The sequence below is a fragment of the Stegostoma tigrinum genome, chromosome 27 (genome assembly GCF_030684315.1).
Source record: "Stegostoma tigrinum isolate sSteTig4 chromosome 27, sSteTig4.hap1, whole genome shotgun sequence".
Taxonomy (NCBI): domain Eukaryota; kingdom Metazoa; phylum Chordata; class Chondrichthyes; order Orectolobiformes; family Stegostomatidae; genus Stegostoma; species Stegostoma tigrinum.
In genome coordinates, this window is record NC_081380.1 from 22,027,174 (window position 1) to 22,089,458 (window position 62,285).

Below are 62,285 nucleotides of genomic sequence, written 5' to 3' on the forward strand. Positions count from 1 at the left end.
ATTACAGATATCATAACAAGCTTGAGGGGTTTTGGGCAGTTGCAAGAAACCACATTGATTGTTGATTTTGTTTGTTTGGTGTGTTTTTACTGGTTACACCAAGAGTGTTGGTTGCACATAAAGTATATAATTCCTCTTGGTGTACCGCAATGGCTCCCTACTTGTGGCCATCCTTAATCATCATCATCTCTTTCACTTCTGGCTCTTTCACTTATCCAAAAAAATCCTACCTAAAGAACAAAAATGATGCAGAGGTGATGACTTAATGGACCCCTCTGACAATTCCTCTTTACAAAAATCACACGCAAGCTCTTTGCTGTGGGATCCTGCAGAAAACTGGCCACAAAAGACTTTTGGCTTTGCTGTCTCTGCAATGAGTTGAAATCTCTTAATCCTGAAGCTAATTCTTACCTTGAGATGGACTTTGAGAATTTCTGCTGTCAGAGTGAATCTGTGGAATTTATTGGCGCAGAGGTCTGTCAAGGCTCAATCTTTTAAGTTTATTCAGGGCTGAGGTAGACAGACAGAATATTAACTAGGAAGGGGATTAGAGTAATGGGGAAAAGACAGGAAGGTGAGGTTGAGGATTTGGGCAGCATGAAGGCTCAGTGGTTAACGCTGCTGCCTCACAACACCAGGGACGTTGGTTCAATTGCAGCCTTGGGCGACAGTCTGTGAGGGGTGTTGCACACTTTGAGCACTTTGGTTTCCTCCCACAGTCCCAAGATATGCAGGATAGGTAGATTTGCAATTCTACGTTCCCCGTAGTGTCCAGGGATGTGAGTTAGCCATGGGAACTGACGGGTTATAGGCTAGGACTCTGAGTGGGATACTCCTCGGAGGATCAATGAAGACTCAATGGGCCAGTTGGCCTCTTTCTGTGGTGTAAGGATTCTATGATTATCAGATCAACCATGATCTCATTGAATAGCAGACCAGACACAATCCCCTTTCCCTATTCACCAAATCCATGAAACCTTCTGCTTGACTGAACCTTTTCTATAGGAAAGTGGCTGTTGAATTTGCATTGCCTCCAGTCCAAAACAAAAACCACCCAACCTCTGTCACTGAGCTGCACTGCTCAGGCAATGCTTGCATACACTAAGACCAGGCTCCAAGCTCTGATGCTGCTTGGCCTGCTGTGTTCATCCAGCTCTACGCCTTGTTATCTCAGATTCTCCAGCATCTGCAGTTCCTACTATATGCATTCACTGAAGCATAAGATAATAGGCTTGGGTTAAACATTTGTAAGATAAAGGTCCTCCACCAGATTGCTCTGATTGCATAGCGCCACTCCCTGCTGTCAGGATTGAAAGTTAGCTATAAAGCAACACAGATCAACTCTCCTATCTTGGCAGCCTCCTCTCAGTGAGGACAGACACCAATGATAAAATTCAACATTGCCTTCAGTGATGCAACTTTTAGCACTCTGAGCAGCAGATTGTTTGATGACAAAGGCTTCAAACCTGGCGTAAAGCACATGGTCCACATGGCAGCAGTGTTACCTACAATTCTACGTGCATCAGAGACATCGACAATGTACAGAAAACACCTCAAATTTTAGAGAACTGCCACCAGCAATGCCTCTGTAAGATCCTACAAATCCTAAATGCTCACATGTCCTTATCCCTTCTCAGGCGACCTTCCCCAGCACTGAGGCACTGGTTATGGTCAATCAGCTGTGATGGGAGGGGTGGTGGGGAACACTTGTCTTACAGAAGGCTTCCAAACTTTTGACTCTGAGTTTTGTCAAGGCAAGTAGTCACCAGGAAGGCAGTGGAAACTCTTCAAAGATGTTCAAAAAGCTTCCTTGACCATTTCAATATCCTCATCAACTTGGGGGAATCTCTTGCTCAAGACTTTCTGAACTGGGAAAGAGGGATCTGCAATGATACTAACTGATTTGAGCATCTCTAACAGGCCCAGATGGAGGTCAAGAGCAAAAAGCAAATGAGCATGTGGGAACCTTTTCAAACACACTCTGTCTGTGGCAAGGTGTGTGCGTCCAGCATTGGATTATTTAAACACTTTGGGGCCTTTAACTCCAGCGTGGAAGGACATCATCCTCGACCCTGCGAGACTGCCTGAGAAGAAGAAAGAATCAAGAAAAAGACCATGATGTAATTACAATGTAATATCACACCAATGCGGTAGAGAGTTGGGGTGAAATCTCATGAATGAGTGACGCTGAGTTTGTATAGATCCATGAATGTATAAAAAATCAGTCTGTAAATAAAATGCTGATGTTAAAATGTACCAGGACAACGGCAGGATCAGTTAAGGGACAAGCTAAACCGTTTCCGCCCCTACACCCTACAACCTCCCCTACACATAACCCCCACCTAACCCACATCAAACCGACCAGAAGATGAAACACATAAGGTTTAACACCTGGGTACGGGCAACAATTGTACCCACTAATAGTGCCTCCCTACTGACCCTCAACCAGGAATATCTGGCCACTTTGATGGCTGCTATCTATGTACATTTAGGTTTGAAGAAATAAACGTATGTTCTGACAAAAATGGGCAAATGATTTTTGCATTACCAGCTTTTCATCTTTCATCCTCCTCTTGTCTTCTAAAAGTTTACTGCCGGAAGGTACATGTTGTATAGGTCACGTGATGCACTGCATTGTTTGAGCAATAAGCGGATACCTTCCAGGGAAGTTCATTCCCATCATCTGGTTTTGGAAATTAAACAGTGCCTCTTAGTATAAAAGGCCTCCTCACAAAGTGGACAGCTGGTGAGATGTGACATCACTCTACCTGCTGACTCCACAGTCCCGATTTCTGCCTGTGAGCGTGACTCAAAAGGCAAAAATATTACTCCAGCTTCACATTGAATGCCCATGTTTTCCACCATACCTGCACTGAAATCAAATCTCCAGCCATTTCAGAGGGCACCAGAGCAGTTTCTCAGAAGAGTCAAATGTTTCTCCTATGTACTCTACTTGATTCTTGATTTGTGATGAATTTTATCAAATGACAATCAAAACCCAGAAATAACCAAGCAATAACTCATCAAAATATTAATGCGAGCCTGTAGAAACAAAGTTTATATAGTAATACCTGAATCGAATCACATGGGATCCTGGGAGAGCTAGCCAACTGGATATAAAATTGGCTTGAAGGTAGGAAAAAAGAGAATGATTTGTAAAGGCTTGCTTTTTCCACTGAAGGACTGCAGCCAGTGGTCTGCCACAAGGAACGGTGCCGGGTCCACTGCTTTTCAACATTTATATAAATGATTTGGATGTGAAATAGGAAGTATGGTTAGTAGATTTCCAGATGACACAAAGATAGGTGGTGTAGTGGACTATGAAGAAGATTATCTTAGAGTACAACGGGGCTTTGATCACAACTGCCAATGGGCTGAGGAGTGACAGATGGAGCATAATTTAGATAATGGTGAGGGGCTTTTTTTGGTGAGGCAAACCAGGGCAGGACTTATACAGTTAATGGTAGGGCCCCGGGGAGTGTTGCCTTATAAAGAGACCTTGGGGTATGGGTGCATAGCCCCTTGAAAGCAGACTTGCAGGTAGACAGGATGGTGAAGAAGGATTTTGGCACGTTTGCCTTCATTGGTCAGAACATTGAGCATAGGAGTTTAGATATCATGTTGTGGCTACATAGGACATTGCTAAGACCACTTTTAGAATACTGCAGACAATTCTAGTCGCCCTTCTATAGGAAAGATGTTGTTAAAATTGAGAGGATGCAGAAAAGATTTGTAAGGATGTTACCAAGGTTGGAGGATTTCAGTTATAGGGAAATACTGAATAAAATGGGGCTATTTTCCCTGGAGAATCGGAGACGGAGGAATGACATTGTAGAGGCTTATAAAGGCAAAAGGATCGTGGATAGAGTGAATAGCCAAGATCTTTTTCCTAGAATGGGGGAATCCAAAACTAGAGGACATAGGTTTAAAGTGAGAGCGATGAGAGTTTAAAAGAACCTGCGAGGTAACATTTTCATGCAGACGGCCATGCGTGTATAGAATGAGCTGACAGAGGAAGTGGTGGAGACAAATACAATTGCAACATTTAAAAGGCTTCTGGATGGGTACGTCAATAGGAAAGGTTGAGATGGATATGAGCCAAATGCTGACAAATGAAACTAGGTCAGATTGGGATGCTTGGTTGGCGTGGAGGAATTGGACTGAAGGGTCTGTTTCCATGCTGCATGGCCCCAAATACAGAATAAGAAATGCCACAAGTGTCAATGAACTTTCACAAATCTATTGCAGGGATCCTTGAGACCATCAAACTTGGGACATACTGGATTCTGGAAACACAAGGCCAAAACAATTCTGACCTTTTTTTGTCTTTGTTCATTAGGCTGTGGAACATTCACAAATATAAATAACCATTTGACCGATTTCTGTTAAAACCCATCAGCAGCAGCAGGTTTGTCCTCTGCAGGACAACACAGATGGGAAGATATGGTCAGGTGTGGATTCAAATGTGGGACATGAGAATGGCAAGTGTAAAGATGAAGGTGCGGTCTGCAAGTGTGGAAAACATGTCAATAGTAAGGCATGGAGCATTGTTTGCAGGGGACAAGAAGTAGTGAGTCAGCTGCAAAACACAATTTAAATATTCCCAGTGTGGAGCTGGAGGAACACAGCAGGCCAGGCAAATCAGAGGAGCAGGAAAGCTGACATTTCGGGTCGGGACCCGAAAATTTTTCTGAAGAAGAGTTCCGACCCGAAACGTCAGCTTCCTGCTCCACTTATGCTGCCTGGCCTGCTGTGTTCCTCCAGCTCTACACTGTGTTATCTCCGACTCCAGCACTGGCAGTTCTTACTGTCTTAAAATATACCCATCAACTTTTACCTATGAAAAAGATTTAAACATTCCAAGCCCAGGTGCAGGCCCAGTTAGATTTTTGATCGCCATTTGCTTGGACTCATGTTAAAACGGAGGAAGAAAGGTAGCGGTAAGGTCAAATCGACGCAGTCTTACCAGATCATAGGGCTGCTCTCCCCTTACAGGTAGTGCCTTAACTGACAGTCACCAGGTGGAGAGAGGAGAGGTTGAGAAGGAGTCCTTCATGGTAACCTCAGTAAGAAACAAGAATACAGGCAATAACATTTTATTTGAATGCCACTGATCCTGTGACCACCTCCCACCATCACTTCCTGTGCCTACCCACCTTCACCACTGCTACTGATAAGAGGAAACAAAATTAGTGCCAGTGAGGTTGTTTCATTTTCAAGGAGCCCAGAAGTTTGCAACCAGAAAAGACAGTCTACTTCAGTCATTTGTATTTCTGGCTGGAAAGGTAGGCCACAGTGCCTTTGAGTTCATGAACACAAAATCCAGGAGTTATCACCAAAAAAAATCTCAACTTAGGTAAACAGCTTTGTGATTTCTCAGTGACTTAAAATTTCTAGTAAATCCTATAAACCAGCTGTGGAGTGCGGATGCAGGAAAACCTTTCCTTTATCGTAGTCCGCCTAATTCAGGAAAACAGTTCAGTTAACATAATGTGGATGTCTTTGTTGATGGAGCAGTTACAAAAGGAACTATTGTTTTTTTGAGGTGTGGGACAATCAGCTATTGTTATAAGTAAACAATGAGCTTCGCAACCTGTTTAGAACACAAAAAAGCTCCAGGTCATTTGCAATATTACTGTTAGCAAAGTAAAGGCTTCATTTGGGTAAGTATTCAGTTATTTCAGACAGTAGCTTCACAATGCAGTTAACAGTGTCTACAAACCCACATTTGATTAACTTATATGGATGTAATTGATATTCAATGTTTTTAAAGACTGAATGTAAATAAATTTGTAACTGTCATGCAGCATGGACAATGCAAGGGCTGAAGACAAAATATGCTGGAAAGCACAGCTGGTCAGGCAACATCAGTGGTGAGACAGAGTGAACTAATGTTTTGCGTCCTTGTGTTTATTTGCAGAATGGGAGAGACAACGACACACGATAGGAGAATAATAATGTATCAATAGTCATTTATGGGGTGAGGACATCGCTGGCTAGGCAGCATCTATTACCCATCTCTAATTGCCTAGAAGGCAGTTAAGAGTCAACCATTTTGCTATGGGCCTGGAGTCACATGTAGGCCAGGCCAGGTTAGGGTGGCAGTTATCTTGCCTCAAGGACATTAATTAACCAGATGGGATTTCCCAACAATCGACAATGGATTCATGTTTATCATTAAACTCTTAATTCCAGATATTTATTGAATTCCACCATTTTCAGTTTTGGGATTTGAAACCCACCAATCGAATTTGGTCCCCAGAATGATATCTGCGTCTCTGGATTAACAGTCCAGTGATAATACCACGAGGCCATCACCTCCCCATAGCGTCTTCGATGACCCTGTGGGAAGAGAAGAGCATGGAATTCTGTCAGAGCAGGTTGTCAAATTCATTAGGCCGAATGCCTCATCAACAGAACTTTCCAACAAGCACCAAGACATCATTTGGCTGGTGGTGAGCAGGGCATTACCTGAGATCCTTCTTGTAAGCCTGGAATCTCTGCACTGTCCCATGCCACCCACAAAGCAGCTGCTGGAGGGGGTAGAGACAGTCAAATATCTCATGCTAGAATGTGCCTTTCTAAAGGAATTCTGGAGAAAGATGAGATAATGGGAATTGCAGATGCTGGAGAATCCAAGATAATAAAATGGAGGCTGGATGAACACAGCAGGCCAAGCAGCATCTCAGAAGCACAAAAGCTGACGTTTCGGGCCTAGACCCTTCATCAGAGAGGGGGATGGGGTGAGGGTTCTGGAATAAATAAGGAGGGAGGGGGAGGCGGACCGAAGATGGACCATTGGGCTGCAGGGTTCCCAAGCGGAGTGTGAGTTGCTGTTCCTGCAGCCTTCGGGTGGCATTGTTGTGGCGCTGCAGGAGGCCCATGATGGACCTGTCGTCTGGGGAATGGGAGGGGGAGTGGAGGTGGTTTGCGACTGGGAGGTGCAGTTGTTTGTTGCGGGCCGAGCGGAGGTGTTCTGCGAGGCGGTCCCCAGGCCTCCGCTTGGTTTCCCCAGTGTGGAGGGGGCCGCACCGGGTGCGGTGGATGCAGTATACCACATTGGCAGATGTGCAGGTGTCCATCTTCGGTCCGCCTCCCCCTCTCTCCCTATTTATTCCAGAAGCCTCACCCCATCCCCCTCTCTGATGAAGGGTCTAGGCCCGAAACATCAGCTTTTGTGCTCCTGAGATGCTGCTTGGCCTGCTGTGTTCATCCAGCCTCACCTTTTATTATCCTGGAGAAAGATGAAATGGTTTTTGCTGAGGTTCATACCGAACAGCTCTGCGATGCAGTCTATTCCCCAGGACGCACACTGAATCGAACATCAACTGCACCTGGAGAACCACCAACTTGGTGAAAGATGTTCTTTGGTCTGTCTGAAACATGGTGGTCTTCCAGAGGGAGCAAGGAGTTGACCTCGACCTAATTTTGCAGACTGGCACATCCCAAGGTCCAGGATTAGGTGCTGAGGGACTTGATACAGATAGGCGGCACTGCCACCAAGGCAGAGTGGGAAAAGACCACTGTCTGAGATCTTTGAGCCGAAGTTAAACGGAGGTCCTTTCAGCTATCAGCGCCACCAGCACCACCACCCCCACCCGTAAATGTAGTCATATTCAAATAGGAAATACTTTTGGGTTGTTTGTTGGATAGAGCCAAATTCCAATGTTTGTTTGTTTTTCATTATGCTGCTGTACAGAACTGAAATGCTTCAGTGAACAGGTATGTAGAGATAAACAGATATAGTGTTGAAATAAAAGAAAGAAGTGGCAGGCTTGCATGAGGGACACAGGCCATTGCCTGGGACTGATGAAGCCACAATTCTCCCATTGGGTACTGGTGGCGATGGACTCTCAGAAAGGAGGGTAGTTGAGATATTTTAGACGTCTTTGCCCTTCTTAGCAGCTGCCTACATGCTACCAGCAGATGGCAAATGCCTCGCTTTCTTTGCTTTCATTAACAAGGTGTTAGGATTACTCGACAGCTACATCACCACAAGCTTGTTTGTAAACAAAGGACCTTCCCCTTGTATAAAATAGCTGAAAAAAATTAGTCAGTGCATTCAGAAATGTAATGTCACCATTTAATTTGGAAATATCCAGTTGAACAATTGCAAGCCCACACGTGTAAATCTTTACTCGATCAACAACTTCATCAAACAGTGAAGTAAAAGAACTACACAAAGGCAACAGAGATTGTCACCTCTTTGAAAGTGGGCATCTTGCCTTACAGGTACAATGTGTAAAAGTTTTGATGTCTGCTTTGTGCTCATTCTCTGATGTTTCCCTCAGAACCCCACGATGAATTTGGTAAGTCAGTGCTTGATCAATGACATCACTGGCGCAAGTGGACAGGCAGCTGAAACGTGATCTGCAATAATCGCACCAGTATTTTCATCTACCTCCAGAACTCCCAGACTGTTGGGAACAGTAACGATTCTTGTTGGCATTCCATGAAGTTTGCAGTACTGAAATGTAAATAATTCCAGGAGAAAATCCGAAGAGTGACTTTTCTCCCCCTCCCTTCTCTTTCCAGGAAATTCGTACAACCTACAAATTCAACAATTCAATCATTTACCAAAATGTGAGAGTCAGCAGCATTGTTAGCAACTGGTTACCGCAGCTCAGTGCAAACCTCTCACCTCAAAATCAGGTGGTTGTGGGGTTAAATCAAACTCTAGAGACTTGAGCACATTTCCAGGCGATGTGTTGTACTAAAGAAATGCGCTATCAAAATGCTTATCTTTTCAATGAAAAGTTAAACCTGTTAAACCAGGTACTCTCTGAGGTGACAACAAAGTGTGGAGCTGGATGAACACAGCAGGCCAAGCAGCATCTCAGGAGCACAAAAGCTGACGTTTCGGGCCTAGACCCTTCATCAGAGAGGGGGATGGGGAGAGGGTTCTGAAATAAATAGGGAGAGAGGGCGAGGCGGACCGAAGATGGATAGAGGAGAAGATAGGTGGAGAGGAGAGTATAGGTGGGGAGGTGGGGAGGGGATAGGTCAGTCCGGGGAGGACGGACAGGTCAAAGGAACAGGATGAGATTAGTAGGGAGGAAATGGAGGAGCGACTTGAGGTGGGAGGAGGGGATAGGTGAGAGGAAGACCAGGTTAGGGAGGCGGGGACAAGCTGGGCTGGTTTTGGGATGCAGTTGGGGGAGGGGAGATTTTGAAGCTTGTGAAGTCCACATTGATACCATTGGGCTGCAGAGTTCCCAAGCGGAATATGAGTTGCTGTTCCTGCAACCTACGGGTGGCATCATTATGACACTGCAGGAGGCACAGGATGGACATGTCGTCTAAGGAATAGGAGGGGGAGTTAAAATGGTTCGCGACTTCCCATTATCTCCGATCACAATTTTAGCCTCACTGCAAATCCTCTTTCAGGGATGCCCAACCTGAAGAAGTTACCCTCCTCCCTCTGGACCAAACTCAGGGGCCGCCTCCCCCTCTCTCCCTATTTATTTCAGAATTGTCTCCCCATCCCCCTTTTCTGATGAAGGGTCTAGGCCCGAAACGTCAGCTTTTGTGCTCCTAAGATGGTGCTTGGCCTGCTGTGTTCATCCAGCTCCACACTTTGTTATCTCGGATTCTCCAGCATCGGCAGTTCCCATTATCTCTCTCTGGTGAAATGTATATTCCATAGAATCATAGAATCCTTACAGTGCCATTCGACACCATTCTGCTCATCAAGTCTGCACCAACCCTCCAAAGAGCATTCCACCCTATCCCCTCAACCCTGTATTTACCATAGTTACCATCTAGCTTGCACTACAGTAAATTTAGCACAACCACACCAACTAATCTGCACATTTTTGGACCAATTCCAATTCCACATCCACTGTTTTCTAATAGTTTGTCTCATAGTCTTGACTAGCATTTAATTCTTGAACAGCAACAAAGCTGTTGGTGGAAGTTATGTTTTCTTCCCAGCATGTCGGATGGTTGAAGAGCACAATAGTTTTATTAGCCCCATATATATTGTTAAGTTATCCAACAGTCTCCAGAAAGCCTTGAAGCCATCAGTTCGTGGTATGGTATGCTACGAGGCTGTGCTTTTGTGGTGACCCACTTATTTCAAGGAAATGGGTCTGGATGTTAAAGTTGACAACAAGGTTTGTCAGATTCTTTACACGGGCAGAGCGCTGCTTATCACTGACAACCAATGCAAAGTAGGAAACAAAAGTTACTCCTTGTATCTCTTGCTCTCATTAAAAATTATATGGATTCACTAAACTTTTACGAAAAGTATTAAATGCAGTGTTACTGCAGCTTTAATGAAGTTTTATCGGGTTGTAATTGCATGCTGCTCAATAAACCATACATTATCATATTTTATGTTTTATATTCTTTATTTACTTGTAATAATTGTTTCTTTATGGCCATGTATGTGTGACTATGTTTACAACAGTTACCTTAATTGAATTGTAGCACATCTCTTTAAAGAAAATTCACGGACACATCACAATTATTCTGGAGGTGGAGCAGGGAGAATTTTTGACTGTAAGTGGGGTTGCAAGTTTAAGGTACGATGAAACAGAAAATGTTTGCAAAGAATCATTCAGCCTGAGAGAACAGCTTGTTGACGGAAATCCAACGAATGTTGCAGAGTCTGTCGTTCATAGTGAGGGTTATTTCTTGAGTCTAGGAATAGTTGATAAAGCACAAAACATTGGCAAAATTTATCCTTTTTTTAAAAATGTATGGGTGGACAACTTCACGTCTTGGAGGCTTGTCTAAATTAAGTTGATAATTTTCTCTAATTCCATCTTTTTTATTTAGAATAATCACATGGTTTTTCCTTTAGCTTTGTTTTTTATTGCCGGAATTTTTTTTTCTTCTTCCTTTGAACAAAATATTTATTTACCTGCTACTGTTTCCTTATTATCTACCATAGTCTTCTCTGCATCCATTGTTAGAAGACTCACATCATCCTTCATCACTCTCGAAATATAACACATTTTAAATGTTACCGTGCTAATGCTGCAAGTTTTAGAGTTGCAGGATCACGTTATCAAAGGAATCAAGGCCTGGTGCAGTTGAGAATGAAAAATCCTAGTAATGGAGATAGTCTTGGGATCCTCCTCTCTCAGGGACAGTTTCAAATTTTCAAGGGACTGGTTGTTCGGTTGCAATAAGGTGGGGTTTGTGGGGTTGGGAGGGGCGTGTAGGGAAAATGGTGACTGCTATTGGTGGCCTTTTAAACCTCACGTGGAGATTGTGAAGGGGCCTTAAATAAAAACCGAGAGATCTGCTGTAATGCTGCAAATCAGAGGCAAAAAGAAATTTTTTAAAAAATTGCTGGAAAGCTCAGCAGATGTGCTCACATCTGTGAAGAGAAATCAGAATTAACATTTCAGGTTGAGTGACCCCTTCTCATAACTCCGAGGTTAACTCTGATTTCTCTCCACAGGTGCTGAGCTTTTCCAGCAAATTCTATCTTTGTTAAGAGGTGTGTCCATTCAGGCATCAGTTTCTGCTCCCCGCACAGTGAGCCCAAGCTGCACACTGCTGTCAATTTGCCATGGCACCCAAGTACAATTTGTTGGAGTTGTTCTTAAATCCAATGTGAAGTTTAAATCATAAAAATATGACTCCTGTCCCTAACCTTCTCGCCATGGTTATATTCTCATTCCACCTGCATAGCCAGTAAAATCTGCAATCTACAAATTGCAAGGCAGCAGCAGTCCCCAACATGGGTGAATAAGAGAAAATAATAATGCTACTACCATATTTTAATTACCACTGTTTACTTGGGTAAAAGCATGGACTTTAAAATTGTTAATGAAAAGTAATGTCAGAATTTAGTTATCATTTTGAAATTTGTCTGAAGAGTTAATCTAACTAGTCAAGGGGTCCTGGAATATAGTCCATCTCCTGATACTGAACAAAGGACAAAAAAAAGGAATTAGATTGCACATTTCTTTATTGTTCGATTAAAAAGTCACAAAATGAACTGGAAAAATATCTGGATCCAAAAAAGGTTTACATTTTACAAAATATTTTTTTCATTTACACGTCAATAGCAATATTCCAGTTCACTCAGTACTGCCATGACATATCCATATTGTTAACAAAATTACAAATCTCAGTGAACTTTATTTACACGTTTCCATTAAATACAATTGTAAATGTACAGAACTATTACAGAATTTCGTCACTGCATACAGATTATAAAGAGTCCAATGGTTCGTAACTGCTATTATCTTCCCATGAGCATACAACAAAAGAAATGAGCAACAATATTTTCCTCTAACATTATATTACTAATGCAATCTATGTCTTATAACAAAAATAACTTGGTCAAGTGGAAGCAAACAAAAATACAGCTGCATCTGTTCAAAGGAGCCTTTGTTCAATGGTCTCAACAGTGGGACATCTCTGGTATTCAGCTTTGTTGTCACTTCACTTAAAAGGTAGAATACACAACTATAAAAAGAAACTAACTGTTCACAAATGCATGTCCTCCACCGGTATCAAACATACTGAAACTCTGAATGGATTTACTTGAGGTTATGACACTTTGCAACATTTCGTTGTTCCTATTGCTCTGTGCCTCTTAAGGCCACCTGAAACCACACAGTCAAACTATAGCACTGCACAGCCCGGGGAAAAAAAATATATCCTTCTCCATCCGAGCTGATAGCATTTACATTTATACAGGTGCAGAGAATTATCAACTGCTCAGTGTTACAAAGATTTTGTAAACTAATACTTTAGTCCCATTTTTCCCTCAAATCTAAGTGTATCTTATATGCTCACACAGACATTTTATATACACACTAACAGGAGACAACTTCCTGCCTGTACAAAAATACATATACACTGGCATATATACACACACATTACTAAACTGTTATAACCACTATGGCACCTGAGACTTTTTAGTATTCAATTTTGTTTCAGATTCTAAATCACCAAACTAGTGTTACTGAGGGCAACATTTAATAAATTCTAATGCATAACTAGTACATTAGGACAGTACACTACTCACTTCCATGTTACAATATTCTGCCATCTCTTAGGTCTCTAAGTTCACCATTCACTGCAGATGGTGACAGGACCCTCAGTCTCAGATCTCTGACAACAAAGCTGTGTTATCTAACTGCTGAGGTATGTGTGAGCCTTAGCGTGACCTTCTCACCATTTCTCCCTTCCTCAGAGAATTGGTACGCACAACCTTGCTCAGTGCCTCTCCCCGATGACCTGTCTGAAATGTAAAACTCAGCCCAAGGAAACATAATACAAAGGTCAGCACAGCACTAATATTGCCTGGCTCAAACTATTGGAATGTTAATAAGTTCTGCCAAAGGACAACATAATTAAAAGAAAAACACTGATCTAGGCTGAAATAAGCAAATACAAATAAACAATAGAAGTAGACTGAAAAAAGCAAGCAATTAACAATGGGAAATTGCAATACATTTTGTAGGATTATTAAATTGGTAGTTAACGCTGAATTTCAATTTGTGTGGCTTTCCGAAGAGAGATGAATGTTCTCTCTCAAAGACACGTGATCAATGTCTTTAAAATTTTATAATTAGTTAATTGCAATAATAAAAAAAATTAAGGGTAAAGAAAATCTAGTCAGCCACTATGAGTTCACGTTTTTTTGTTCTGATTCACAGAAGATATTCCTCATTTTTTATAAAATTCTTCACACAAGTGAATTTCTCAAGGACTGTAGTTATACGTTTTTTTCCCCAAGCAAGATAGAGGTATTCTAACCTCTAATTATAAGGTCAGCACCTAGGGATGGAGTGTACCTTCATCTCACAGGATTGCAGTGGCAACTCACCATCTCTCTCTCTCCTACAGGAACTCAAGCTAACATTATGGTTATACAAGGACAGACACTGACATGAAAATAACTCAGGGATCAATTTGCTGGATGGCAGGAGGAAAGGTTGTTATGCATGTCATTTAGAATTGAAGATAGAAATTTTATCAGTGCAGTTTGAAATTCCCAAGCAAATTAGTGATCTTCAAATAGTCTTAATGGCATCATGGTCAGCGCAAACATGATGGGCTGAAGGGCCTGTTCCTGTGCTGTGCCATTCAATGGAACCATTAAGTTATAAAGTGATTGTATGAAACATGGCACTAATATCCAAAATAAAAAAGAAAAAAACTGCAGATGCCAAAAATCTGAAGCAAAAAGAGAAAGTGCTGGAGAATCTCAGCAGGTCTGGCAGCATCTGTAAAGAGAAAAACCAATTTTTTCCTCTAAGGGTCACTGGACTGAAAACAGTATCGCTCTTCACAGATGAGTTTCTCCAGCTCTCTGTTTGTCTTATGGCACCAACATGCTCTCTCTAATTACTGTAAACATCTGCTTTATTTAATTGGAGCTCTACAGCAAAACATCACATACACTTCTGTATATAATCCCTGAAGCCGTCCCTGAATCCTGTGTAAAATTGAGACTGGATTCTTCATAAAATTGTATAAGTGCCCTTAACTTACTCCTTAAATTTGAATTTTGGATATTTGATTGTATTGTAAGATAACACTGATGCTTTTTTCACCAGGAATTGAAAGTGCGCTGCTGTTAGTAATTAACACACTACTGCAATGATATGAATTTCCTTCCCAACTTTAATAGTGTTAACCTGTTTATTTTAGCTACCTTGCTGCTAATACTGCAGTATGATTTCAAGTACTTCAGCACACTTAGGAGAAATTTCAGTTTTTCACAGGGCGATTTGCTCACACATTTGAGTCAGTTTGGAGCTCCATACGATTTACCAGCTGACAACTAGGCAATGCTCCAGATGTATGTTTTGGAGTAGTTATAAAAGGAATCTATTCAGAGATGTGCCAGCTAAAATAATTGTGCACATGGTTAGGTATTAGCTGATTATTTTTAGTTAATAGTGTTTTTAAACATCAATTTCACATGTATTATCAAGTAAAATAACTGCAACCAAACCTCATTCATTCTGATAGGATTTAACTGCAAAGTGAGTTTTTGTACAAATTCAAGTCATTTACCTGATCCTCCAATATGTCTATGTTAACATCAATACAATGAACATAAACTGCTTAAAGCCTGATTAAACATGTAATGAAATAAATCAGGCCTATTTTGAAAAGAAACCTCAGGAAAGCAATTCAAGAAACTTTTGATTTAAACAAATTCTTAATATGTCAAAATGAAGCTATCAACATTTGAAATGGCAGATAAAAGGTGAGGTGGAATCTGAACACAGCCCATTCCATCATGGTATATTTGTTAGACTGTAATTTTATACATAATACCGGAAAATCAGGGGTAGTGGCAGTTAAAATTCACCCAGTGATTAGCCACAATGTTCCACCTCGATCTCATCTTCAGTTTAAACCAGATCTCCTGATTCAGTGGCAAGACAGGGTCCAATGCCATCAGCAGGCATTAATTGCAATTCTAATTCTAACCAGGTTGCAACAGCTTGCTATGTTGAAAAAAGAACAGTCCTTATCTCCCTTCTGAATCATTTGCCAATATTTGAAATCATTCTTTGTAAAAGAAAATCCACATAATTTGAATATCTTTATTAAATCTCCCCTTAACATTCTCTGTGCTGAGGTGAATCCCAGCTTCTTCAGCCTCCTTACATAAATGAGTACTTCAGCCTTTGTATAATTCTAGCATGTCTCCTTTGTACCCCGTCTGCATGGCCTTATCAAAATCTTTTCCACGGGGCAGTGGCTAAAACCACTTTGCCCTCTTCTCGCCACGCATGGGTGGGAACCTAATTAAAAATGAATGGCGCTTAAAATCACTCCTCCCACTGCCATTATCTTTATGTTTATAGCCATTAAATGCCGCTAGTTAGACCCGGGAGAAAGCTGCTTAGGATGCAAGAGACAGGCCTACAAGTGCTTCCTGTTTGAGGAATCAGCCATTTATTCTGTTTTTGGTAGGCTGCGGTTGCAAGTTCAAGTGCTTCCATTTTCTTTCATTTGTAACATTTTAATCTATTATTATTAAAAAGCACAGCCCAGTATCATATGACGTGTGAAAACTGAACTTCTGTTATGAAGCACAATCCTTAACTGATTCAAACCATGTTCTAAAGAGATTTCTTCTTGAAACAATCTATACTGTACCAGTGCACAAGTACACTTAAAATAATACACTATTACAGGAATACCACCCATTTGCTAAGTGCACTGGTAGATCAAAGTGATAACAGGACAGTCTTTGTTTTGTTCATTTCGTTCCAGAACTTATCAAATGAGAAGAAGAATGTCAATTATTATTAATTAGTACAGACTGAGATAGTTACAACACTGGAATTTCCCTTTATAGCTGCTGGACAGAAGAAAATCTGCTTCACTTGTGACAATGGGATCTAAAGGTTGCTCACTTGAATCACATAGATGTCAAGACTGCAAGTATTACTGACAGCCATGCCACATTGAAAAGTCTCACAGCTGAATCGGAAACATAGACCGGGCGACCATTTAGTTTTTGAACAGGCCTGAAGTTTAAAGTCATAGGTTGTGAATCGTCGAAGAAAAGTCTGTTGGAAAATTCATCAAGCTGAAACAATAAATAAAACGATAAGTTTACAAATGGCAATATTTTTTAATCCAATGTATCATTTCTGTAGAATATTTTCAATAACAAAATAATGCAGCAACAATGTATTGTTGCATGGTTTAGTTTCAAACTCATGAATGTAAAGGCAATAAAATATGGATAAGGAATGTAAAATACAGCCTTCAATAAAAGACCTGACCGGAGTCAAACAAGTGCTTAAAACACAATTTATCAACAAATAAAATGTGGAGAGATTGGCTAACAGTGCATTCAATAATGGTGAAAAATGAACAATGTTGGATTGGCTGGGTATTATACTTTGCAATGCTAGTGAACAATCAGTCTGTACGTGTGTATAAAGGGGCACTGGTTTGACGCTGTCCACTTCACATTGCTGTTGAAGCTGAAACCTTGGATGAATGATTATTCAATTGACACAAATCATATCTGGTAGAGTGATTTGCATTTTTATGCCAATGTCTTGTTCACATGATTATTCCTCTGATTTTTCACTAAACAAACAGAGTGGCTGTGAATGGAAAGCATCTCTAATTGAAAGCCCAATCAAACACCAACTGAGGCAGGACAGGTAGTCAGTTTTCCTTCCTGCCTGAAGATGAAACACAAAACAACAGTATTGCAGAGAAACTGTACCAAATTTCAAACATTCATTAGCTGTGGCTCTGAGGCAGTTAGAACATGAATAAACTTCCTGAGGAAGTGGTGGGTGTGGGCACAATTACAACATTTAAAAGACATTTGGATGGATACATGAATAAGAAAAGTTGAGGGATGTGGGCCAGGAGCAGGCAGGTGAGACTAGTTTAGTTTGGGAGTATGTTCAGCACAGGATGGTTGGACCAAAGGGTCTGTTTCCGTGCTGTATGACTATGACTCTTAAATCCATTTGCCTGATTAAGTCAGTCAGAAGTCACATGACACCAGGTTATAGTCCAACAGGTTTATTTGACGAAGGAGCTACGCTCCAAACCCGAGATTTTCAAATAAACTTGTGGGACTAAGGCTTTGGATTAGATCTGTAGCTCGGGTTGTGGGCGTTGACGTTGGTTGGCTCGCCGAGCTCGTTTGTTGTTCTGCAGACATTTCATTATTGTGCTTGGTAACATCCTCAGATGTTGCACTAAAGGATGTTACCCAGCATGGTAAGAAAACGTCTACAGAACAACAAAACAGCTCAGCGAGCCAAGCAACCTCAACTGTTGGACTATAATCTGGTGTCGTGTGATTTCTGACTTTATCTACCCCAATCCAACACTGGCGCCTCCACATCCTGATGAAGTAGGCATTGAAAAGTGCTAGAAAATGTTTTATAGATTTCAAACAATTTTTCTTTCATTGGTAAATACTTAATTACAGCAGAACAGAATTATTTTGTATTATGTGCGCTCACATAATGCGCTTGCAGTGACTCAAACATTAGCTTGATCAAATAGATACTTGTTATGACATCTCTGAAACAGATGTTGGAAGCCTTCTGATCTAGAGATAGGAATACTATCATTGCACCACCTTGAACAAGTCAATATTTTCTTAACGACCTGTTTAGAGGTATTACAACAAACCTCTGAAGCAGGTGGAACTTGGCCATTTGAGCCAGAGGTAGGAACTCTATCACTGAATCACAAGAACTCAAAAAGGGAACACTCAGCTATTTTTAAATCAAACTGTTCAAATGTGGTATAAAAACACACCTCTAGACCGCTGTCCACATCTGCAAAATTGGCTTCATGTGAGAATCTGCTTAGCTCCACTCATTACCTGGAACAATGTGTTTGGTGCTGGTGCCACAAAAGCAGAATTTTGTTTTCCACAGGCAAGGGAAGAACCTTGAAAATATTTTGTGGAAACCCAGTGGCACCTAGCCCACTACTTCAAAGCATTCAGAGTTAAGGCTGGGCCCTTGTAAAACTTTAAGCCCAGTTCTGCTCCAAAAAGGTGTAATATCAGCTCTGAACAGGTCAATTAGGAAGAAATAACAAAGTGACATAACAAGTATTCTGGAGTTTTCCCACCCATCTTTTGCATAAAGAATTTAAAAAAAACTTGATATTACGGTGAGAGAATGTAAGCATTACAGATTCCAAACACAACAAAAAGAAGAATGTCAATTTCAGGTGCTGCAAAGTTCACTATTGTTCATTGTTATTTCATGCCATTGCTATCTCCAGACACAACCTACCCCAATTCCTGGCTGGTCTCCCACGTTCCACATTCAATAAACCTCAGCTTATATAAAAGGTCTGCTGACAATATCCAAACACACACCATGCCCTGTTCACATACTCTCAATGCCTGCATTCACTAACTTGCTTTGGCTCCTGGTCTGGCAGAGTCAGTATAAAAATCATGTATTCAAATTGCTCTACATCTCTAAACTCCAATGTTACAATAAATTTTCTTAAACGTTGGCCACTTGTGCACCTTAAATTTTCATCATTCTACTGGAATGTGTATCTTTCAGCTGGCCAGGCCTTAAGCTTTGAAATTCTGTCCCCAAACACTTTGCACACCTCCAATGCCTTTAAGTTGCAATTTTAAACCTATTGCATTCACCAAGCTTTTGGTCACATATTCCAGCATCTCTTTGCGGCAGAGCGTCAAACATTGTCCCATAACATTCCTGTGATGCGCCTTTGGATATCTACACATTAAATGAGATATATAAATGCAAGCTGTTGTCACTAGAAGTCTTTAGCCTTGATTACTGACAAGGTTCCTAATTGAGGAACTTTAGCTGCAAATAGTCATACCTACTGAGACTGATTATGCAATCTGCTCAGATGAAAGGCTGGTAACAGACAGAGCTTAACTTTTTATTAACCTATTAATATAAATTCACAGGCCATTTGTGGGCTACAGGAAGACAGACAGACAGATATACTGTTACATGCATAGAGTTCTGCACCACAAATAAGAGCTATTTAGTGATACATTATATGCACTGAGCTTAAAACTGCATTGGAAATTTGATGGCATTGAAATGTCCGTTGCTATTTGTCATTGTGAAAAGGTAGGGTCAAGACTAAAGCATGATAAATAATTGGGCTAGGTGCCACTGGGTTTCCACAAAATATTTTCAAGGTTCTTCCCTTGCCTGTGGAAAACAAAATTCCGCTTTTGTGGCACCAGCAACAAACACATTGTTCCAGGTAATGAGTGGAGCTAAGCAGATTCTCACTTGAGTCCAGCAATCGTTACCTCATCCATAGGACTCAACATTAGTTCCATTCCAGGCTAATGAGTTTGAAAAATGAGCCACTCTGTTGAGGAAGCTTCTTTTTCAATTTCACAATGCCCAAAAATGTAGTTTTTATATGTGGTTACCTTTGCAATGCAAGGCAGGTCAATTTGCATACAGCAATGCAATAATGAGCAGATAAAGTATTTTTGTTTAGTTGGGGGATAAATATTGGCCTGGACCCTAGAATGAGCTCTCTTGTTCTTCTTAGAAACACAACCTGCAACATCTGTTCAAGCGTGCGTGTGGGTCTCAGTCTAATGTATGATTTGAAAATTGTCACCTCAACTGCTGCAACATTCCCTCAGTATTATTCTGAAATTCCTATTGGATTTTGTGTTCAATTCTTTGAAGTCTTCCTTAGACTATATGCTTAGAAACTATGTGCAATGAATTTGAGTAATCTCAAACAAGTCCATTTTTCCACAGCATAAACCTGCTCCCTTATACAGGTTGAAAGTGCAGGAAAAGAAAGCAGATTTTTTTCTAAAGTTAGTCCTAGCAATAGCTTAGTCTCTAGTGTACGAGATCAACTTCTTTCACACGTAATCTTTACCTGGGCCTTATTGATAGGAATGGGCTCTGGAAATACTATCCAGATTACTGACTCCTGACATGCAGGTGTAGTCAATGAGCCATGGTAGCAGTAGTATTTCTTAAGCTTCTCATGGTCCGGAATAATTCTATTCAGTGCAAATGGCTTTAACGAACTTGTGTTACCTAAAAAGGTGAGGAGGAATAAACAGCTTCAGCATTACCTAAAGAGAATTGATATTCAAATACATTCTGTGGATTACAGCCTTAACAACATTCAAAAATTAGAGCTTGAATACAAAGTGGTTTATATTAAAATTCTTTTGATCACTATTTTAACAAAACTGTTTCACTTACTGCTTTAATGGGTTAATAATTTCACCTATAGGAGGGAAAAAGAAGTTTGCTATGAACATGCTGAGAGTCATTTCCATAAAACATAATTTCAACACCATGATTTTAAGTTGCTGTGTAATGTAAACTGGGAGGCTCATTTTCACCTCAAAAGTTCTTAGGTTTTGTGCAACCAAGAGACTTAGCTGCTACTCTACGAGACACCTGCCCAATACTTCTATCATGCACTCTGATCGAGCTGAATTAAAGTGCCAGTGTGTTTGCAGAACAAGGTCAGCATATGTGAATGTTTGCAAAACAAGACATTCAGAAAGAACAAACTGTGTAAACAGCTAACAGATCTGAGGAGGTTGAACCAATGATTAAGAGTTGCAAACAAAAACCAACTTGACAAAGCTGGTGTGCTTGGAGCTTTGGTACGACTTTAGGGTCAGATTCCAAGAATTGCTGTAGGCCAAAGCGCCTCTCTCACTCCACCTACTAACTGATTACAGACCAGAATCACTGGAGTGTTCTGGCTGCAGTTGTAAAGTTGCTAAAGTCCCTTAAGAACAATGGGCTGCTTTCTCATTTTAGTGGCAGTGGTTTAACCTTAGGGTCACCACATTTCAGGTGAGAGGGACAGAGAGACAGAATCCTTCATGGTAACCTCAGCTGGAGCAAGAGTTGAACTCATGCTGTTGGTGTCACTGCATCACAAATTAGACGTCCACCTAATATGTCGATCAGAGTGCATGATAGAAGTATTGGGCAGGTGTCTCGTAGAGATGTCGTAGCTGTCCACCTAAATGATTTAATGGCATAGTGCTAAATGTTATTAGGCTAGCAACCCAGATACTCAGTCTGACACTCTGAGGGCAAGGATTCAGATTACATCATAGAAACTTGTCTAATTTAAATCCAGTGAAGTATGGAGTTTAAAGCTAGTCCTATTAACAGTAACCATGCAATCATTTTAAAAACTTACTGTTCGGTAATGCCTTTTTGGAAAGGAAATTTGACATCCTTACCATGTCTGGCATACTTGTGATTCTAGTCACAGCAATGTGGTTCCCTCTATGTTCTAGCTCACTCAGTTCAAAGCTAATTAAAGATATGTAAAAAAAAATGTTAGACTCAACGTCCACATCCCATTAAAAAGAAATCTGGGTTTTCTGAATGCTCAGAATCCTGGTGGCTAAAGGTTGTAGAAATTGCTTCATGAGACAGTTAAGAACTTTTAGTAGCACTTAGCATAGCCAGAAGAGACCCAACATCAGCTGGTTTTCACTACAACCTCTGGAGGAGCTAAAACCCATCAGACTACAACTAGAATCAAAGATAAAACACTAAACATCAGATTGCCACACCCATCCCAGATACCCACCACCACTCTCTAAACGTCCCCTCCTAAGTGTTCCTCACCTGACTGGAGGTGAAGGCTCAGACTGACTCCTGGGTAATAAACTTGCCTTTTAAAAAAATGACATACTGTCCATTAAAATTCCATCAAATGATTCCCAGCCAAAATACAGCTGTTCACAAGACCTGCCAAAGGTAAATTACCTGACAGTCTGCAGCAAGTGACAGAAAAACAGAGTCAACATATTTGAGTAAGTACAGTGCTGTTACTTTAGCAGGCTTCTAGGATTTCAGATAAAATACAGGCAGGATGTGCCTTTGAAATTAAGATGCCTTCCCAGCACTTCAGCTCTGCTAATAAAACTATTTCAGGGCAAAATGATACCAGGGAGTCCAGTAGTGAGAAACTGCTGCAAATTTCAATACTTGGATTTTTCTCTTGCATTGCCTTTTTTTTGATAAGCAGAAGGGAGGAGAAAGAAGAAAGAAGTTCTTCTTCTCTTCAAAGGTAAAAATATTTTCCCCTGCATTGCTCTCCCCCTTCTCTAAAATTGCTCACTGCTGCATTTTATAAAATCAACAGCCAGACTGTATCAAAGGCTAAGGTATCAAAAGTGAACACCTAGACTGGTTGACAACTATTTTTGGATAAAAGATTTTTGAGATTGAATAACCTTGAAAAATGGGAGCATAAGAGAGTCATGGCAAAGAAAAAGAGCAGCATGGATAAATTTTTTAAAGAATAGTTTCCAATTTAATAATGAATGTTAGAAATAAAAGCGGGAAATGCTAAAATACACAGCAGACAGAGTGTGTGGGTAGAGAAACAGTTTCAGACCAATGACTAACTGATCAAATTGAAACATTGGGCAAAATTTAATCCAGGCATGAAAGATTTCATCCACCAGCTGCACAGCCAGACAGAATCTTGCATCATCTGCAAGGCTCAACGTATTAAATTTCAGCCAGGCATGAATCTATCCAGCAGCAGCTTTGCTTTTTTGTCCATGACAGTATTAATTTCTCATTCTGCTTTCCAGCATTTTTATTACAGATTTCCTGAAATGTTTTACTTGGGAATACTTGTGTGCTGAAGAGAAGGATTTATTTAGAATTTTGAACACTTCCTCAAATAAAAAGCGAGTGCAAGCTCACAATTGTTCTTTTGATAAGGTGTGAGCTGACCACCCAGAGGTTCCCAAGTTTGATTCTCTATCTTAACTTTGTCTAAACTTGTGGGTTTCCCTTGGGGCACCACAGAGCTAGTTTCTCAATTGTACTGAAGAAAGAATGATTGGACTAAAATCCAAGCAGTTGAGGGAGACAAAAGACAAAATCAACAAACATGCCCCAAGCAATAGCAAAGAAAGTGAAGGTTTGGTAGGGATGGCACCAGTTACATGGTACTAGCCTAGAATGTTGTAGGAAATGACAGAAATTTTAGAAAAAGCTTAAATGCTTTTTAAGGCTCCACAAGTGTATCCTATGGAGCAGTCCTGCTTGCTGTGTCTGTTTGTAGGTTGCTGCGTGGTTATTAGTATGAAATTAACCAAAAGGATTTTTTTTTGCGTGATTGATGTTGCTGTACTTGAATTTGTGACTTTATTGACTTGAGTTAAAACCTTTGGCAAAGTTTACTGATCAAAGTTCAGTAGTGGTTCCTGTCACAATTTTCAAAAGGACAAAAGAAATTTGTTTTTAATACTGAAGTTTTGAACTGGGAAACAAACATAGGTCTGCATTCTGACAAACAGTCACAGGGCTCCCTTTACAGATGCTGCCAGATCTGTTGTGTTTCTCCAGCACTCCCTGGTCAGAGACTGTGGGTGATCTAAACTCAAAGAAGGAGAAATTGAACAAAGTGATATTGACCAAACAACTATACACTGATTTGGAGATACTTTCAGGGTGATTTTAAAAACTAAAGCACAATGGAGGACAAAGCCCCAGTTTTATTTTAAATATAAAGGGTAAATCTGAATCCTTGAAGGATAAAATGTGTTTGGGATAGCACGGTGATTTTGTGGTTAGCACTGCTGTTTCACCACGCAAGGAATCCGGGTTCAATTCCATCCTCGGCAACTGTGTGAAATTTGTGCATTCTCCTCGTGTCCGCATGGGTTTCCACTGGGAGTTCTGGTTTCCTTCCAAAGTCCAAAGATGTGCAAGTTAGGTGGATTGGCCATGCTAAATTACCCATAGTGTTTTTGGATATGTAGGTCAGTTGCACTAGCCATGGGAAATGCAGGGTTACAGGTAGAAGGTGAAGGGATGGCTGAGTGGAATGTTCGTTGGAGGTTTGGTGTGGACTTGTTGGGCTAAATGGCCTGTTATCACACTATGGGGATTCTATATTTTAAAAAATCCAAATTTTAACCACAGAAACATTTGCATCAAATTAAAATAGGCACTATTCAAATGTGATGAATTCAAGAATTTGGAACATATCCCAAAGGAGAATGGAGAATTCAGATTTTTTTTGTTCAGATCAAAGATATAACTATCAATTGAAAAATGAGGCTTTTATAGATGTGGTATGTCTGGACAACCAGAAGGCATTTGATAAGGTGCCACAAGTAAGGTAATACAGAAGGGAACATCACACAGGATCAGGAGTAAGTATTAGCTTGGACTGGCGAACCAACAGAAAGCATGGAGTCAGGAAAAAATAGGTATTTTTCTGGTTTGGCAAGATGTAACTAATGGGCTGCCACAGGAGTCAGTACTCATGCTCCAACTATTTTATTCTTTATTAGATGAACTGGACGTAGGTGTAGAGGTTTTCCAGCCTCATGTGCAGAGGACGCTAAAATAAGTGGGAAAGTACGTTCAAAGAAATGAATAAAAACGAGTGCATATGGATAGGTTAGGTGCTTGGGCCAAAATTTGTCACTTGATGTTTAACTTGGATAAGCATGAGGTTATCAATTTTTGGTTGGAAGAATAGAAAGGCAACTTATCCAAATGGGGAAAAAGTGGGGTACTTCAGTGCAGACATATCTGGATCTCCTTGTGCATGAATTGTAGAAAACCATTTTTCGGTTACAGCAGGTAATAAGGAAAGCAAAAAAAAAATTTGGCATTTATTGCTGAAGGAATAGAGTATAAGAGTAGTGAAGTGCATCTGCAACTGTTCAAGACATTTACTGAGACCATGCATGGAGTATTGTGTACAATTTTGCCCCCTTATTTAAGGAGAGGTGCCATTTCATTGGTAGTAGTACTGAGATTCACTCAATTGATTCCAAAGATGAGGGGTGTGACTAATGAAGAGAGATTAACAGTTTAGCATATACTCTTCAGAATTTAGAAGAATGAGAATAGATATTATTTGAGGTATGTAATGTGCTAAAGGGGATTGACAAAGTAAATCTAGAAAGGATGTTTCCCCATATATGGCAATTCTGGAATGAGGGGTCATAGTTTTAGAATAAAGAGTTGCAGACTTAAAACAGATGAGGAGGAAACATTTCTCTCAAAGGGTGGCGACCCTGTGGAATTCTAGGACTAGAACTAGAGGGCATCATCTCAAAAATAAGGGGAAGCAGATGTAGGACTGAGATCAGGAGGAACTTCTTCACCCAAAGGGTTGTGAATCTGTGGAATTCCCTGCCCAGTGAAGCAGTTGAAGCTACCTCACTGAATGTTTTTAAAGGTAAGGCTAGATAAATTTATGAACAGTAAAGGAATTAAGGGTTATGGTGAGTGGGCGGGTAAGTGGAGCCGAGTTTCAAAAAGATCAGCCATGATCTTATTAATGGCAGGGCAGGCTCGAGAGGCCAGACGGCCCACTCCTGCTCCTAGTTCCTATGTTCTTAATTCACTGCCCAAGTATGTGGTGGATGCCAGAACATGGAGTAAATTTAAAGAGGCGATAGATTTTAATTTATCACACATTAAAGGATTACGAAGAACAGGCAGGAAAGTGGAGTCGAAGCTGAGAGGAGATCGGCTATGATCGTATTGAATGGTGGAGCAGATTTGAGGGTCTAAATGGCCTATTCCTGCTCCTGATACATTCTTATGGCTGAAGGACAATGTGGTAGAATTCGGTCTCTTTAAGAGTTATATGGCTGTCAATTGTTTTTAAGATTTAAATTTTTGTCTAATGTTTGAATGATTTTATTCATTTTTTCTTTAAATTGCTTCAAAAGATACATTTAGAAAAGAAGACTTTAGAATCCATAAGTTGGTTCTATTTGTTTCTTTGTAAAGCATATATTTTGTTAGTTAGACTAGAATCAAATGAATGTTCAGAGATGAAATTGGAAAATTCCAAGAAGAAGTATGTGTAATGAGATTTTGCATGGATCTTGCCTTCCCAAACACATGGGAATTTTATTCCTGGCATAAATTCTCACAATAGGATAGTGTCCAATTTTGGACACTATCAATTGGAACTTGAATACTTTCAAGCTGTTTGTTTTGTGGTAAAAAGTGTTTAATTTGACAAAAAAAAATTTTAAACAGGAATAAACGATAATGTGGGAATTAAGGGATTTTATTTTACAAGGCCTGGCGAACAGAAACATATGGATGTTTTAGTCCCACCCTTCTTAAGCAGCTTCAGAAGTTGAGATGAGATTACCATACTTCAGTTTGTTGAATGAATATTTTTATGCTTTTGATGAAAGTTCAAGTTTTAAATTGACAAGACATTTTGCAGCCAAACACCTAATGAATTTGCCTTTGAGACAAATAGGTCTTATTTTCTTTGCATGGGCAATCTGGACAACAAGCAACCCCACCAAGGACAGCTTGAAGAAAATGATTTACACTCAGTATTATGATAGCGTAACCTTCAGTTGAAATTTTTTTAAGAAGAGAGTATATTTTAGCACATTAAGAGATAATAGGAGCTGCAGATGCTGGAGAATCCGAGATAATAAAGTGTAGAGCTGAATGAACACAGCAGGCCAAGTAGCATCTTCGGAGCAGGAAAGCTGATGTTTCAGGCCTAGACCATTCATCAGGAATGAGGGGTCTAGGCCTGAAGCGACAGCTTTTCTGCTCCTAGGATGCTGCTGGGCCTGCTGTGTTCATTCAGCTCTACACTTTGTTATATTAGCACATTAAGATTTGTCACAACTTGTTACGTTTCAAGATTTAAAGGTATTTGTAAACTAGTTATAGTCAACTCATTCCTACAGCTTTATGATAACTTTACTTTTCTGTTACAACTACAGATGTCAATTTTTAAAGCATGCCTGTGGTTCATGGTGAAATGCATGATTTAAATTGCGACAAGTCACACTTAAAAAGGGACAATGAATTTGAGTTTAAGGGTATAGGTGGAATTTTTAAATTTTGTGGGAAAAGTTTAAAAAAGCAAATTCTAGTGGCTCCAAGAAGAATTTTCATGCTCTGAAAAGAGGTAAATTAACATTGTTAGGTTAGAATATTGTTGTTTAAATTCGAGACAAGATTTTAGGAATCAACATGTTGTGAGAATACTACTATAAAGTTAATGGATTACCTTGTCAAATGTTAAAAGACAAGATCAAGACAAACATGTTGTTTTAATTTTATGTACTCAATTATATGGTTCAGTTAACTCAGTTGGCTAGACTGTCAGGTGAGTGATGCTAACAGCATAGGTTCAATTCCTGCACTAGCTAAAGAGGACCATGAAGGACATTCCTCTTTCCTTGCCTGAGGTGTGGTAGCCCTCAGGTTAAGCCCTCACAGAAGTAATGAGGGATATGGTTGAATGAGGTGATATGCAGTGACATTCTCATAAGTCATATTGGATTTTATCATCCCTGTTTATCCGGTATTATGGAATGGAGACAGAGTCCTCCTTTCAAAAGAAAAAATCGTGTAGATCACAACTCTTGATAATTTAACAAATTGGGAGCTCATGAATTAGAGAAAAAATGAGAGGGTCAACAAAAATGATGTGGTATTGAAGGAGTTTCTTTCTGGTATCAATGTGTAAAGGTGGGTTAAGAGTTAGTCGGGTAATGAGGAAAAAAAAAATCAGGCTTCCATTTAAAACCAGTTTAGATCCAAATAACTAAGAAAAAGATAAAAGACAGAATGATTATGCAAGGGATCGGTGAACGCTGGAATTAAATGAAATCTTGAGACATGGAAATTGTGGGATACTTTGTTTAAAATAAAAGCTGCTAAAACTTGAGAAAAATTTCTCTTTGTAGAATATCTGTGAGACAAAGTCATAGAAAATTATGAAGATGAGGAAAAAAAAAATCTAATTAAAGCTGACCTAGGTGGGCGCTGAATGTTTCGACTGTTAAGGGAAATTTATTGGCAAGCAAGCTCAAAGTCATATAGTTAATATAGAAATTGGTAAGCTTAGTGTGTCAAGTGTCCAGTTACCAGATACATTGTGGGTAAAGGATTATAAAATAAGGTTAAGCTAATGCAGCGATTGCTTACCAACAACATTAGAGACAACAAATTAACTGCTTGTGCAGTGCTGTGGGCCGATGGCATAGGCAATCTGTTCTTTGAGTGCAATCAGTTATTCATCAACAGAAGCAGTTCCTCAGGCCTTTGTTACATTTTTGAGCCTATGGACACGGGATATTATCTTAACTGGAAGCAGCAAAAGGACAGGCTGATTTCCCTCTTTGATAGGCTCATCCAATAAATGATCAAAGCTGTACTGGAAACTCCAAGACAGTGTTGTTTGGAAACAGGTACCAAAACCCAACTGGATGGCAGTCCAGTTAGCAGTGACTTAAATGGCTGCTATCTGCAAAATGCAGCCCTGGATCTAACCACCAGAGAGGAGGGATAGCTCCCCACCTTTGGCACAGCAGCAAAATTGGTGTCACTTTCACAGAATTCCAGCCAGATGCAGCAGGACAGCTCAGAGATGAAAATATTGAGTATGAGAATCAACAAGTGAATTAAAAATCATGAGCCAGAATAACTTGGGGATTGCTAAAATCAAAAAGGACAAAGGTAATTGGACGGATTGGAAGATAGAATCAGAGACAGAAATAGCTGAAATTTTTATGCTGATTTTAGTACTTACCAGGATTTGAAACTAACTGCAGAGCATCGATGAGGACATTCATTTCTTCATTATTTTTAGTTGATTCCTATAGAGAGGCAGAGAAATAAGTCAAAGCAACTACAGCAAGGAAAAATAATTCTAAAACATACTATTGAAAGGGAAAATTGGTGTGGAATGTACAGGGGAAGCATTCCTGCTATTGCTGGTCTACAAGTAAGGCTCTTGATATATGCTTTCACCCCATGTAACTTCACTTCAGCCCAATACCCGAAATATCCAGCCACTCACTGATAAAGCAGGTGCTTCCATCCTCACTAAATACTTATCACTAATCCAGCTCAGAGATCAGGTTGGTTAGTCTCCCTTATTAAACCTAGAGGTGGGTGAGTAGCAAATTGGTTCATAAGGCACGCAGAATTTGACCCGATTTAGCCAACCACCATTATTAATATTTCTTGCAAAATGAGTAGAAAATTATGTCTAGGCACAAACATGAAGAAAGACCACTTGAGAAAATAGCAATAAGAGGCTAGTGCCCTTTCAAACACCTCACATTATGTCTCAATGGTTTCAGGAACACATGCATACCAACCTCTCCATTATCAATTGAATTGTTGGCTCGGCTTTCGTAAAAGTATTGTATTTAATACATAATAGATGCATTATCAGTAACTCACTTTATATTCTGTTTTCTTTGAATTTATTACCAAACATTACATGTTGTTCCACAGTATGCTTCAGTGAAAATGTTTCAGCCATGATACTTTATCAGAACTTACAGAAGCAAGCCCCACCAGTGGCAGTGTAATTACCTGAGAAAGAAGACTCACCTCAAATAAAAATCCCAGCACAGCCACACCATCAGCATTTTTAACAGCATCTTCGAAAGAATCGTATTTTTCATTATGGTGGACAAGATGCATCTACACAGGACAGATTCAGGATGGTTACAAGTAAATCACAGAATGTTGCATATAGTTAAAATTGTTCACAGCAAGATTGCACCAAAATCAGAGGGCAGAATCTGCCCAGGCCCCGAACAGCACTTGCATTGGTGAATCAGTTGGGAAAATGAGGAGGAGATCGGAAAAATAAGATTCTAAATTTCAAGAAATAAGAACTCTAATTCTGCAACCACATTTTGAACTGCATGTGGGAATCTCACTAGCAAGTGGTGAGAAGCCTATCTGTATCTATTTTCACTCCTTTAATATCTGACTTCACCCCATTAATCTAGTTTAATTCTCCTATGGACTGGATACAAACTGTTCCCAGAAAGAAAGTCTGTGGGTACCAGGTGATTCCAGCTCACTGTTTGCCCCTCCCCCAACATCTCAAGGCACTCACAATGGGCAGTTCACTGCATGCACCCTCCGTACAGAGGCTGGCATTAGGGATGTATCAGCCTCATGTACCCTCATCTCCATACCACTGGCACTTTGCAGTGCATCAACTACATTGTAATGCTCCTGCCAGGACATTTTGGACAGAGGGACAGATGTCCAACTCACGGATTGGACTGGGGTACAATTTTCCCCACACTTGCTCAAAGTGCTCAATCACTTTGCACCTACTTAGATGCTCATAGCATCTCTATATACCTTGCCTTTTGGCCCTTTGCCATCTCAGCCAGAGCTTAACACAGCCTTTAGCACAGTCAGAGACAGACAACTTATGGTGGGCAACAGTGATCAGTCAAGGTGATGGTTACATTGTTGTACAGCACTATGCACTGTCAATATCACACCTACAGCATGTTCCAGCTGCATAGGTAGCAAACACACTGTATGTGCTTCAAGCAAAGTCTAAGGGAGACAATCTTAGTTAGGGGGATCCCGACAAAATAAGTCAAGAACATCAACTGGCAGCAGTCTGGATCAGGGGGTCAGTATTACTACAGTGCAGGAACAGCAACAGAAGAACATAAGAAACAGAGGTAGGAGTTAGCCACTCAGTCAGTCTCTGAAGCCTGCTCTGCAATCACAAGATCATGACTTCACTGCCACAGGTCTCAAATCCACTTTTGTGCCAGCTCCACACAGCCTTCAACTCCTTGATATTTCAAAAATTTATTTACCTCCTCTTTAAATACTTTCAGTGATCTAGCTTCCAAAATTCTTTGGGGGGGGGGGTGGTGTCGATATTTCCTGTGCATCTCAGTTTCAAAATAAAGCATCCATTTAGTCAATAACTATGTCCCCTAGCTCAAGATTCCCTTGTTTATTTAGACATTCTGGTTAAGCCAACACCCTCATCCCACGAATCAGTCTGGTGAATCTCTTTTGACCTACCTCCAGTATCAATATATCCTTTAAGGATGAGGACTAAAACAGTATACAGTACTCCTGGTAGGTCTCAGCAACATTCTGCAAATCAATGCCTATATTTCTATTTTTAACCTCTAATCCACTAGCAATAAAAACCAAAATTCCATTTTTCTTCTTAATTACTTGCTACACCTGAATGCTAACTTTATGTTTCATGTGCAAGAACATCTAAAAATCGCTCTACAGTGCAATTGATTGGAATCTCTCTCCATTTAAAACAAAGCCTGCTTTTTGATTCTTACTACCAAAGCGCACATCCTCACACTTTCCTACATTAAAGTCTTTCTGCTAAGTTTTTGCTCACTCAGCCTACCTAAATCCCCCTGCAGATTTCTTGTCTTCATCACAACATGCTCTCCTACCTATTTTGTATCATCTGTAAATTTGAAACAATATATTCTGCCCCTTCCACTGAGTCATTAGACTATTGAATTCCCAAGACTGATCCTTGTGGCAATCTGTTGGTTATGTCTTTCCAATCTAGAAAAGACCCAGTAATGTCAACTTTGTCTTTTGTGTTAACCAACACTCAATTCATGCTAATACATTACTTCCAATACTGAGAGTTTCTATTTTGTACTTTTAACCTTTTATGTGAAGCCTTATTGAATGCCTTCTAGATCCAAATACATTGCATCTACTGGCATCTCAGGAGCACAAAAGCTGCTGGGCCTGCTGTGTTCATCCGGCCTCACATTTTATTATCTTGGATTCTCCAGCATCTGCAGTTCCCATTATCACATTGCATCTACTGGTTACCTTCATCGACCCTACTTATAACATCCCCAAAGTTGTCAAAAATTATTTTACAGAATTATGCTTACTTTGTTTGATTATGTTAACTATCATTACAATCATTGTAATGCTACTACCAAGATATGTTACATAGAGGGACAGATATCCTGCTATTGTCCTGCAATTTTTTTTTCCTTAAGAATACACTCTAGCATTTTCCCAGTAATAGATCTTTGGTTAATTGGAATATAATTTCCTGCTTTCTGTCTCTTTTCCTTCTTGAGCAGGTTCCTTCATATTGGCAGTTTTCCATTTCACTGGATTCCTCCAAAAATCCAGTAACTTATTCAATATTTTAACCAATGCCTCCATTTTCTGCAGCCATGTCCTTTAAAATCTTTAGATGCAGGCCACCAGGTTCCGGTAACTTGTTTGCTTTCAGTCCCATCAGTTTGTCAAATAATTTGTCCCTTGTGATTGATACAGTTACAAGACCTTTCCTCCCATTAGCATCTTCTGATATCTGAGAAATGTTGTTGCTCCACTGTGAAGACTAATGTAGAATATCGGGTTAAATTAAAATTTCCCTGTTCCTCCTTATCAATTCCCCAGATGCATCTACTAAGAGTCCTACACTTACTTTAGCTACTTGCTTTCATTTTAAGTACTTGTAGAAGCTGTTGCTGTTTGCTTTTAGATTTCTTGATAGTTTACTTTCATAATCAATTTTCTCCCTTTCTTAAATTAGCATTTTATAGTGATCCATGCTTGGTTTCTAAAATGATTCTCAATTGTGTGACCTACCACTAAATTTTATCACTTTATATGCCTTATTTTCTGATTGGATCCTCTCCTTGACCACTATTGTTAACCACAGGGGGTTCATCTTTCTCACTGAGTCCCTCGTTTTGACCAGAATAACTTTTAACTATTATGAAAAAACAGACTTAAATGTTTGCACTGGCCAACAACTGAACTCTCCCTTTGTCACCGAGAGAAAATTCTTCAGAGAATGCACAAACTCCACACCGACACAGTCACCCAAGGCTGGAATCAAACCCAAGAGCTTGGTACTGTGAGGCAGTAGTGCTAACCACTGGGCAATGTGCCAGCCAATCACACATTGATGAAACAGACTTTAACAATGAAGGCCTGAAGGAGCAAGCAGCAACCTGTGCTGCCAAGTAACTGCTCAAATTTCATGTTGGGAACTGGGGCCATCTTGCATCTTGAAGGGATGGTGAGCTACTTAGAAAGGAGGAGAGATTCATAGAGATCAGGGTCATAGAGTCATACAGCAAGGAAAACAAACACTTCGGTCCGACCATATTTTCAAACTAAACTAGCTCCACCTGCCTGTGCTTAGGCCATATTCCTCCAAAACATTTCTTATTCATGTACTTATCTGAATATATTTTAGGCATTGTAGCTGTACCCACATCCACCACTTCAAGAGGTTCATTCCACGCCCAACACTGTAAAAATGTTACCCATTATGTCTTTTTAAAAATCTTTCTCCTCTCACCTAAAAATATGGCCCTTAGTCTCGGAAGATCTTAGGGAAAAGACCCTTGCCATTCACCTTATCTATGCCCCACAATTTTATAAACCTTTATCAGGCCAGCCCTCAAACTCCTTTACACTGTGAAAATTGTCCCAGCCTGTCCAGCCTGTCCCCGTTCCCAGCAACATCTTGATAAATCCTTTCTGAACCCTATGTTAGCTATTAAATGAGACATTAATAAATGGAAATAAAGGAAATCACTAATCATTAGTGAGATTCAGAACTCAGCTCTAAAATCTTCAAGGGTAAAATCAGAAATGAGGTTCTTAATCTTGAGAGTCAGATCTTTTCCATTCCACCAGTGGCAAAACAATTTACATTCAACATCATTACCAAAGCAAGAAATGGAAAAAGAAAGCAAGAGAGAGATCAATTAAATTTTGAAATTAAAAAAACTGCATTGTGTCTCTAACCTGGATTATAATCTGTTTTTAGTTACTGGATATTCAATTTTACTGAAGATTTACATAACTTACCTCCATGGGATATTGTTCCCCATCTATTGTATGTTCTGAACCAGGATTAGATACTGTTCCCCAGTGATAATGGAACTGTACTGCCTTGTATGTATTTGGAAGGTTTCCACCTTCGATGGCTATGTCTCCATTTAATTTCACAGTAACTATACGCAAGAAACAAGAACAGCAAAATTAATGGAAAAAAAATCAGCCAAAACTATATTATAATTGGCAACTAAACCCCAACTTTTGTCAAAACGTATGACATTTCCAAGTTTCTTGTCATGATTTGACATTGCCTCCCATTTCTAACTGCCACATCCATTTTTATTGCCAACAATCCAAACAAAAATATGAAAAAAAGGCACATGATTTATTTTTATGTTCCAGTGGGTGTTGTTCTGGCCTGCTGTAGCATTACCCAAATGATTAACCTTGGAAACTTCAGGGAAAGCATGTGCACATGTATCATCAACACATTTTGGAACAAAACCTTTATGGAATTGCCTAAAATAGGCTAGGAATAAAAGGGTTTTTGGGAACAAATATATAAAACAATTAAAAATTGCAACGCAGGCTGATAAAGCCATTCAGTAAAGCAATCAAATAACTGGAGATCTTGTGACGCAGTGGTTGTGTCAAAAAGGTCCATCTACCCTAAACATGTGTTGTAACACGCCTGTTTTGCTTTTTAAAAAAAAACAATGAACTCATGGTTCATTTGTAATTGTAAAGCAAATAAAATATGTTAACCTTATACAGAAAGGCCAAGCCTGATATTCTGCTTGTAGTCCAGGTTCACTATTATATGAAAGGATGTAGCGAGATTGAAGAAGATTAAAAAAAAAAGTCCAAAGGGTGTTACTGAGAACTGACATTATATCTATCAGCAAAGACTGAACAAACTCAACTCTTTTTACTAGCAAAGACAAGGCCAAGGGGCAGACTTAATATAAGGTCTTTAAAGTTATGATACCCTGGCTCCAGTAAGAATCTAGGAGTTATCACCACATTGAGTAGCTAAGTTGAATAATAGATATATTTGAGGAGAAACTAGATAAACATGGGAGGGAGACAGGATTAGAAGCTTAAGATAATTGGATTTGATGGGAGGGTTTTTTGTGGAATCAGGTCTATTATGTGATACAAAGCGTACAACACAGAGCAGGCTATATAAAGAAAAGCCTTCACCCTAATGTCAAACAAGCCAAGAAATGGACTTTCTAAGCTTTTCAATCTTAGTTTGTTCTGATGACGGCATAATGGAAATACTGCAAGATCACACCTCTGGCAAGGGCTTGCAAACAGCCCATGAGTTTGCAATCTCACTAGGCTGTATGCAAGGTTCCAATGGGAATACAAGGCTTTGTAACACTTACCTTTACTATTCTGCTTGTTTAGAAAATGAAATCTGTTCATCTTGCAGATTAAAACAAGGTAAAGCAAATTGCTGGTCCATCAGCTCTAAAGAATACTGTATTTCACAACTGATACATGAGAGAGTTGGCCTTGTAGTTACTGAAGCTAACCCTAATCTTACTCAATGAGGACATGGGCCACGGCATATGCACACGCACAGCTTTCCTCACCAGATTCAGAGCACTGGTCACATTTCAACATTAAGGCAGAGGGATTAAAACATTTTTCTTTATTTTTACAATTCCTCACACTAACTGAATGTACTGATCACCAGTAATCATAGCTTTTTCCTGTCAGCTGCTCCACAGCTACCACTTGCTTGTGACCTTGTTCTTCTTAATAGTTTGATTGAGATGCTGATCTCTGATGTAGCTCATATTAATATTTTGTAAAAGAGATTGAACAGAATGAGCCAACATTCACTGGAATTTAGGTAAGTAAGAGGAGATTTGATTGAAACATGAGTGTCCCTTAGGCTTTGATAATCATTGAAAGTAAGGGGGTACTTCCTTGGCAGAGAGCCTAGAATTCAGGAACCCTGTCCCAAAAGACTACATCAGTTGTTTAAGATGAGAAAAATTTTCACTCAAAGTTGGCAAATCTTTGGAATTTTCTCTGGGAGGGCTGAGTGCCAGGATATTCTCAGCTAAGTGCAAGAAATTTTTGGACGCGGTGAAAATAAAAGAATATAGGATTGGCTGTGAAAGCTGGGCTTGAAGTAATCAGTGATCTTATTGAAGAGAGAAGCAACTTAAAGGGAAATCTAGTCTAGTTCTCGGCTTGTTGCTTATATTCTTTTGGTGTGCCCTGAAACTTCATTCCATTGAATCAACAGTGGTGTCAATGAATGAGTAGATCAGATGGAAAAATGAAAGAGTGATTGAATCATACAATGATACTACAAAAGGAGGCTATTTGGCCCATTGTTTGTGTACCAGCTACTTAAATACTATCCATATTTGTGCCACTCTGCTGCTTTATCAGTGCAGAAAGCCAATGGATTTCACTCCCACCCTCAAAACCATTAGCAGGGAAGTGAAAAATTTCATTTGATGTCGTCTTAAAGTCTGTTGCTTCCGGCGTTCCATGTGTTATACAGGGGATTAGAGGCCTGAAATGGTTAGTATTGAGAAGTGCAATATGGTGATAGCACAATCTCAAGGCAGGGGAACAATTTTGGATCTCAAATGAGTAAGACCTAATATCAAGATCTCCCTCATAGACTCAGTGACAATGTCTATCACACGAGAGTAATGTGGAGCTAGTTGTTGTCATGCAGTTAATGACATTCTGTTTAAAACAAGAGTTTCTCCTTGTTAGGCCAGTAATGGTTTATCCTCTACCGCACTCAACCAAGCAGGCCCTGTACGTCATTTCCATAGAGGATGTTGGCAGAAAATCTACCAGATAGATCCAACATCATGGTGAACCGTGGACACAAACTTTCAGAATAGCAATTTGTGCAAATACCACTGTACACTTCTCTCCACACTCTGATAAAGAACAGTTTCTGTCCCTTCACCTATTTCATATCCATACTTCAACTTTCATCACACAAACTTCATTTTTGCTTTTTTAGCATTGATCAAACATCTTTTGAAAGTCCTGATACATAACATCAATCACACTACCCTCATCCCCCTTGTCATTAGTTCAAAAAACAAATTGGTTAGCAATAATTTATCTTTTAAAAAAATCCTCATTCACAATTACCCCTTGTTATCCTCCACTCTGTTGGAATGAATGTGCAGAAATTACCTGTGTGACCATTGTTTGAGATCTGCCAATTTTGTTCTGTAGCAACACGATCATAACCCTTAAAGATAATGGGAGGCAAACTTCTATCAAGTTTAGCTTTCTTGGTTACAATGTTGATGGGAGACTGTTTATTCAGGCCACACACTGGATAGTCATTCTTCCAGGTGATGGGTCCTAAAAGGATATGACAAATTGGTTAGCCATGCACAAAGTGTTACAATGGTTAATGTTATTATTGCTCAGAAATAGCATCATCTCTACACAGGTAAGTCACAGATACAAATCAGACTCCAAGATGGAATCACCTAGCCTAAGTTGACACCTTAGCACAAAGGGGCTCACACACAGGCAGGAATGTTGTCCTTTGACAAGATATTAAACTAAAGGCCATCCGGAATTCAAAGATCTCATAACGACTTGACAAAAGGCATAGGATCTGGATTAACATTTAATGTCCCAACATCCCATTGAGGAGGTGATGGCCTAGTGGTATTATTGCCAAACTGTTAATACAGAGACCAAGATAACATTCTGGAGACCCTGGTTCAAACCCCGCCACAACAGATGATGGAATTTGGATTCAATAATTATCTGGAATTAACAGTCTAATGATGACTGTGAATCCATTGTTTTCAATTATTGAGGAAAAACCTGTCTGGTTCACTAATGCCCTTGAGGGAAAGAAACTAACATCCTTACGTTGTCTGGCCTACTTGTGATTCCAGCAATGTGGCTGACTCTTAACTGCCCTCTGGGCAATAAATGCTGCCTAGCCAGCGATACCATCATATGAATTAATGGGGGGGGGGGGGGTGGAGGCAGGTTCCTTGGTCATTTATCTCAATGCTATGTATAGAGAGTATAAACTGCCTCCAGAATTTCCCAGAAAACAATAGTGACTGGCCTTCAAGACAGTAATTAAGTCACTGGAGAGCAGTTTTGGGTTCTTAGTACTTATTCATTCAAGAAAGTCAGTAACTGACTTTGCAAGAATATTTGTTTGCAACTGTTAGAGCAGAGTTAGTTAAGTAGTTGAAAACAAAACATTTCAGAAGAATAATTTGGGACTCAATTAGTTGTAACTAAAAATGGAACAGGCAATTGTACAAATTGCATTCTTATTTACATTCCACTTCTTCAGAGTCAAATCATTGGGCACCTCATTACTTACAGAATTAGAAAATCTAATTATCAATTAAAATAAATGTTAACATTACCACATAGTCAAACATGTATAAAAATATATAACAATGAGCAATATTGGTATCACAGAATCGTCAACATGACTTTGCTAGAGGTAGAGTTCTAAATTTTATTCACTACTGCCTACAATTCACATAACTTTGACCTTGGAGTCCATTAGCCTGGAAATAAGTGATACACAAATCAGTCAATACATTTGCATCAAAATCCATTTTCAGTAAATTTTGAAATCATTCAGATGAGCAACTAGTCCAAGTATTAGCAATGCTTGTGTACAATGAAAGGATATCCCCAGAAGCACTAGTTAGAACCTTACCAGAACCTCACCAGACCAGCAACAACCCTGGGCACTAGAGAAGATTGAAAAGTGGGTTGATTTTTAATTTGGCTAATACAAATAATTGACAGAAAGAGGAGTTTGATTGTAGCACAAAATTATTTCTACACTGACTTTCCAGGCTATCAACACATGCCACAAAGTAGAATAATACTGAAGAAAATAAACAATAACAACTGCAAGCTCAGCCAAATTGAAGCAGTACAGAGTTTGAACTGAATGTTCTTATTGTACATGATGGAAGTTTTGCATCCCTATGACAGTAATTTGTCTACCCAGGGTGCAATTGTTTTTCCTATAACTTCACAAAAATACTTAAAAAGTAATAAGGCATCTTTAAATTTAGGAGTTGTTGTGTCAGAGATGTACTGCACAGGAACAGACCCCTCAGTCAAATAAGTCCATGCCGACAAGATATCCTAAATAAATCCAGTCCCATTTGCCAGCATTTAGGCCATCTATTTCTAAACCCTTCCTACTGACATACAACATCTAAAAGGCAGCTGGATGGGTAGTTGTACCAGTCTCCACCAGTTCCTCTGGCAGCTCATTTCACCCTCTGCATGAATAAAATTTCCCTTTTAAAAATCTTTCCTCCCTCACGTCAAACCCATCCCTCTATTTTTGGATGCCCCCATCCCAGGGAAAAGACCTTAGGTATTTACCCTATCCATGCCCCTCATGATTTTATAAACATCTGGAAGTTTGCCCCACAATCTGTGCTCTGGGGAAAAATAGCCCCAGCCTATTCAGCCTCTCCTATAGCACAAACCTTGGCAACATCATTGTAATTTTCTGAACCCTAAGTCTTACAATATTGTTCCTGTAGGAACAGAGACCACAACCGCACACAGTATTCCAATAGTGGCCTAACCAATGACCTGTACAGCCACAACATGACCTCCCAACTCGTTTACTCAATGTACTGACTAATAAAGGCAAGCATACCAAATGCCATCTTCACTATCCTATCTACCTGCAACTCCACTTTCAAGAAATTATGAATCTGCACTTCAAGGTCTCTTTGTTCAGCAACACTCCCTGGGACTTTAGCATTAAGCATGTAGGTCCTGCCCTGATTTGCCTTTCCAAAATGCAGCACCTCACATTTATGTAAATCAAACTCCATCTGCCACTCCTCCGCCCACTGGCCCATCTGATCAAGATTTCATTGTACTGAGGTAACCTTCTTTGCTGTCCACTACACCTTTAATTTTGATGTCATCTGCCAACTTACTAATGACACCTCTTATGTTCACATCTAAATCATTCATATAAATGAAGAAAAACAGTGGACCCAGCTCTGATCCTCTGTCTCTGTCATCTATGTGCACCATTCAATGAGTCACCTCCCCTATGTCCCTCAGTCAACTTGTTATTCAATTTTGTTCCTGCGAAGCATGTCAAGATGTTTTCCAAATTTGAAAGGCATTGTACAGGTATAAAATGCTGCTGCTGCAAACATAGTTAAAGTGCTGCCTAGAACTGAAATACTGTACTGGGTTAACTTGACTGTGTTATTGTTAACAGAATCTTGTGACAGCACAAAATATACCAGAGCTAAACAGAGTAAACGTGAAGGAGAATAAGTGAGTCTCAAGGTTTTGTGGAGCTAGTCAACCAGAAGACAGAGTTTTTAAAACAAAGCCAACCTTGATATGCCTATTGTAATCTATCATAAAAGCCTCTTCAGTTAATTAAAATCAAGATTTATTGGTTGCATTCATGAAATGCTGCTTAATTCAAAAATCAAAAAAATAGCACCTGAATGAGGGAGTCTAATGTAAACCTGCATCATATAAAATACCGTTCAAACTCTGACAGCCCTTCGGCTTTAACATGTTATTTACAATTTCCTTACACTATTTGTCTCTTTTTTTTTTAAAAAGTGAATAACAATAATCTCAAAATTTCTGGGCAATGGGTTAGTGCATTGAACAAGTTTGTGTTACTGCATATTTTATAACACATGTTACAGTCTACTACCTTTATGCAGACTACCACCAATAGAGTGATGTTAAATCCTTACCACAGCTGATGGCCTGAGAGTCGTAACACCAGCGACCTAAACAAAAGCAAAACAATGTTGATTTATTTCTTAAAAAGCCTCAATTAGTTTTGAAATATTCCACAGTTATTAACCCAAGACCTCAAACGTACAATCAAAACCTTCACGACAATTTTCAAATAAAGTCTAAATTTCAGAAACATTTCCATATAATGAGAAACAAAAATGAACCGAATCTTAGGGAGACTTGGCTATATTTCCTTATTCTTCCATATTTCAGTGATAGGAGTATCATGGCTATTCATCCATTTTAAATGAGATTTAAGTTTTACCTATTTTTCGAATCAACCTGTTCAGAGATGCTATTACACACCTCTGGAGCAGGTGGGACTTAAACACAGGACTCCTTGGTCTAGGGGTAGCGACACCAACAGTATGCTACATGGAGGATCCCTCACTCTATATGCTTTGTTTATCCACAAAAATACAAGCAAAAAATTATAGAGCGAGCAACTGCATTAACACTCATGGCACAAAGGGCCAAATAGCATATTCCTGCTCCTATTTACTTTGTTTATACAAAGCAGTTTCTGTTTGAACTGATATTAAGAATTAAGTTCAGAGTTCAGGCTAATTTAACGCTTGGTTGATGCAGCATGAGACTCTTTTCAAAAAGTTTCACTTTTGTCAGTAACAGTTCAGGCTTTAGAGATATAAAATATCTATATCAATCAAAACTACTTTCAACCAATATTGCTGTGGGTGTGCGCTTCAGGAATTAACTATTCAGAACTTCTGTTTATTGATCCACATGCCAGAGGGATTATTTTAAATTAACCATATCAAAATCTGTCATCATTTTTACAAACTCTATTAGATGCCCTCTAAATTTTTTTGCTGTTCTAAGGAGAACAGTCCAAGATTTTCAAAGTTCTCCTCATCACTGAAGTCAATCATCCTCGATATTAGCTTCATTAGTCTTTTTGGTGCTCTCTCAAATGTATTTCCATCTTTTCCAAAACTTCTACATTCATTGCTTCTCATAACAGGCGAGCCAGAATTTTTCAAGAAGTGCCCAGGATGGCTTTCATCCAGAATTCTCTTCTCTTGCTTGGAGAGAGTGGACATGTTGCTGTTAGAGACTTGAAAGCAGCCTCAGGTGGAAAACATCAGCAGTCAAAGCAGGAAAAGTGCTTGCTGCCAAGGCAGGAAGGAAAGGAGAATCCAAAGGCGCACTCAGAAGGAAAACTTGTTGTGTTTCTTTTAGAGAAAGGCTGAAAGATGGGTTCCTCCAATCACGGCCTCATCACGTGTTTCCAACTCCCACCACTGCCCTCCCCCATGTAAAGTGGGGCCACTCCAGCAAAATATCTAAAGTACCCTTCAATATTCGAATCAGCTGCAGATCTGATGTACGCCGGCCTGTGAAAACTGTCCTGGTAGCAGGATGCGTCCTGAAATTGCTTCATCCTACTATTTTCCCCAGCTCCCACTTCTGGCATCCACTCCCAACATCACGAGGCTCAGCAAAGCTGTGGAAAAGTCCTCCCAAGCTATCAGCAGCACACTGAGAATGTACTGTTTGCCAAATTTCAGACAGTTCCTTTGTTTCTTTCCAGGCAGGAAAGATTGACTCCAGAGATGTTGAATGGCCCTTCTGTTACTTTTATACGCCATTCCTATCACTGATCAGTTACAAACAGCAGAATTGTCAATTTGTGTTATTGCAAGATTTACTAGTAATTGTTCAAAGCTTCCCAATTTTAAATGAGGAAATGATAAATAATAGGATTCGAGAGGCTAATTTCAATCTGAGCCAAAATCCAGATGACCTCTGATTAGCTAGCACTTTTCTAAACATGTTTTGGTCAGGTAATTGTGGGTGTGCCACACATTATACCACTGAGAACTAGACTGGGAGAAGAATTCTGGATCAGAAGCTCACAATACTTGTAAATTACTATTTTAATCCTGTAACTTGTGCTTTCTTTTTCTTTAATGCCTTTGAGTCCCATCAATCTCTTCTGTTTTAATTATTTTCTCTTCCAGTTTTTGTGAGCCTATACTCTGCCTATATAGCCATTAAATAATTACTAATTTGACTTTCATTGTATTAAAGGAACATTTTTCCTAATGTCTGCAAAGAAGGTTTGTTCAATATTTCTTGGTGAACAGGAAAACAAGCTGAATGGCAAGGAAAGACAACCAGGCAGTTTTTATTACACAATATTTGTAATAAGCTGCACCAAAGGAAATAAAGGCAGAAAATTTAGAGAAAAGAACAGAACTATAATTAAAAGAAAACTGGCTTGCTGAGTCTGGCCAAGTTCCCTTTTAAATTGGGTCAAGTGTGGTTCTAGTGCATGAATACAAACATGGCATTAATTTATAATTTGAAAGATCAGTCGCTCAAAAGGAGGTACTGAATAATGTAAATCAGAAAGGGAATCTCACTCTCCCAGCTTGAAATCACATCCCTCTGAGATTTCATACAACTGAGCCTTTCAGCTAACGTGCGGTAATTGAATTCCACAGCATTCTACAAAAAGTCCTCAATTGTTCAAATCAACAAAATAAATCCTATTTTCCTGTTGAAAGGCACTATCAAAATATGAGATAGTGCATCATGTACATCCCAATCAACAACATACTCAGATGGAAAAAATCTTGGTTAAAGTTGCACACATACATACAAATACACTCAGATTCACACCCACATTTTGTGTGGTAACAGTACTGATAGCTGCAACAAAGAATTGAAAACAATTCTAGATCAAAGTACTCAGGTATCTTAAACAATATCTTCCTCACTGTAAAACACAATCAGCTTTAAATACAATGCACAATACAATGTTTTGTATCGCACTTTTTATAAAAAAGGATTATCACAAACTGTGAAAGATAATAACTGAAACTGCTTGCCAGTTTAAGGCTTTCACATGTTCCATGTTGTGGCTAACTGTCACTTTATGTCTGTATCTAACTGAACAGGTACATGTACTACCTAATTGTTTCAATTTTACTAACTTATGCTTTACAATCACTGATCAAAGTAAGGGTGGGCAAAAATACAATTTGTGTAGGATTAGCGTAGAATACTCAAAACCACTTAAACAATTCTCTCATTTATCGTCTCTGTAACAGAGGCAAAAGGATACATTCAAAAGGTCAATCAATCAACGAACCGAATTTTTTAAAAAGTTCATTCATAAGATGATCTTTACATCACCATTTATTCACCAGTCCACAATTTATTGCTTCAAGCACACTGCTGTGGGTTAGGAGTCACATGTAGACCAGGCTACAGATCTCCTTTCCTGAAAGACATTAGTGAACTGTGTGGGTTTTTACAACAATTGATGGCAATTACATGGTCACCATTAGGCTAGTATTCCAGATTTATTGTACTGAAGTTTACTTAATTCAAAATTTCAACATCTGCTGTGGTGGAATTCAAATCCACATCACCAGAACATTAGCCTGAGGTTCTGCATTAACAGCCCAATGAGAGCATACTGGAAGCCATTGTCCCATATAGCAGTGGCAGGAGAGATCTCTCCAGTAGATAGTGGAGCGTACAATCAGAATCATGAAATGGAAGGCAAAATTGCTGGAGAAACTCAGCAGGTTTAGCAACATCTGTGGAGAAAAATCAAGGGTTAATGTTTCAAGTCCTGTGACCCTTACAACTTCCAAGATGCACAAGGACATAGTCATGAGAACAAAAAATGAAAGTGAGACTTTGCTTGGCTGGGTAAATCAGTGATTAGAGATGATGAATGAATATGACATTATGTGAGATCACAGGCAAAGTTATGGATGATCTCAATTTGATAGAGATTAGAATGTGGGAGTAGAATGTCAGAGATCAGCCAGGATCATGTTGGTTTAGTTTAGACCAGAGGTAAAGTAGGCAGACAAAAGGGGACAGATGAGGATGGTGTGAAGTCAGGAAATGTTACATGTGTTTTATTCAGCTGAAGAAATTGGATAGCAGTTAGGATCTGAAATCTGCAATGATTTTCCCTCTCCCTTACTCCTAATATCAAAGTACTGTCCTTTTGGTCTGAATCTGGATACAAGATACCATTTCAATATGTTCCCTTGTGTTCCTCCTGTATATTGCTTAACTATTATTTCAATTTCCACTGCTTCATTTTGTAGTCTGTCTTGAAGATACAAAGCCATTGTACCAATGTACAGTTGCTGTCAGCAATATATTATAATATATTTTCTGACACATACATCCTTCCTTTCATTTACTGTACTTCATAAAGCTAAGAAAGTCCAAAGATGTGTTGCCCAGTAACGTCCAACACCATTTCCTTTACCAAAGTAAAATACAACAGCTGCTAGAGATCTGAAATAAAAGCAGAAAGTGCTAAAGAAATGCACCAGGTCTGGTAGCATCTGTAGTATTTTGACTTAATATTAACTCTTAGCAATAGGACTCTTCTCGTGACTGAAAAACTCTCCACAGCTCCAAAGAATACACATATCAGATTTAAAATGTTAACTTTTTCCCCTCTCCGCAGACGCTACAACACATTTCCTCCAGATAGGTTTTTAACTGCTGTGATATACAATAGCTCCCAATTTACCATTACACATTACTTGTATCTCACATGTTTTGGTTTCATATTAAAATCGATCTTTAATGCATGCATTAGCCTGTTTGTTGTTGTGCCACAATCAGATGGATCTTTTCTTATAATTGGTTAAATTATTATATCAATACTTTTCAGCCGATTGGCCAGGCAGATTAGCAGCCACCTTCAATAACCATGAGCAAGCAGTGTGAAGTTTCTTGTGCTGATCCGGCTTGCCAAACTCAATGCAGCCTAAATCTGATGAATGGAAGTATTCAAACTGTGCTACCCAGGAAGAAACTACCTTTGATTTGCACCAGCTAGAATTTGATGTCAACTTTACAACCTATCAACAAAAATGCTAACTTGTGCTATAAATGAAAATTTGATCTCTGGGTTCCCCGAAGACTCATCCTCCACCTAGGCTCATTGTGACAGGAATTTGACATTGAACAATTGACCTTTGTCTGCATGCCCTGAAATTCCAGTTGTATGCTTTTGCTTAAGCTTATTTTGCAGAATCTCTGTCCCTCGTCCTGTCCAATGCATTGCTAAAGATTCATAATGCCACTCACTTCTTATATATCAGAGCTGTTCAGTAGCTTCTAGTGTTCTGCTCAAGTTGCAGGAAATGTTTGCCAATCCTAAAATAACTGTGCATTCAGAGTTGCTCAAAAGTCACATTCATTCTAATTTGAGATGTCAGCTTTGGCTCAATGGCATCACTGTTGGCTGAGTCAGAGGGTTGTGGGTTTAAGTTTCCCATTCCAAAGACTCAAACACTGATTTAGGCTGACACTTCAGCTAAATACAAATGGGTATGCATATTTCAGATCAGATATTAAACTGAGGCCACAAATGCCCTGCAACATCACTGTAAAAGATTCCATTATGTTACTTTGCTCAGAATTTGAAGAGCAGGGAAGTTTATTCCAATTTCCTGGCCAATATTTATCTTTCAAACAACATCAGCAAAAGATGATTGACTCATTTTCTCAATGATGTTTGTGAGATCTCATTGCACAAATTGGCTGTCAATGTTTCCATCATTACAACTGTGACTAGACTTCAAATATACGTAGTCGCTACAGAGGCCTTTGGAACGTCCAGAAGGCACAAAAGTTGTAGTTGTTTTTTTTCCCTCTTTTTTTTAAAACTAGGATCTCTCCTGAAATTAATCCTGGAGACTATGGGGATAGATAATCTCATTGTTTGCACTTCTGCAGTACTGTAATTTAAATATCGTGAACGGAAACTCAGACATTTTAGTTATCAGACCCTACAATAACAAGGAGAGATAATGTAAGAGTTTAAGTGACAGGCATGAAGGGTTCTTTTGCAATGGTCAGATTGCAGCATCAAGTAGCCACTACAGAGTGACCTTTAATATTAAAAATTAACATTTAGGAGAAAGAAAGAGAGCACAATTTTTAAATTTGTAAAAAGATGAGAAAAATGTCCTTGCAAATATTTAGAAGATTGAAAAATTCAAGCCAACCTATAAACCAAAGTAAATCTGCAAAGGTTATTCAAAAACACTACCCGAAAATGATCCCCATTAAGACTCAGTAAAGAAAGGCTCCCAGAGAAATTGATGGAAAAGCTAGATCTATTAAATTAAAATAAAAAGGACTAGCATGAAATTTGTAGCACAAAAACAAACAGGTCAGCCCAAAACTTCTATACCACAGGGTCTCCAACCCACGAGCTTCTTCCCACCCAGCAATAAAATATTAATTCCTTTATGCCTCTCATTTGTTTTCCACCTTCCCATTAAACGTTTTTACGCTATTTGCCTCAGCCATGATATGCTATCAAGTTTCCAATTCTCACCACTTACTTAGTAAAAAGCTGTTTTTCTTGAACTACTCATTATATTTATTCATGCACATACAATGCCCCTCTTGTGCTCCCCCACTAGTGAAAATATCTTTCCTATGTCTACCCTATCAAATCACTTCAGTGTTTATGAAAACTTTTGACTCAGAGCTCCAGATTGAGGAAATGGGACAAACTGATCTCAGAATTTAAAAAAAAACAGAAAGCAAATGGAAAAAAAGATGAGAGTCTATAGAATCCTATAAGAAGTAGCCATTACCAACATGCAAATGTAAGAGAGTGAATTACAGATGAGAGATTAGCAACAATGTTCAAAAGGGGAACACTCAAATTTGATGAAATTGTGAAGAACATTAAAGCAGCCAGGTCTTGAGAGATATGGTTAATGAGATGGGTAAGGAAGTATTGGAGCTGGAAGTAAATTACTAAATGAGATTTATGTGCCACAAGGTGACATCTTTGACAGACAAAGAAAGGGATGACAACAGATAGTGCAAAAAACAAAGTTGATGAAATATTATTTGAAAAAGGCACAGGACCAAAAATACGGATAGAACATTGAACGATTTGATTGTATAATGGTCTAAAGCGAGAGAATCCTGAAGGTAGACAGGTAAATTAAAAGACTGAACCTTATGATATCAGCGATATGGAATGCTTTGGAAACTAATGAGCATGGGTAAAGGTCTAGCCATACAAGTAGTAACAGTAGAACACCTAAAACCCTTGAGAGACAGAATTAGATGTTATAACAAATGTGATCAAGTTTATGCTAGATAACCTAAGTTATTCATTCTTCAATAAGATGGCCAAGATACCCAAAGCAGTGATTTGTAATCATTTTAAACTGTAAGATGAATGAGTCGCCTTTTAAAGTGATCTTGAACATCATGATAGAAAGAAACAATCATATATGTGAAATTGGTGAAACAAGCAAGGCACAACAGAGGCAATATTTAACCCGAGAATAAGCTATATTTAATATCTGGGAGTAAACAAAAAAAACATTTACACGTGCTTCATCAAATACTTTTACATAATCTATGCTGTTTATCACCAAAACATTACTTAATGCATTTCTGAAATCTAATATTGATACTGCAAAGATGTAAGTTTTATCCAGGACACATATTGGGACCACACACTGAGGCTCAGGCTGGAAGATGAACAATCAGACATGTTTCAAGCATTATGACAAAGCTGTGAATTGTCACCCAAATTCTTTAATCCATACACAACACTCAAAAATACTTCCAGAGATTAAAATTAGAGACAAGGATGTGACAAGCTTGCCATATCCCAATGACTCAGCACTTGCAGAATTAGAAGAGGCACTGCAAAACATCATACACCAAGTAAAATGTAGAAATTAAGAATGTGAACTGAGTATGAACACCAAAGAGATTAGAAACAACAGACTTAGAAGGAATAGATTAGAAATAACTGGAGCACCCACTGGAGCAAGTACGTACTTTTGTCTATTTGGGATAAATAACAACAGAAGATGCCAGATGAAATGCCAAAATTAGGAGTAGGATGAAGATAATCAGAAGTAAATTTGTGAAGGTGAAGGATGTGTTAACAACAAGTGAACCCAAGATTATAACAGGTGAGAAAGATGGTACATTTTAAACACTTCGATAGACTTCGGAAACCTGGGCAATAAGAGAAGATCTATAGAAGGAATACAGGACTTCGAAATGTGAATATTAATTCTAAGGAAAACAAATAAATAGCCAGAAAGAAAACATCAGCACTCCAGCCTTGAATCAGGACATAAGAGTTAGAGGGATCTCTTCTAGAAGGCAGAGAGAGGGGTGACCTGGTGTAATTTGATGGCAGATGTCACAGAACAGGTGCAGACCAGCTACAATAGATGTGAGGACAGTGCGAGACAGATGTGTATGGCATTACAACAGCACAAACCTCTCAGTAAATAGTTCCATGTAGCAGCAGACCTCAGGCTGTTCAACCTATATTGAACAGTTTTCCTTCTGGGTGTTATCCTCCAAAATCATTGTTGAACTTTCTACAGCACTTCTACAGTGTATGCTTCACATATAATATGGAGGCCAGTCTGCTACAGGACTCAGTTTCCATTTTAATAGCACCTTGTTGCACTTCACAATTAATTACTTTTGATGACCAGTGACTGTTGTTGCCTAGAGATGCTATGTATTTAAAATCTGTGTAGCTTGTTTCATTGAGTATATTCATATTAGCAGATTCTTGAAACTCTTTGCCATAGAAATGAAAGTGAACCATTCTGTATTAGTATTACACAGCTTCTTGAATTGCCTCCAGTTGATTATTTGCGGGTTTCTAGAACACTCCATCATTCATGAAATTGCTCCAACAGTACTAAAGCTAAACTGCAATAGTCCTGCAACCTCATTAGAAAGAAAGACAACTAGTGGTGGTGGTTTAATCTGAGGGTCAGCATGCCTCAGGTGAGGGAAGGGGTTAAGTAGTCCTTCATAGTAACCTCAGCCGGTACAGAAACTGAGCCCTTGCTATCTATTCGTGTAGCTGTGCATCGCAAAGCTGTTGTCCAGGCGACTCCCAACAGTGATAGCAAAAACCAGGACCGTTATACCAAACAGAGGCTTCTTGACCCTAATATTACCCTCGGGAGCTGCAGATGAGTTGACAAAGTTACAATGTTAGGATCGGTTTGGTTCCTGATTTAGTGACAGCGGTCTGAATCAACCCTGGGGAAAGTCATAGCCTCCCTGGCTGACTACCCACTCTCTGCTCAGTAGGGTAGAAACCCTTGCCCCAGCCCAGGGTTATTGAGGTCAATATCAGAACAAAGCCACTAGGAACTGGGCTGAAGGATCTTCTCTTCACCCACTTCGATGCTGAGGAACTTCCCTTCATGCCGTTCGGCTGCCGAAGTGACCAGCAAGTGCTGACCTGCTCCGAGCACTTACAGCATCTGCCTGCATGGGCCCGCTGAGGGGTCAGACAGCACCTACCGCGGCGCCAGCAGAACCAGGGCGAGCGAGAGACGGCAGGAGGCGCTATAGAGCACTGACTACTGTAAGCTTGCAAAAGCCTCCGGAAGCCTGGCAGTCCCAGCGACCTGAAAAAGTTATTGCCTTGTGTACAGCGATGCCCATCATTACAGCAGATATCTCACACAGTCGCTGTACAGTTTCTGTGCTGCTCTTGAAGTAAGAAGAAAACTCAACTTTAAAAAAATCAGAAGCAAAAGCTGGAAAAGCTCAGCAGGTCTGGCAGCATCTGTGAAGAAAAAAAAAATCAGTTAACGTTTCGGGTTCGGTGACCCTTCCTCAGAATTGGGCTGCTGAGCCTTTACAGCAACTTCTGTTTTTTTTGTTTCTGAGGAAGAGTCACTCGATCCGAAATGTTAACTGATTTCTTTCCACGGAGGCTGCCAGACCTGCTGAGCTTTTCCAGCAGTTTCTGTTTTTGGGTCCGATTTACAGCATCCGCAGTTTTTTCCGAGTCTTTTTTAACAAAACAAAAATCAGCCGGTTTAACATGAAGGAACTCGATCACCTGTTTTCTACGTTGCCTCTGGGAGGCTACGTTTAATTAACTCACACACACAATGGTACTGATTAAATGCATCGCAGTTCCTTTGTTAATTTGGTACAAATGCGCGAAATTGTTCATAGATAAACGCCATCATTACGCCGTGCAGATAGAACCCTACTGGGGTTATAGGATATTGAGGTAAGTTGGGGGATGAGGACCCGACCATACGAGTTTGACAGTGCACCCTGTGCACCAATATATTAAAAACAAAACGGGGTGACCATTTCTGAGAGAGGAACTGAACTCAGCGCCAACCAGCAGCTCCAGGTGTCCGCAGCGTTGGCCCAAGAACAGGGAAAGTAACTCCCGGATGAAATGACCGCACAGTCACAATTGTGCAGAGCACTGAATGACTAACGGCGGGGAGGTGACCGGCTCCTGGCCTCGAGATTTCAATCATCAATTTCCTTTGGTTATTCTGGGCTACCTGAACATCTGCATTAAACTAATTAATCCAAACTGCCGAAGATAAAAGAGGAGTTCAAACCGACAGCATGTGGGGGACGGGTAGCACTATATTGTAACACCAGCTGAGTAGATTGTGCTGTTGTAACTCGGGCTCAGTCCTGCAGCGCAGGTCCCTCACTGCACCTGCCCACGCCATTGCAGCACTTCCAGCTTCATCCGAAAATGGTCAGCGCCAGAGCTCCCAAAGTGGCTCCCACCGCGCGCGCGCGCGCACACACACGCACACGCACACACACACACACACACTTGGACCTTTTGTTATACAAATGAATAAAAACTGATAGGAACCGTCTCCAATTGAAACATTACCACGAACAGGAGACTTACTTGCTTCCAAAGTCGGCAAGGGCAAACAAAAGCTCAAAAGCAACAAGGATAGAGAGTGCATTCTCTCGTCCTTACTCTCCTTTGTCAGCTCCTCCTGTATCAAAAGTGAGGGATGCAATGGATTTGCAGGAACTGAGAGCTGACTCCCGCCTGGGGGCTTTTTAATGTCTGGCCGGGACAGCCACAAGATGCCGAGCTCCTCCCCCTGGATCCACCTCTCAGAAAATTCCCTCAGAATGGAGCCGGCACCAGGGCGCAGTGCGGGAGGGGCTAGCGATCTGAGTTCCGGGCGCTGGGGTTATATTGATGGCTTTTCAGATTCAGCTCCGCCCGCAGGACGATCCCTTCGTCAGTTTCCAAGAGTGCGACTGAGCTCGAGTGGCGAGGTTGCAAACGGCGCTCCTTAAAATAAAACACTTGTCAGTTAGAGAGCGGGGCAGAGATGCAGAAGCCCTTCATTAGATTCAATCTGCACTGGTTTCTAGCCAGCATCTCGCCTCGTATCACTCTTACTCTTTCACTGCGAGGAGAGAAAAGTGATTCTGACCTGTGAAAATACGTGCAAGTCCAAAGCCATGGTCTCAGCGTCGAGTCATAATGCCCGTGTTGGAGGGGACTGGGGGCGGGAGGTGGGTGTCAACTGGAAAGTGGGACTGTGCCGGACTGGAAAGACTAAAGTTCATTCTTTGCTGTTTGTTCCATTCTGAACCAACGTGAAACAACCTGGACTCTGACTTCGAAACTATAGTTGTCGGATATCTATCCTCTCGGATTTTACCAAGACATTGCAGCGAAAATCCCGCCTACCCTAATCATTCGACACAAGTTGGACGTACACAGAACACGTTTCCCTTGGAACAATAAATAAAACTTAAGACTCACAAACATTTCTTTAAAAAAGAAGCCTATTCAGGCAGACTTACAGCTCGGGATGGGACATGAATCCCATCAATACCGAGCCCAACCACATCACCCCTTGCACCTCGATATTTTTCCCAAACAACTTGATCAGAAATTTTCCACACAGCCCTGAAGGAGGTGGAAATTGGACCCCAGGCCTCCTGGCTCTGAGGTGGGAGAATAACACTCAACAAAAACCTTTGCCTAGATTTTTCATGTATTTAAGCCGCTAGACGAAGCTCCACCTGGTGTGACTGGATCCTTCAGCATGTGAGATTCTATCTTTAGGTGGGAAATGTGAAACAGCATTCTGAGAAAGCTATGAGGATTGATTAATATCTTGCTAATAAACTGCAGCTCTGTGAATCGTGCCCGCCCTACTTTGTGCAAATCAGCAGGCTTCCAATCTGATTTCCTATCTTTTACTTTCTTTAACGTGTGGGATTTTATCATTTGCGAGGGCAGATTTTTGCGATACATGTTACGAGGAGCAAGGCGTCTAAATACTTCCCCGTTATGTGTCAGAGTTTATAGACCAGCGGTGAGCGTGAGCTCCAGGCGGTAGTTCAGTGGTTGGGACTCGGGTTCGGATTCCACCCTCGGTTTGTGTGGAGTTTGCACATTCTCCCCCTGTCTGAGTGGGCTTCCTTCCACATTCCAAAGATGCGTAGGCTAGGTGGATTGGCCACGCTAAATTTTCCATAGTATTCAGAGATGTGTAGATTAGGGGGATGGGTTTGGATGGGATGCTGTGAGGATCGGTGTGGACTTGTTGGGCCGAAGGGGCTGTCCCTGGGGGATTCTATGATTTGGAAGTAGCTTGTTCCTATTAGATTCCTCCATTAAAAAGTGCGACTTATTACTACTCTATTGGAACCGTAAGGACAAATATTCTCGTTATATGACCAGTATATTGAGCGTTGTAAAGTCAATTTTCGCCAATCATCTTCCCCTCGAGTGGCTACTGAATTATGTTCCATGCTTTTTATAAACGACACTATCACACAAGTGATTAAATGCAAAACACTGAAAATTAAATGCGATTTTAATTGAACTTACATTGAAATATTAATTTTTATTTTAAGTACCAAGGTGTTGTATCATAATCACGGGAGGTTTATTTAAACAGCAGTTCAATCTGTCATGTGTAACATTACCCCCAGGATTTTCATGGACATGGTTACATCATATTGATTGAAGTAATTTCTGTGAGATGTTTGAATGCCTTTCTACTGCCTTTGAGCCTGGAAAGGCGGCAGATGTTGCAATAATCCATATTCTAAGTTTACATGGAGCCCCTGATCTGGACATGTCTACCGGTGCTCTGAAACACCCCAAACACGCCAGATCATCGTCATAAATGAGGAAAAGCGGTTCACCTTCTCAGACCCACCTCTTCCAATGGATCTTGCCCAAGACGCATTTCAATGGATTAAAATATTTCCGGAATTTCCAAGTGAAAGGGAAGTCTCAGCAGTTTCTAACAGTGCATGGCTGACTTCAATCGTTACGACATGAATCGGTATGAGGTCGATATTTGTCACCGTCTGAATCAGGTTCCAGATCATCTGCCGCTGACATCCTTCTCCGCGGTCTGTTTTTTTTGCTGCATCTAGACTTGACTATTTCCAATGCAGTGCTAGCTGGTCTCGGGGTCGTAATATCTTTAAACCTGAATTAAACGTCTGCTGCCCCTGATTTAACCCGCACCGAAACCCATTTACTTTTCACTGCTGTTCTTGCTGACACGCGGGGCAAATGGTTAAGCCAAGCTCCAGTTTAAAATTCCCACCTTTACTCTTAAATCCCTCTCCAGCCCCGTCTTCATCCTGTCCCTGCGGCGCCAGCCCTGCCAGCTTATGGTCTTTTTTTATGATCGCAGGTTTTAATCAACCCCATCACTGGTGAGCTGTGCCTCCAGCTGCCCAAACCATTGGCTCTCAAAGTCCCTCATCAACCCTATCGTATCAACCCTCACTTACCGCCATAAAACCAGAGGTCAGGCTTTTGGTCATCAGTCCTCGTATCCCTTTAGGGGACTGGGACGCAAACTTTGTAAATGCTATTGTGAAGCGCTAAGTTTAAGTAAGTGTACGGCAATTCATTACCGAAAGTCCGAAGTACTTGTTGAGGTAACAATTGCATTCTGGTGTGGCGCATCCCACTGTCATTCATGTGTATTTCTAAATGAACCTGTTCACAGATGTTATGCCACACCTCTGGATCATATGGGGCTTGAACCCAGGCCTCCAGGCTCAGAGTTAGGGACACTTGCGCTGCACCAAAAGAGCTCCACCCCGCTCTAAAATGTGTTTTAACACATCCCTGAAGCAGATGATACTTGAACGCAAGCCTTCCGAAGTCTACCACAGTAATGAACTAGTCGAGAGTGGGCGCTAGGAAGCCCAAGTAAAATCTGCTCTTGACCTTAATGGCGCCTATTCATGTTGCACCACCTCAGATCAGCAAATTCCGCCAACAGCTTTTTTTTCTGCATGTTTCAACTATTCACTAGATATATTCCAAAGAGAGCTTGACGTTCAATTAAAGCACAGCCACAATCCTATACCAATGCTTACTTGGGCGAAGTCAGAACTCTGCTAAAACTATGAAAGGTATGAGTTCTAAAACATTCCATGTGACAGTGTTTCAGGGCTGTTATGTCACTTCTCCCTTAAAATCGGACACAGAGTTTATGATGTACACTTAGGCTTTCTGAAACGCAGCGAAAACTGTTTGGACACAAAGTTTATGTGCCTGGAGAATAATTTGCATTTGGGTTTAGAGTAATTCGTTTTATCCAGCACCGCACAGGTTACTATCAATTATAAATTGGAGAGCTCCACAGTAAGGTTTCCATCATTGTCTATAATGTGAATGGTGTAAAAATATATTTACTTCACTCAAGTACAGATATCTTTTTCGATTGACTTCATGATTCTCCTCTCTCTTCACACTTTATCAACATATGTATTTAACAATCTAAGTAACCGAAAACCGCCGGAGACCAAATAAAACCTCAGATTTGAGTTCCACAGTGTCAGTAGACCTTATGCTGAAACATTGTGCTTAATTCATGAAATACACAAATTGATCAGAATTATTTATTTTAAAAGAATCAAACTGAGTAGAAAAATGTTGATCGATATGGGTTGCAGGTTATTTTAATTCATGTTTTTTCCATGTAATTAAAAGCCGACCGAGTCTGCTAAACACACGACGATGCATAGCGACCTCTAGGGACCGATTGTAACTTAGTGTCCAAAAAAATTAAACAACAACAATTTACACGCCACCTCTCACTTAGTCGACTGTTCCAAAGCGTTTCTACTGCTACAAAAAATGTTTTGCTTGGGAGATTCCTTTTGAAAAAATGCATAAACAAGAAACTTTGATTTATTGCATCTCCTCCAAGTCTTCTGTAACAATGTAGTAGCAGTATTGCCAATTAAAAGAACGCACAGTATGGTGTGTTTCCCACCATGAGAAATAAACTACTTTTATATAGTGCCTTTGCAGATCTTGGTATGCGGTTCTTCACAGTAAATTATATGCTTTCAAAGGAAAGTCACTGTTGTAGTATAAGGAAAGTCTGATTAATCAAGTTAGCAAAAACATTGGGAATTGGATGATTTGTAGTCTTGTTAGAAAATGGAAATATATTTAGAAAGGCAGCTGTGTAATTTGCTATTCTGGTTGCTTTTAATTTGCTGGAACCCTGCCATTAATTTTCATATTTAAAATCATGCATTGCTGCTAAAGCATCTCATTTTTATAAACCTACATAGCACATGGCATTTTCTATTCATTGGCATAGATGTCGTCATTTTTAAAGATTTTTTAAATTTTCTGTACTGGGAAACAGCTAGATATTTTAATCAACATTCTGTTAACAGCAAATAATGCAACAATTGTCTGGCATTCCCATAAGCAAGGGCATTTTTGATATTTTGCATCTAGGGAAGAGTAAATGAAATGCTGGGCTTTAATGATAAGCCAATGGAACAAATAACTGAAAACTTTATTTCACTTCGTACAAAGCAATGTGGGCATAGGTGAAACAAATACTATATTTAGAATACGGTAACTTGAATTTCATACTAGCCAAAGGAGCACATTTATCCAACTAATGTTTTCTGGATCAGCGTATATTGAAAGCTATATTGTACTTAACCTAGTGAGCAAATGATTTCTCATGCCTAAAACCAGTAACTGTTTTGAGATTTGTCGCTGTATACACATTTAACATTGTACATTAAATCTCACACTGGAAACAGAAGAGCACAACAGCAGTTTGAGAGAAAAAGGCCAAATGATGTGAAGTTATTAGGACAACAGCAGCTCATAATATTATGATTCATTCTCCCTGAAAGTACTTTATACAAGTTTCCTAATTTGGTGATGCTTTATGCCTGTTGCTCATTTAATATAATATTTCTAATCACAAGATAGATACAAGGCAGGGAGGGCAATTAGGACATTTTAACTCATCCATTCTGTATTTTAAAAGATTACTTTCATTCACCATTGTGCATAGTTTACAGAGTAAGTTGAAATGTCCATTTTTAAGTAAAATAAGCACTTTGCATGTTTCTAAATGTCTATGAGGAGGGGGCAGATTTCTCACATAGTGGGTAACTGAAACAAATACAAATCAAGAAGAATCCAGTGCTAATTTAAATTTATGTTATTTAAGCAACCTAGGAAAAGGTAGTAGGAATGTTAAAATTATAATCAGTAAGCCTGAGTTAGAGAAAAGACAATTCAAGGGCTCTACTTCAATTAGAAGAGCACATTGGATCAGGAACATCCTACTTATACTGAATACCTGTGTTCAAGGTCCACAGATGAAGAAAATATTTCCAGGCTGCTATTGCTAATGGGAAGGTCATTTGGTGCATTGGGTAGCATCCCTGCCTCTGCGCCAGAAGCTCTCAATTTGAGTTTCTCTTCAAGGCTTGTGACATGAGATGGTGCATTTATGATCCAGCCACATAGATTAATTATCAACCAATAAACTCTTCCAAAATATCTATGGTAGGTGATAAGAGTGGGAGAATCTCCCAGGCAGCCATTTGTAATGCAATGTGGTGTCCCTCAAATTACAGCCTCTGGGGAAAGGTCAGTTCCCTGTTCCAGGGAAAAGAAAAATCACAACGGAACCAGACATAAGCAATTACTTTGACTATCTCATAATTCCACTCGGCACAAATAGAGACAGTAACCAATGGAACAATCCTTCAGCAGGGAGGGTATATCTGGGACAAGGAAAGGGGAGAGAAACAGAATATCAGTGCTCAAAATTCCTCTGTACAGTAGTAGATTATATTCACACAACACTCATCACTTAATCCATTGATGGGAAGTTGCACTCAGCATACAGTAAAGGACACATACAATAACGAGGAAATTGACTGTAAAGATCTAAGAGGCAAGAGAGGTTTAAAAATGAGAGGTATTATTATGAAATGTTTTTAAAAAGAACTGTTGACAATGCAAGGATTAAAATATTCAAAACATTATGACAATGATGGAAGTATATTTGCAAATCTGTACCTGAGTGTCTGTATCTGCGTATAAATATATGTTTACGACTGTGAATGTAATCTGTGGATAGTGTGCATGTGTTTCTGTGTGCGTACACCAGTAGGTGTAGGATATTTATCTGTGTGTTTTGGTGTGGGACAATCTTATTGTCACATCTGCGATATAGTTAAGAATAAACAGATTATGAATATTTACTTTGAGCACATATTAAAAAGGGACTGGATAAACCTACCTCTTTGGACGCTGTGACACATATCCAGGGCGAGTGAGACTCAAACCACAGCCTTATGGACTACAGTGAGGGATACTGCAATTGCACCACAGCACACCAATGGTTTCCTCAAACATTTTCACAATGGAAAACTTTCTAGACCTTGTGGTATAATCAAATGATGGCATACGTTGTAACCAAGTTAAAAATTATATCTGAACTACCCATCCACAGATACGAGATTCAAATGCAAAGTTAAGTAATTCAAAAGCATTGCATATCACACAGACGAGTAACTCTGCTCATTGAAGATTATGGGTGTGACAACTACAGTTTAAACATTTGGTTTAAGCCGTGAATGAAAAAAACTACTGGGACAGTAGCTAGGAGGCAGAGAGGTGTACATCTGCAATCTGGCGATGAACGTATTCCGTGCCCTGTTTCGGACTTCACCATCTGGCTTGGGTTCAATTTAAAAGATGGAGCTTTGTTCAAAACAACGGAGGGAATGCAACATATAAGGCAAAGTTTAAAATCAGTATTTAGCCTTTGCATATTTACGCACTTCGGGAAATGATGTTTCGTTTTCCAATACGTCTACGAACGTGTCATTTTCTTAACTGTCTGTTAATCACCAATGCTACGGACCATCTCGGGAGGAGTGAGTAGTTTCTGAAATACTTTTCCTGCCTTGTAGAATTTCAACTCTTCCTAATCCTAGAGCGACCCTGATCAGGTGCTGTTCACCTCTGGGGGGTTATGTTCAGCTGTTGCACAGTGAAGACTCCCCTGTCCATATGAAGATCAGACAAACGGTAATGAGGATTTAGTTAGCCACGCCACGGACGAGACGAGGAAAGGAAATTATATTCTTTGCCCTCTTCCTTCCGATGGCCTCAGAGCGAGTTCGACAATGAAATATTAATTCATTCACTGAAGCAAGTTCAAGTGGGTTTTAGTGATCCTGGTTATATCTGGCTCAGCCCCTGGACACTCAGCAACATGAACCGGTGGTTCAATAGTTCGGCGGGACACGGCAATACGACTTGGAGCTACTGGTTAGTCCTGTCGCTAGGAATCCCGCAGTTAGCCATCAATCTAGTTTCTGTGGCTTGTAACTGTTCAGTCATCCTCACCATTATCTCTGCAAGACATCAGCACAAGCCCATCTCCACCCTGTTCGGAAGCTTGGCCTTCTCCGACCTTCTGACAAGCTCATCTTCCTTTTGGATCGCGCTGCTCTTCATCCAGGAGCCGGAGGAGACGATTTTCGGCTCGGAAGAGCTGCTCTATGGCTACTCTATCCTCGGCATCTCCATCCTGTCCACAGTCTACAACCTGATGGTCATTAGCGTTATTTGGCGGACTGCCTCTGATGGGCTGGAATTGTTTGGACAGAGACGAAGCCTCGTCGGCTCTGTACCGGCCCCTCTGTATCGATTACTTGGTTTCTGTCACCATCCCCAACTGCCTGCTCACTTTCGCTTGTTTACTGATCACCTACGTTGCCATCATTGTCATTTTAAAGAGACAGAAGTGCATTATTGCAGCCCAAGGACACGTTAGCCCCAGGTACAGAGTGGCTGAAGCCCGTGTAGCGAGGAAGAGTGTGATCATTTGGATTATGACTGTGGTCTCCTACAGCCCGTTCTTTTCAGGCGTCCTCTGGGATGCTCGGGATCTCACCCTCCTCGCAGAGCTTCATATCAATGTTTATATTTTCAGAAACCTCGCCGCTATCATGATAATGCTGACTGCTTTAGTTAATCCCATTGTCTATACTCAGGTTGGGAAAAAGCGGCGTTTCCTTCAGATTCCCGGTTAATAACGACATCCACCTACAGGCAATAAGGAATTCCTGCATTTGTCGCAGTTAGCCGCATTTCCTTATCTGACCTCAGAGATGGAAAGACTCCCCGGAGATAAATTTGCTCATTAAAAGCGGTTGAGAATCCGTCGCACGGCTTCAGCACCAAGGACAGCGACACGCGGGACTGCGATTTGACTGAGTGCTGGATTATTGAGTTGAGATGGAACCCTGCGCCTCTCCCCGCACGCTTCTTGGCCCTACTAAGTCTGTCCAGCAATTTGCTGTTTCTGTTTCAGAATGCAAACATCCATAGTGTTTTGCTGCAGTGTCTGTGATATTGGTATTGGGCTGTGAGGGTGCAATTCATGGCCAGCAGATAAAACCATTCCGAAATAGAAAGGATCAATAGGTTATCTCAGCTGTAAAGTCCAAGTGTCTAAAGAATAAAACAGCGATAATTTTGACTACACCTCCCCCCCTCACCTCCTTCCCAGGCCCCTAAAAAACTTCCACATCAAACGGATGTTCACCTGCACATCTGCTAATGTGTTCTATTGTATCCACTGTTTCCAATGTGGCCTTCTCTACATCAGTGAGACCAAGCAGAGGCTCCGAGACCACTTTGTGCAGCACCTACGCTCAGTTCATCACAAACGACAGCACCTCCCAGTCGTGGACCACTTTAACTCCCCCTCCCCACTTCCTGGACAACATGTCAATCCTGAGCCTCCTCCAGTGTCACAACGATGTCACCCGGAAACTAGAGGAACAACACCTCATCTTCTGTTTCGGATGCCTACAACCCCATGGTCTCAAGGTGGTCTTCACTCACTTCAAAATCTCTCCACCCCCAACCTCATCCCAAGACCAGCACCCCCCTCATCTCTGGCTCACTGACCTCTCCATTTTCTCTCCCACCTATCTGCTCGTCCCACCTCACTGGCCAATCCCCACCACTCCCTACCTACACTCACCTTTACTAGCTTCACCACTGCCTCCTTGACCTGTCCATCTTCCCTCCTGCCTATCCGCTCGTCCCACTTCATTCACCAATCCCCACCACTCCCTACCTACACTCACCTTTACTGACTTCATCCCTGCCTCCTTGATCCGTCCAACTTCTCTCCCACCTATCTGTTCCACTATCTACCTGTTATCACTGCCGCCGCCCCCATTTTTTATTTCAGAGCCCCTTACCCTCCTCCATTTCTGAAGAAGGGTCCTGAACCAAAACGAGATTTCCTGCTCATCTGATGCTGCCTGACCTGCTATGTTCCTCCAGCTCCACTCTGTGTTATCTCAGACTCCGGCATGGGCAGATCTTTCTATCTTTGAGCCATCATATTGGAATTGCTAAGAATCCTTTCCCAGACATGCCTTATGTAACCGTAACAGTTGAATCAAGATTCACCCAAGTTTCTTTCACTATCCAATACAGCTGAATTAAAAGACATCTCAGAAACATTTGACACCAATTACACAAGTGGGTAGAAGATTGGATCTATAAACAATTCTGTCAGTGGTTGTTGTATCATGTATCATGATCACCAAAGTATCACAGGCCATTCTCATCTATCCTAACCTAACAGTCTCCATGCTTAAACATCTGACTGGAGTGAACTTGTGTTGGTTTCCTCCTCATGTCAGATGGTTGAAGAGGATCCATTTGCAATGGTAAGATGGCTAAGTGAAATACTATCACCATGATAAATATTGGTTTGGTGCCCAGAAGTTCCCGGAAAGCCCCAATGCCATCAGACCCATTGCAGGGCATTGTGGGATCATGCTTTTGTGAGGATCCACCTCTGCCATGTTAATGGCTTGGGACAATGAAGTCCATTACATTGAGGCATTGACAGTCCGTGTACACTTACAGAATGCTGCTTCTGTCTAACTGCCAGCACAGAGGAGTAGATAAAAAGAAGGGTCCTAAATCTCTTGCTCTAATTATTAAGGCTTAATTGGGAATTGAATCATTAAAATCCTGACTGTTGCACAAGCCATTCCAAAATGTATGAAATCCCAATGAAACAACAAAATGATCAAATTATCTTACTGACTGCTATTCAGGACAAAAACACTTCACAACAGGTTTCATTATTAACAAAATATAACTCAATATTTATAAGCCACACAAAGCTTCAATGCAAGACAGAAAAAGATGGATTACAAAATCACTCCACTGCAACTTAAACCATTCCTGTTCAAAAACCCCAAACA

The 62,285-nt window shown here is 40.2% G+C and overlaps 1 protein-coding gene across 1 annotated transcript; it reads right to left on the bottom strand.

The window, feature by feature from the left end:
- Positions 1 to 11,908: 11,908 nt before the first annotated feature.
- On the bottom strand, positions 11,909 to 51,881 carry LOC125464571 (carbonic anhydrase 4). Its single transcript, XM_048557097.2, has 8 exons — positions 51,598 to 51,881; positions 40,832 to 40,867; positions 37,263 to 37,436; positions 34,104 to 34,249; positions 29,832 to 29,924; positions 29,020 to 29,086; positions 20,344 to 20,507; positions 11,909 to 16,528 (listed from the first exon to the last, which is right to left on the bottom strand). The coding sequence occupies exons 1-8, from the start codon at positions 51,656 to 51,658 to the stop codon at positions 16,358 to 16,360; spliced, it is 912 nt and encodes a 303-aa protein (XP_048413054.1). The 5' UTR covers positions 51,659 to 51,881; the 3' UTR covers positions 11,909 to 16,357.
- Between the last annotated feature and the right edge of the window lie 10,404 nt (positions 51,882 to 62,285).

Excerpts from the sequence above, each read along its gene's own strand:
- LOC125464571 (XM_048557097.2), bottom strand. The coding sequence starts at position 51,658 with ATGCACTCTCTATCCTTGTTGCTTTTGAGCTTTTGTTTGCCCTTGCCG. Across the intron at positions 20,508-29,019 it reads GCAGTTAGTTTCAAATCCTG|GTAACACAAGTTCGTTAAAG; the intron begins GTAAGTACTAAA and ends TCACCTTTTTAG. Across the intron at positions 16,529-20,343 it reads TTCCTATCAATAAGGCCCAG|CTTGATGAATTTTCCAACAG; the intron begins GTAAAGATTACG and ends TTATTGTTTCAG.